Source organism: Loxodonta africana, chromosome 11 (genome assembly GCF_030014295.1).
Source record: "Loxodonta africana isolate mLoxAfr1 chromosome 11, mLoxAfr1.hap2, whole genome shotgun sequence".
Taxonomy (NCBI): Eukaryota; Metazoa; Chordata; class Mammalia; order Proboscidea; family Elephantidae; genus Loxodonta; species Loxodonta africana.
In genome coordinates this window covers 63,117,803-63,189,891 of record NC_087352.1, presented here as the reverse complement: position 1 = coordinate 63,189,891, position 72,089 = coordinate 63,117,803, and positions in this window count along the sequence as shown.

Genomic DNA, 72,089 nt, shown 5'->3' with positions numbered 1-72,089 from the left:
TCAACTGGTGCCTTGACAGCTCCATACACCCACATCGTGCAGAAGCCACTGACACATGGTCTGTCATCCGTCTGAAGGGAAGTTCCATCCTGAAGGACCTCCTTCCCCTCCGATAGGGACGAATTCCTGACCCTCTCCTCCGCTCTCGCGGTGCAGCGTGTGCCTCGGAGTGGTGTGTTGTGGTCCCAACAAAGACTTTGCCTGCCTGTGAGGAGATGAGGCAGCCCGTTTCTGAGGCGCCACGTGATGAAGCAGAAGCCATGCCCTATCCCGGTCATCAGCTAACAACGCCCTTTACCTTTTGACCATCCACTTCAGGGCTAAAGATGAACCTCAGTTTCTCGTCAGCATGCTGTATGGGCAGCAAGAGAAGAATAACCGCCGGTATTGGCGGCTGAAAACCAGAAAAACTAATGGGAAGAAAATGGTTTGCTTCATTGTTTGGCCAAAGACAGTTTCAAGAGCCACAAGGAAGATTTGCCCCCAGTGCTCGATTTGTGGGATTAAGGCATGTTTAGTGGTTTATCCTTCACAATGCACACATTATTTCAGAGTCTATCCACTCTTGGCCTCTGTTCTCTAGAGTGTAAAAGGAGTGTGTCGGTGTGTAATGTGGCATCTGCAGAGAGGAGCCACTAGTTTTGATAAACAGATTTGAGGGTGGGAGCCAAAAAAAGCCTCACCCTGGGGTAGCATTCTCCTGCTGCTCCTATGCTTGGCCCAGGCTGGAAGCCACGTGCCTTCTGCTTCACAGCAGAGTTCCAGACTCCTCACCCTGGCTGGAGTTTCCTTTGCAGACCACACACAGACTACACACACGCCGGGACTGGAGGGGTCTTGTGGGTAGTTCCAGTATTTACTCTCTTGGGAATGGAAGAATGAGAGCCTGGGGTCAGAAGTCTGAAGCTTCCCATCCATTCCTTACTGTAAGTCTGTCTAAGATGTAAAATTTAATAACATTTTCTGACCAAGAGACATGGCTTTTGTTAAAAAACAAAAAGGTGTGCATGAGTTCAGACTGAAATACAGCAAATGTTATAGCTATTGAATATAGCAATATATACATCCAGGAGTTTGGTATTTGGTTATTTATGACATAGTATTTTAGGAATGATAATGAAAATGTAGTTTATCATTTAAGAGCGACATGGGCTGCTAGCTGTTATATTTTCACTCAGAAGCAAAGTCATGTATGTTGATGCAATGTTAAGCTTGAACAGCATTAAATGTGAAATTTTTTCTGTGAAGAAAAAAATTCTGTGGAGCACATTTCTACTCTAACACATATGGGGTCACCATCAGTCAGAATAAACTTGACAGCAACTGATGGTCTGTAAGGTAGAATGCTAGGTACCTTGTTGTTAGGTGCAGTCAAGTCTATTTTGAGTCATAGTGACCCCATGTGACAAAGTGGAACTGACCCATTGGGTTTTCTAGGCTGTAATCTCTACGGGAGCAGATAGGTCTTTCTCCTGCAAAGGAGAGCCTCTGGGTATGTTCCAACTGCCAACCTTTCTGTTAGCAGCTGAGCACTTAACTATTATGCCACCAGGGCTCCTTATGCTAGGCGTGGATTATGGAGATATAAGTAACTCTTAGTCCCATGCTCATGATACTTTACTACAGAAAGAGGATCCAAAAAGGAAAAGAGATATGGCAAAAATATATATGTAAGTATATAAGTGCCATTAGAGATTTGCCAACTTCTGTGCTAATCTAAAAAAGAGATCATATCAGGTTGGAAGACTGAGGAAATTAAAGTTTCATTGACAAGTCACTTGGCAAATAGTAGAATGTTGACTGAATAAATGAACTTAATTTTGGCAAGTGGAGTGGGGCAAAGAGAATGCCATATAAAAGAAAGAATTTATGAAGACACAGAAAATCATGGTATATGTTAAAGGGAAAACTAAGTTGTGTGATTAAACTGCAACTCTGAGCATGTGCACAAGTGTGGTATGGGTTAATGCTAGTAAAATAGGTTGCTGTCTGTCTCAGTGACAGATATGCTACTGTCTCAATACCTTTTCCTTCACTATTCTATCTACCTGGAACTCTTTAATCCTTTACATTACAATGGTTCACTTGCTCACCTTATTCAGGTCAGTACTTATCCATCATCACCTACTCAGAGACTTATTGACCCCCTTCCTAAAATAAGGCCTTTTGTTTCCACTTATACCATGTTCCACGTTATTTTGTGTTATGACCTGTACTTTTATCTTATGTAATAGTATAGTTTATTTGTTTTCTGTCTCTCTCTTCACTGAAATACAAACTTCCTGAAGGCAGAGAGTTTGTCTGCCTTCTTTATCACTGTATACATCTCCAAGATAATGCCAGACACATGATACTGGCTTTATATTGAATATGTGAGAATACCATCATGACTTTGGGATAGGGAAGGATTTCTTAGTAGGGTACAAAAACCATAAAGTATGAAGTAAAACATCAATAAATTTGACTATATTGAACTGTAAAAATTTTTGCGCTAGAAAAACATCTTAAAGTGAAAGGACAAGTCAGTCTTGCAAAAGATATTTTTTACTCATATAACTAAAAAACTGTATAAAAAGCTCCCACAAAATAAAAATGGAAAAACAAATAAGGCTAACTAAGGAAAATTGAAACAATTTATGAACAGGTGATTCATATGAGGAAATAGGAAACAAGAATATCAATAAACATACGAGGTGTTCAACTTTGCTAGTAATCAGGGAATGCAAATTAAAACTATCTCACTCCCATTAGATTGGGGAAAACAAAATAAACAAATATATACGTGTGTGTATACACACACACACACACACACAGAAACCCTGGTGGCATAGTGGTTAAATGCTATGGCTGCTAACCAAAGGGTCAGCAGTTCAAATCCACCAGGCACTCCTTGGAAACTCTACGGGGCAGTTCTACCCTGTACTATAAGGTTGCTATGAGTTGGAATTGACAGCAACGGGTTATATACACACACATATATATACGGCACTGGGTTATATATACAGCACTGGGTTATATATACATATATATATATTCACACACATATATATGTATATATATATGAAAACAGGAAGTGCTGACAAGGATAGAGCAAGAAACTTATCCTTGCAGAAAGGAATATAATTGGTACAACTATCTATGTATCCTTGAAAAGCTCCTCTATAATGGCACAGGATGATATTCATAAGAATATATACTGCAGCATCTTTCATTATTATCAAACATTGGAAACAATTTAAATGTGAAATAAACAGGAAAATGAGTGCAGAATTTGTGGCATATTCATGTTCATATGATGGATTAAAAACAAATGTCCAGCAACAACAAAAAAGATAAGCTAGTAGCTGGATAGTATGTTTGATAGGATGACATGTCTATTATATTTTAAAAATCTGAGAAATACTACATATGCTTATACATATATAATAAAATTATGAAATCGTTTAAGCAAAGGATAAATAAAAAGTTTTGTAGTGGTTAACTCTGGGAGGGGAGAAGTAAATGAGATAATGCAGACATACATATTAGTCCTGACTCTTCAGAAAAATTGAAGAAAATAGGAGCTTTGGCTACATTGCTGTTTCATTTTAGAATTTGCTATACCTTTCAGTAGGTTTGAAATATTTCATTAATATTTCATTAAAATCACACACACATTTATGTATGTATGTATATGTATGTTATAAATTTGTAAATGTTTATATATATATATGTATATACATATACACACCTCGTTGTTATTCCCAACTGCCATTAAGTTGGCCCCTAAACTCGTGGTGATCCCATGCACAATGGGATCAGACTGTTATTTGGAAGTAGATCACCAGACATTTCTGCCTAGTCTGTCATAGTCTGGAAGCTACCCTGAAACCTGTCCAGTGTCACAGCAACAGGCAAGTTTCCACTGACAGATGGGTGGTGGCTACACTTGAGGTGCATTGGCCAGGAATCTAACCCAGGTCTCCCAAGTGGAAGGTTAATATTCTACCGCTGAACCAACACTGCACCCATACAAATCTTAGATATTATTAAAATAATAGATTATGTCCCACCTACTAAACCCACTTAATTGCCTGTAACTGCCTGATAACTTAGAAGTCATATATGTGACTGATTCGTTTAAACTCTTCTTATATCTACTTCTATAGCTAGGGCTGTATCTGCATCCTTTGCTTTCATTCCTGGGTAATAATCTAATGCCCTCCTTTTTGGTGAACTTTACAAAGAGTGATCAGTTACCTAATAGTGTAGTTTACAAAGTGATGGTAATACTTTCTTGCCACAAAATAACCTTCCTCCTGATGCTTGAAATACCACAAAAAAACCCAAACCCACAGCTGTCTAGTCGTTTATGATTCATAGCGACCCTATAGGACAGAGCAAAACCGCCCCCATAGGGTTTTCAAGGCTTTAATCTTTACCGAAGCAGACTGCCACATCTTTCTCCTGCAAACCACCAACCTTTTGGGTAGCAGCTGAGTCCTTTGACAATTGTGCTACCAGGGTTCCTTTAAAATACCGCAAGTACTGCTTTATTCCTTTAAGGTAAGCATCACCCTCTTCATTCTTCTTTGTTGAAATGCAAATATTTCTGGGTAGGATTTACATTTTAATTAAGCTCCCAATGCTTCAGAGTTAATGAGTTTATCTAAGACTCTTCTGGACAGAATTGTACAAGGCTAACTGAAAGACCTTTTAAGTAAGTGTGAGACGTACATGTCTTAATAAAAATTGGGGAGAAGGGCACAGAGTAGGACAAAATTATGCAAATGATTTACTCTAGAGACTTCGTAATTCCACAGAGGGTTGATGGAATCCATCAATTTCTTTTCCTTTTCTGCTTTTTAGTCACATCTCATGCTTGCTCAGAAAACCTAACCTACTTATTGGCCCAGTAAACTTAATAACAAAATATTTGCCTGTTCTTGATTTGACCTTAGGTGCCTCCACGAGTCAATTTAGTAACTTTCTTTAGAAACACATTGTGATGGGATTCTAAAATCCTGGCCTAAAACCCTAACTGTGATTATCTTAGTAAAATTTCCTAATCTGTTTGAGCTTCCAAATCTTCTTTTATAAAATAAACCTAATAATATCTGCTCTTAGTTCACAGATTGCTATGAGTGGTCAAGATAAATAAAAATAAGTTACTTTGAAAGTAACTTATGAAGTGATCTACTTGTATATGTTAATTAGGATGTTTGTTCTTTCAGGTAATCTCAACCTTTATCAAGCTAGCTTAAACAAAAGACTAGTTATTTGTTCATATTGTTAGAAAGTCCAGGATTTATGTGTTCAGGCTCAGTTCTATCAGAGTTTTGGCTCCATTTCTCTGTTAGTCTCCCACTGCCTCTGCCATCCTCTGAATGTCAGCTTCATCCTTAGCCTACTGCCCTCATGGTCACAAAGTGGCTGCCAGAAGCAAATTGACCCACAGGCTTTCTCAATAATTTCCAGGGAATGTATGGATAGGAGATCGAGTACCATAGGCATCAAATTTATTTCTGGGTGTCATGCTGATTATCTACTCCTCAAGCTCACTGACCATCACTGTGGCCATAGAAGTGTCATGCACTCATGGTGTTGGCCTTCACAAACACTGTCACAAGAGTGATAGGATTGCTTAGACTGACATAGGTAAATCATAGGTAGGTGAAATGGTTATACCACTTATATAATCTTATACTAATTGGTGCTTATATATCTTTTAATTATTTATTTTATTAATACTGACTATATAACTATTGTTATCATCACTATTACTGCTACTGATACTATAGTACTGTTACTATTTCCACCATCATTACTACATCTTTCCAGAAATTGAAGAGTAGTTATAGAGGTATAATGATGTCACTACTTTGTCAGGCAGTGAACATATTTTTGAGCTAATTCCATTATAAAATAGAGTTTCCACTATCAATGTTTATTAGAATTTTTCTGTTTTTTTTTTTTTAAATCAAGGTAGGTTTTTCCTTCATTTTTCGTAATTAACCATGGGGGTACCTTGTAATGGTATCTTTCCAGGAGAGCCAGTGATTATTTCCAAATTAACTTTGCCTTTTCTCTTCACTGACTGATGGTCAGTCAGTTTGTCTTGGAAAATCATTGAATTTGTTTTAATAGAGCCAAAATGAACACAGTAATAAAATACACACTGTAATTTGCAGAACCTACAGAAATCAGATCTATTTTTATTAAGCACATTTCTTAATAAAATCAAAGAATCAATAATGTAAAATTTCTGGAGGGTGATTCAGACACACTTCTGGTTTTAGGATATTCGGTACCCTAGCATGTCTCTTCCTATGATGACGGCTCTAGGATTTTGTAAACTTATCAGTAGGGATTGTGGTATAACTTGTATGAAGTCTTTCAAATTGCTGTGATGTTCTTCTTTCTGTTAATTTTATTTCCAGAGAGGACATGTTAAACTATTTTGACACCGTCTATTTTTTTGTGCTTTTTAATCTAGCAACCATTTTAAAATCTGTTATTGTATACCAATTAGACACATTTATTAAACATACAAAATGTAGAAGCCACAGCCTCTTTTGTGCTACAGCCTGAAATATAGCTAGTAACAGCAGAATATGGGATTAAAAAATAATAATACAGGATTATATGAGCCTTATTCAAGAGTATAAGAAAGACCATAGATGTCAAAATTTCTTAAGGAGATATTGTTGAGGGCTAGGACACCAAAAAAAAAAAAAAAACCCTTTATGAAAGTCATAGACTTTCAGGTAGGAGTCACCAAATAGGAAATATCACAATAAGGGGAAGAGCACAGAAAATAGGGATATCATATGCAAAAGCACAGACCAAGCAGTGTCCACACACTGTTTCAGAGACTTTGCATACATTAGTTGTATTAAGAAGAAAGTTTGTATAAATAAGTAGCAGGTAAAAAACAAAAAACTGGTGAGTGATTTGGGGCATTGGGTTGAAACCTTGAATATGAATATATATCACAACTTATACATAAAAATATTATTAACAGATACAATTTGGAGAGCACAAATAAGGTGTTAAGAACCATAAGCAATCAATTTGGAAGCATTTAATCTTGTCAGGAACCCTGCGTAGTAGGGAAAAAGACCTCAGAGGTTCATCCCTGCATCAGTTAGCTAAATCTTCAAATCCAGGATTTACTCTCTTTACCATTCTAGAGTCTATAGATGTTGATGACCTATTCTTGAACTGGAGAAGCAAATGACAAACTAATCTAATTAAAAAACTAATCAGTGCATCGAGTACTTTGAAATGAGAAGAGCCTGGGTATGCAAGACTTATTATAAGACTTGTTAAACTACTTAAGTAATTCAGGAACAAGTGATGAAGGTACAAGTAGAATTATAAAATGTGTACAAGAAAAAAAAGAAGCAAATTAAAAAGGTATGATGGAAGTATTAATAGGGTTTGGAGACTAATTCAGTGTGGGAGAGCAAAAGTACAGAAAAAGTCAATAATGACTTGAAGGTAAGAGGGAGAGAATGATACCATCAGAGATAAAAAGAAATCAAGTGGGAATGCTGATTTTATTTGAAAGCTTGAAGATAAGGATTTTAACTGGGATGATTTTAAGATGACAAACGACATCAAGGTAAATCATTTTAGCAAGTGGAAATCCTAAAAGAGATTTTTTTTTTTTTGGCTTTAACAAAGGAAAGTTTATTTCCTCACGGTAAAGTAGGCCAAAAGTCCAAATTCAGGGTGTCAGCTCCAGGGGAAGGCTTTCTCTCTGTGTCAGCCTTCTCATTAACCTTCCTCCAGACTAGGAGCTTCTCAGCGCAGGGACCCGGATCCAAAGGACGCAGTCTGCTCCTGGCACTGCTTTCTTGGTGGTATGAGGTCCCCCCTCTCTGCTCTGTTCCTTTTTTTTTTTTTTTAATAATTTGTATTGAGCTTTAAGTGAACATTTACAAATCAAGTCAGTCTGTCCCATATAAGCTTATATATACCTTACTCCATACTCCCACTTACTCTCCCCCTAATGAGTCAGCCCTTTCAGTCTCTCCTTTCATGACAATTTTGCCAGTTTCTGACTCTCTCTACCCTCCCATCTCCCCTCCAGACAGGAGATGCCAACACAGTCTCAAGTGTCCACCTGATACAAGTAAGCTCACTCTTCATCAGCATCTCTCTCCTACCCATTGTCCAGTCCCTTACATGTCTGATGAGTTGTCTTCGGGACTGGTTCTTGTCCTGGGCCAACAGAAGGTTTGGGGACCATGACCGCCGAGATTCCTCTAGTCTCAGTCAGACCGTTAAGTATGGTCTTTTTATGAGAATTCGGGGTCTGCATCCCACTGATCTCCTGCTCCCTCAGGGGTTCTCTGTTGTGCTCCCTGTCAGGGCAGTCATCGGTTGTAGCCGGGCATGACCTGGTTCTTCTGGTCTGAGGATGATGTGAGTCTCTGGTTCATGTGGCCCTTTCTGTCTCTTGGGCTCATAGTTATTGTGTGACCTCGGTGTTCTTCATTCTCCTTTGATCCAGGTGGGTTGAGACCAATTGATGCATCTTAGATGGCCGCTTGTTAGCATTTAAGACCCCAGACACCACATTTCAAAGTGTGATGCAGAATGTTTTCATAATAGAATTATTTTGCCAATTGACTTAGAAATCCCCTTAAGCCATAGTCCCCAAAACCCTGCCCTTGCTCTGCTGACCTTTGAAGCATTCAGTTTATCCCAAAAACTTCTTTGCTTTTGGTCCAGTCCACTTGAGCTGACCTTCCGTGTATTGAGTATTGTCCTTCCCTTCACCTAAAGTAGTTCTTATCTACTAACTAATCAGTAAATAACCCTCTCCCACCCTCCCTGCCTCCCCACCCCGTAACCACAAAAGTATGTGTTCTTCTCAGTTTATACTATTTCTCAAGATCTTATTAATAGTGGTCTTATACAATATTTGTCCTTTTGCCTCTGACTAATTTTGCTCAGCATAATGCCTTCCAGGTTCCCCCATGTTATGAAATGTTTCACAGATTCATCACTGTTCTTTATTGATGTGTAGTATTCCATTGTGTGAATATACCACAATTTATTTACCCATTCATCCGTTGATGGACACCTTGGTTGCTTCCAGCTTTTTGCTATTGTAAACAGAGCTGCAATAAACATGGGTGTGCATACATCTGTTCATGTGAAGGCTCTTATTTCTCTAGGGTATATTCCGAGGAGTGGGATTTCTGGGTTGTATGGTTTTTTTTTTTTTTTTTTCTATGGTAGTTCTATTTCTAACTTTTTAAGAAAATGCCAGATAGATTTCCAAAGTGGTTGTACCATTTTACATTCCCACCAGCAGTGTATAAGAGTTCCAATCTCTCCGCAGCCTCTCCAACATTTATTATTTTGTGTTTTTTGGATTAATGCCAGCCTTGTTGGAGTGAGATGGAATCTCATCGTAGTTTTAATTTGCATTTCTCTAATGGCTAATGATCGAGAGCATTTTCTCATGTATCTGTTAGCTGCATGAATATCTTCTTTAGTGAAGTGTATGTTCGTATCCTTTGCCCACTTCTTGATTGGGTTGTTTGTCTTTTTGTGCTTGAGTTTTGACAGAATCATATAGATTTTAGAGATCAGGTGCTGGTCGGAGATGTCATAGCTGAAAATTCTTTCCCTGTCCTTAGGTGGTCTTTTTACTCTTTTGGTGAAGTCTTTAGATGAGCATAGGTGTTTGATTTTTAGAAGCTCCCAGTTATCTGGTTTCTCTTTGTCATTTTTGGTAATGTTTTGTATTCTGTTTATGCCTTGTATTAGGGCTCCTAAGGTTGTCCTTATTTTTTCTTCCATGATCTTTATCATTTTAGTCTTTATGTTTAGGTCTTTGATCCGCTTGGAGTTAGTTTTTGTGCATGGTGTGAGGTATGGGTCCTGTTTCATTTTTTTGCAAATGGATATCCAGTTATGCCAGCACCATTTGTTAAAAAAGACTATCTTTTCCCCAATTAACTGACACTGGGCGTTTGTCAAATATCAACTGCTCATATGTGGATGGATTTATATCTGGATTCTCAATTCTGTTCCATTGGTCTATGTGCCTGTTGTTGTACCAGTACCAGGCTGTTTTGACTACTGTGGCTGTATAATAGGTTCTAAAATGAGGTAGAGTGAGGCCTCCCACTTTCTTCTTCTTTTTCAGTAATGCTTTACTTATCTGTGGCCTCTTTCCCACCCATATGAAGTTGGTGACTTGTTTCTCCATCACATTAAAAAACATCATTGGAATTTGGATCGGAAGTGCATTGTATGTATAGATGGCTTTTGGTAGAATAGACATTTTTACTATGTTAAGTCTTCCTATCCATGAGCAAGGTATGTTTTTCCACTTAAGTAGGTCCTTTTTAGTTTCTTGTAGTAGTACTTTATAGTTTTCTTTATATAGGTCTTTTACATCTTTGGTAAGATTTATTCCTAAGTATTTTATCTTCTTGGGGGCTACTGTGAATGGTATTGATTTGGTTATTTCCTCTTCAATGTTCTTTTTGTTGATGTAGAGGAATCCAAGTGATTTTTGTGTTTATCTTATAACCTGAGACTCCTAAAAGATATTTTAAAATGGTGTATATTTGGAATTAATTAAAAATACAAAAATTTGTAGTGGACACCAATTTTGTCTGACTCTTCCCTTCCTAATTATAAACGTTTATTTGTATGTAAATAGTGTTGCCAGAATTAGGAAAGAAAAATACAGAACTCCAAATTAAATAGGAGGTTCAGATAAACAATGAATTTTTTAGCATAAGTATGTCCCATATAATATGAGACATACTTATAGCAACATCAACAACAAAAAAAAAATTGTACTGAATTTCACATTTAATGGCATGTCTTGCATTTTATCTGGCAACTCTAGAGGGTAGGTTGCTGGTTTTTTGCAACCAGAATCTTCCTAAAATGGGATTGTTTCAGTTATGAGTAATGATGACATTTCTCAGATAGGAAATAAGACAAGTCTGAGAACTGAGCCTTAGGAAGACCCATAATCAATGCCTCTGATCTACTAACTTCCTGACCTTCCAAAGCACTGGAATGTCTATCACTGGTCAAGTAATCATATCTTAACTCAGTTAAACAAACAAACAACAACCTTGTTTATTTGCATATAACATATTTGTGTCATTCATCAAATTTCAAAAACCTTGGTAATAGAGACCATGTCATTTTGAGTGCATTTGTTTCCTACAGCCCCTAACTCAGGCTGGCCACACAATGAACACTAAATAAATACTAGCAAGATTGAAATTTTCATCATATAGATTACAGGCATAATTAGCTCTCTTTTTTCCTACTCTAGTTTTTACTCCCTATGCCCTAAGCTACATTTGAGATTTTTTTGAAAGTTTAGAACCCTTAGCAGACCTCACAGTGTTATAATAGCATTAAAATGAAGAAGAAGAAAGAGGTCTGGGGAGGGGTAGGAAACAAAAGCCCAAAGCAAAACCCCAAAAGCAAGCCCAGCGTTTCCGCTAAACACTTCAAGCTCACCCGCTTCAGCCTCTGCAGGCAGCAATTACATTCCGAAGGAAAATGTTTTACAATTGTAATTACACATAATAGGAGGAATGTATTTTTCCTTCATCCTACTCCCATGGCGAGTCAATTTAATTTTTAAATACAAGAGGCATAATTGATTTTAGCCCTAGATTAGTGCTGAAAATGATCTATATGTGTTCTCACTAATGGAACAAGAGAATTGGTCCTCCTTGGAGACTTTTACCCAAACCTGTTCATGCAACAATTAGAGTCTGACAAGTTAGTGTGCAAGGAGAGGAAGGCGGGAGGGAAACACCCCACTGATTAACAATTGAGCAAAATAATTAATATTATGCTTTTCCCAGTTAATTATGGATTAGTCACAAATATATTATTATCATAGAGGCCACAAAGTGATAAGACTGCCTGGAGGAGCCTTGTCCTGTTCACCAGGAAATGGGCTGATGGTGAGAGTTTCAGGGCAAACCCATTTCTAGACGGGGCTCTTACGTAGGAAATGGATTAGGGGTGGACTCGTTTTCTCTAGCAATGACAGAACTATCTCTTATCTTGCACCGGGTTTTCCATTTGCACTTCTACCAGGCTGCTGTCCAGCAGATGGATAAACAAAGTAGGGATGATTCAAGGCAAAGCTATGAAATAGGTAATTTCATACTCTGCCGTTTCACCATTAAAACCTGCCCTCAAGCACAACTTCCAAGTCCAATTCTTACTCTCACCAAGTTGTCAACTAATCCCCCCTAAAGCAGGATTAGTAACTGAGGTATTAGCTTCTAAGACTATAATTCCCAGGTGTATTTGCATTATAATCAGAGACTCAAGCGAGACAGCTTTGGCATGGACCTATCACTGGAAAGGTAATGTGGAGACCTAGGATCCAATCTGCACTCCTTTATTTACCAGCTATGTTATATATTTCTAAACTGGATGATATTCGCCTCATGAGATTGTTGTGAAAATTAAGTAATTCCATAATATATTGTGAAAATGATCAACATGATACTCAAAAATCTTTGAAAGTGTCTCAAGGTGGGGAAAATAAACCCCAAAAACTTCCAGTCCCAAAGGTTGAAGCTACAGTGAGGACGCTTTGTGACTCTGGAAAAGTCACTGCACCTGTTAAGGCTTCAGTTACATCACCTTTAAAAGAAAAATGTTTATCTTTACAATATCCGAGATCCTTTCCTCTTATAAAGTTACAAGATTTTATTTCTGCAAATTAGTAGTTTTTCCCTTAGTAACAAGAGTCCCTGGGTGGTACAAAGGGTTAATGCACTTGGCTACAAACTGAAAGGTTGGAGGTTCAAGTCTACCCAGAGACACCTTGGAAGAAAGGCCTAGAGATCTGCTTCTGAAAAATCACCCACTGAAAATCCAGTGGAGCATAGTACTACTCAGACATACATGGCGTCACTGTGAGTTGGAATTGACTCAGTGGCAGCCAACAACAAACAACATCCTTTGTAGCACACAAATGAGAGTATGCATGGACAGGAGACCAGCCCTTATATTCATGAGTGGAGACATGATTATTCCAAGTACTTCTGCAAATATGGCTAATTCTTGAACATAGGCTGTTTAGGGTTTGTGGCATTTACAGTTAGCAGTTATAAATAATAGGAGAAACGTGCTGATGTGGTTTTCCTGTGGGGAAATAGAATAAGGGAAGGGCTAAAGTAACAGTAAATTCTCTCAATGTCAGTTGGCCAGAAAACAAATCGACAAGTCCTATTCTTTTGCACTATTCATTCGACAGTCCAAGTCCCTGATACATTGAAATATATGGTAAAATCTTACAACCAACTGACATTCTTTCATCTCTGATAATCTTACATCGCCCTGCCATATGATTTTACATCAACCAAAACATGTCATTTTATGGGCATTCTGAAAATGCCTGTGTGTGTGCTTGTATGTGAATCTGAGTGTATGTGTGTGAGCCTTTGTGTGTCTACATCTCTGTGTGTCTCTATCTGTTTGTGTCTGTGGGTGCGTATGTATTCCCAGATGGATTACCTTTGGTAGATTTAGGAATCATTTAGCTTATCTTTAATAATGGTGGATTGGAATAAATGGAAAACTATTCCTAGGAAAGCGCTGGTGCCTACAGCTTACTGACCAGCTAAGTTACTTACGAGTAGTTCACTGTTTAAATACACGCATCCAAGCATACTCAGACCAGTTTCAAATGTCAGTAAGCTGGGCACATGAAACTCACTCCAACCTCTAAGGGAAAGTGGGAGGCTGTGTAAAAAAGATTATCTCCATCGAAAGTCACAAGACGGATTTCCTTCACTACAAACAGTAGCTGAAAGGATCTTTACTTTTATTTCCTTATACAAATAGATTCCTAGGAAATTCAGAAAATTATGAGGAATGGGAAATTCTAAGACTAGCGATTATAAATATTCTGGTCAAACTGCTCAGGCAGAAAAATTGGTCACTTATTTGGCAGGATATTAGAAGCAATTATCCCCCTGAAGAGACTGAATTTCCCATCGTTTTCACCCAGATAAATATGCTTTGTCTTAGTTATCTGCTGCTGCTATTAAAGAAATAACATAAATGAGTAGATTTAACAAACAGAAATTTATTCCCTGACAGTTGAAGAGGATAGAAGTCTGGATTAAGGATGTCATCTCTAGGGGAAGTATTTCTGCCTCTGTTGGCTCTGGGGGAAGATCCTTGTCTCCTTTCAGCATCTTTGGGCCTGTCAATCCTTGGAGATCTCCATGTATCTTAACATCAGTCTTTCCGTAGGCCCAGGGAGTTCTCAGCACAGGGACCCTGTGTCCAAAATTCATGCTCTGCTCCTGGCTCTTCTTTCTTAGTGGTAGTGAGGTCCCTCTCCTCTCTGCTTGTTTCTATCGCCTTTTATCTCTTGTGAGATAAAAGGTGTGACTCAAGCAAGGGTGTGAAGGATGATGACTTAAGTAAGGGTGATGACTTAAACATAACCTAATATTCATTAACATAACCAGATCCTGACTCAATTAACATAGCAAACATAACCCATTCACAAATAGGATTATAATCACAGGCATAGAGGCTAGGATTTACAACACATCAAAAATGGAAGATAATTACATCAGATCACAAGATGGAGGACAACCACACAACACTGGGAATCATGACCTAGCCATTTTGACACATATATTGGGGGGACACAGTTCAACCCATGACATTCCACCCTCCCCCCCAATTCATGTCCTTGTCACATGTAAAACACATTCAGCCCATCATCCTAAATGTCTTAAATTGACTTCAAGTCCAAAATCTCATCTTCTGAATCATCTAAATCAAATATGGGTGAGACTTTAGGTACATTCCATCCTGGAGCAAAATTGCTCTTCATCAGTGAACCTATGAAATCCAGACTACAAGTTATCTGTTTCCAAAGTACAATGGTGTAACAGGCACCAAGTAGACATTTCCATTACAAGTGGGAGAAATTGGAGAGAAAGAAGGGATAACAGGTACCAAGCAAGTCCAAAACCCAACAGAACAATTTCTCTGAGACCATCTGGGCAACAGGCCTGCCCTCTAGACTCTGGTTGTTGGCCAAACTCTCTGGATTCTGGGTGGAAGACCCTTGGCCCTTGGCTTCACCTCTGCCTTCCAACCCCACTGGAACAGCAATTCTGCTCCCTCGGCTTTGAGCGGCCCCATTCTCTTAGTCCATCTGAGTGGCGTCTCTACTCCTTTGGCCCCAGATAGCCCTGTTCTGTCCCTTGGATGTGGCAGCCCTGCCCTCTCAGCTTTGGGCAGGAGCCCCAGCCCCATCCTCCTGGCACTCTTGAGTGATAGCCCCATTCTGCAAGCCATGGTTCCACCCTTTGAAACCCTAGAGGCCATGGCACCACCCTTTGAGACTGAGGCAACTCTGCTTCCTCTGCTCCTTCGGGCAGTTCCACTGATTTCCAAGAACCTGGTTCTGCTGACTCTGTTGCCACCATTTCTCTGATAGTGGTAGCTTTTCAGTCAGGTCAGCTTCTCAGCCATGCCCACAGGCCGGCCTCTCTCTAGCCCTCAGCCTCTTGGCCCTCTGTCCCTTGGACCTCTTGAGCCTCTTGGGCTGGCCCAACTGCTGCCCAGCTCGGGCAAGTGTTACAAAGCTCTTTAGATCCATCGGTAAGTGCCCGAAGGCACCCCACTCCACCAGAAAGACTTGACCAGAAGGCACTCAGTTCTTTAGCATCAAGTGTTGGCAAGCCCAGCTCGATCAACAAGTGCCCAGAGGCATCTCACTCTACCAGCAAGCTTTCTGCCCAAAGGTGCTCAGCTTTCTCAACTATAAACAGCAAGAAGAAACCACGCGGCCTCTTCAAAAGAAGCCCTGCCTTCCACCAAGCATTTGAACATAATTCAGAAAAGTTCTTTGAAAACTACGGGACACTACTGCAAGAAACCAAAAGAGACCTACATAAGTGGAAAAACATACCTTGCTCATGGATAGGAAGACTCAACATTGTAAAAATGTCTGATCTACCACAAGTGATCTATAGATACAGTGCAATTCCTATCCAAATTCCAATGACATTTTTTAATGATATGGAGAAACAAGTCACCAACTTCATATGGATGGGAAAGAGGCCACAGATAAGTAAAGCATTACTGAAAAAGAAGAACAAAGTGGGAGGCCTCACACTACCTGATTTTAGAACATATTATACTGCCACAGTAGTCAAAACAGACTGGTACTGGTACAACGCAGATACATAGACCAATGGAACAGAATTGAGAATCAAGACATATATTCATCCACATGTGAGCAGCCGATATTTGACAAAGGCCCAAAGTCAGTTAAATGGGGAAAAGACACTCTTTAACAAATGGTGCTGGCATAACTGGCTATCTGAAAAAAATGAAACAAGACCCATACCTCACACTATGCACAAAAACTAACTGAAATTGGATCAAAGGCCTAAATATAAAATCTAAAACAATAAAGATCATGGAATTAAAAATAGGGACAACACTAAGAGTCCTAATACATGGCATAAATAGTATACAAAACATTACTAACAATGCACAAACACCAGAAGAGAAACTAGATAACTGGGAGCTCCTAAAAATCAAACACCTATGCTCATCCAAAGACTTTACCAAAAGCATAAAAAGATTACCTACAGACTGGGAAAAAGTTTTTAGCTATACATTTCCCATCAGAGTCTGATCTCTAAAATCTACATGATACTGCAAAAAGTCAACAAACAAAAGACAAATAACCCAATTTATAAATGGGCAAAGGATATGAAAAGGCACCTTCACCAAAGAAGACATTCAGGCAGCTAAGAGATACATGAGGAAGTGCTCACGATAATTAGTCATTAGAGAAATACAAATCAAAACTACAATGAAATACCATCTCACTCCAACAAGTCTGGTGTTAATCCAAAAAACACAAACTAATAAATGTCGGAGAGGCTGTGGAGAGACTGAAACACTTATACACTGCCGGTGGGAAAGTAAAATGGTACAACCACTTTGGAAATCCATGTGGCGTTTCCTTGAGAAGCTGGAAATAGAACCACCATACGATCCAGCAATGCTACTCCTTGGAGTATAACCTAGAGAAGTAAGAGCCTTTACATGAACAGATACATGCACGTCCATGTTCATTGCAGCACGGTTTACAATAGCAAAAAGATGGAAGCAACCAAGGTGCCCATCAACGGATGAATGGATAAATAAATTATGGTATATTCACACAATGGAATACTACGCATCGATAAAGAACAGTGAGGAATCTGTGAAACATTTAATAACATGGAGGAACCTGGAAGGCATTATGCTGAGTGAAATTAGTCAGTTGCAAAAGGACAAATATTATTGAGACTGCTATTATAAGAACTCAAGAAATAGTTCAAACAGAAGAAAATATTCTTTGATGGTTATGAGGGCTGGGAGAAAGGAAGGAAGGGAGAGGGGTATTCACTAATTTGATAGTAGACAAGAAGTATTTTAGGTGAGGGGAAAGGCAACACACAATACAGGGGAGGTCAGCACAACTGAGCTAAACCAAAAGCAAAGTAGTTTTCTGAAAAAAACGAGCACTTCAAAGGCCAGAATGGCAGGGGTGGGGGTCTGGGAATTATGATTTCAGGGGACATCTAGGTCAATTGGCATAGTAAAATTTATTAAGAAAACCTTCTGCATCCCACGTTGGTGAGTGGCATCTGGGGTCTTAAATACTAGCAAGCAGCCAACTAAGATGCATCAATTGGCCTTAACCTACCTGGAAAAAAAATAAATAAATAACCTACATGGAGCAAAGGAAAATGCAGAACACCAAAGACACCAGGTAATTATGAGCCCAGGAGACACAAAGGGCCACATAAATCAGACACTACAGTAGCCTGAGACCAGGAGAACTAGATGGTGCCCAGCTACAACTGACGACTGCCCTGACAGGGAATACAAGAGAGAATCCCTGATGGAGCAGGAGAGCAGTGAGATGCAGATATCAAATTCTCATAAAAAGACCAGAGTTAATGGTTTGACTGAGACCAGAAGGACCCTGCAGGTTATATTTCCCAGACCTTCTATTAGCCCAAGACAGGAACCATTCCGAAAGCCAACTTTTCAGACAGGAATTGGACTAAATTATAAGATAGAAAATGATACTGGTGAGGAGTGAACTTCTTGGCTCAAGTAGATACATGAGACTATGTGGGCAGCTCCTGTCTGGAGGGGAGATAAGAAGTAGAGGGGGACAGAAGCTGGCTGAATGGACATGGGGAATACAGGGTAGAGAGAAGGAGTATGTTGTCTCATTGGGGAAGAGCAACTAGGAGTACATAGCAAGGTATATATAAATTTTTGTATTAGAGATTTGATTTGTAAACTTCCACTTAATGAACAATAAAAATAAATAAAATTAAAAAAAAAGAAAATTCCTTTGCACTGCATAAAAAGCATCACCTTTCTTCCATTGTCCGATCACATGTTCATCATGTTCTTTTAAAGCTCAACAAAAGCACATTTAACATCCACATTGCTAGCAACATTCTGTTGCTTGTGCCATATGTATTGTCTATGATGGTAGAGATTTTCTCTAAAGTTCTCCTCACTTCCTTCTGAGCCCTCACCAGACTTGCCCTTGGTGTCCATAATTCTACCAACAGTGTCTTCAAGGCAATCTAGGCTTTTACTATGAGATACTTTAAAACTCTTCCAGCCTCTACCCATTATCTAATTCCAAAACCACTTTCACATTTTAGGTATCTTTAGAGCAGCACCCCACTCTTCTGATACCAAATTCTGTCTTAGTTATCTACTGCTGACACTATGGGAATACCATAAAAAGATGGGTTTAATAGAAATTTGTTCAGTCACAGTTTAGAAGGCTGGAAGCCTGAATTCAGGGTGCTATCTCTAGGGGAGGTCTTTCTCTGTTGGCTCTGGGGGAAGGTCCTTGACTCCTTTCAACATCTGTGGACCCAGTGTTCCTTGGTGATCTCCATGTGTATTGACATCAGACTTTCCCTGAATTTAGGAGGTTTTCAGTGCAGGGACCGTGTGTCCAAAGGACATGCCCCACTTCCAGCTCTTCTTTCTTTGTGGTAGTGAGGTCCCTCTCCTTTCTGCTTGTTTCTCTCTGTGTTTACCTCTTACAAGATAAAAGGTATGACTTAAGCGAGAGTGTGAAGGGTGGTGACTTAAGTAAGGGTGGTGACTTAAACATAACCCAATCCTCATTAACATAACCAGATCCTGTCTCGTTAACATAACAAACACAACCCATTCACAAAAGGGATTATAACCACAAGCATAGAGGCTAGGATTTACAATACATCACAAAATGGGGGATAATTACATCAGATCACAAAATGAAGGGCAACCACACAATACTGGGAATCGTGGCCTAGTCAAGTAGATATGTATTTTTGGGGAACACAATTCAATACATACAGGCTTTAAGAACAATAATGCATATTTTTTTGGCTTAGTATTGAAATTGTATGGAAATGGGAATGATTTCAGGGGACATATGTGAAGATTTATCCACCCATTTTGTCAAAGGGAGTATTGAGATCCCAGGTTAATAAATCAAGTGATCCCTTTCTGGGAGTGCCTCATGGACCCCTGTAATTGTGTACTCTTCATTTACAAAACCATTTATGAGTGATAGACCGAAACACTGATGATAGAGTCAGTGTCTTAAACCTGGATTTGAAGGGAATAATGAACCTGTAATATCTGGAGTAGAGATAAACCCTAGGTTTGTTCCCTTATACCACTTAAGTAACAAATTAGTAAAAATGGGTTTGCTTTTGGAAATCATGACGTCAGTGGCCAAGCCAAAATTGGTATAAAAAGAATACTGAACACTGGAATGGAAAAAAGCAGGTCTATGAATGGATGGACAGTTTGTTATATGCAAAATGACACCCCTGCTTTTGTTGAAGTATGCCTTCCTAAAGTAAATTATATGATTACCTGTGGTTTTTGTTTACTAGATAATCACTTCCAGACTCAAAGGGATCACATATTCCTCTAAATATTTTGAATTGTAGTTTGTTAGCACATCTGCCCCTTTGACATATCCTGTATTGCTATCTTTCTCTGGCATTTTACTTTCTAGGTAAGAATATTTCAAGCTAAAACCTCATGGAACTTCAACTGATAATAATTTCTATTGTCTCTCTCTTCCTAATAGAGTACAGGCTTCTTGAGAAATAAGAATTATATTTGAATTCTCCACAGCTGTTAACATGGTGTCATTTAGATAATAGGCAATCAATAAATATTAGTTGAATCAATGCATTCATATCTATCTGGGGTTAAGAGTACAAGAAGGCATTCAGTGGCCAAGCAATTGAGCAAAGCTGGCTTCTAAAATGACAGAAACTGGATTATTGGGTTCATTAACACCCAGATGACTGGATTGATTACTAGCTTTAGAGAAACTTTCTCTATCCAGGCACAGTGCTTAGCATTTTATATACATTATATATTCACAGGAAACCTGAAATTTAACTTACTCATTGTATGGATAAGGAAATACAGGCACAGAGTCTTTAAGTAACTAGACCAAGATCACACAGTGAATAAGGATCCGAGCTAGGATTTCGGTTCTGATCTACTTCAGTGACAATGCACTTGCTTCTACCACATTGCCTCTAGACAAATAATCCCTAACTCAGTTTTATTATATCAGCATCTCAAAAAGACTACACTGTCAGTTTGTCATACTGTGGTGGCTTGTGTATTGCTGTGATGCTGGAAGCTATACCACCAGCAGGGTCACCCATGGGGGACAGGTTTCAGCTGAGCTTCCAGACTAACAGACTAGGGAAAAGGACCTCATAGTCTACTTCTGAAAAAAAAAAAAAAAAAACAGTAAAAACCTTATGAATAGCAGCACAACATTGTCTGATATAGTGCCAGAAGAAGAGCCACTCAGGTTGGAAGCACTCAAACCATGACTGGGGAAGAGCTGCCTCCTCAGAGTGGAGTCAACCTTAATGACACGAATGGAGTCAAACTTTCAGAACCTTCATTTGCTGATGTGTCATGACTCAAACTGAGAGAAACAGCTGCAAACATCTATTAATAATCAGAACGTGGAATGTACAAACTATGAATCTAGGAAAATTAGAAACCATCAAAAATGAAATGGAATGCATAAACATTGAAATTCTAGGCATTAATGAGCTGAAATGCCTGGTACTGGCCATTTTGAATCAGACAATCATGTGGTCTACTATGCCAGGAAAGAAAAATTGAAGAGGGGAATGGCATTGTATTCATCGTCAAAAAGGACATATCAAGATCTATCCTGAAGTACAACGCTGTCAGTGATAGGATAATATCTATACGCCTACAAGGAAGAGCAATTAACACAACTATTATTCAAATTTACACACTTTCTTGAGCTGGAGAAAAAGGTAAAACAAAACTCTAACTCACCAAAAAAACAGACTACTGGCCTGACAGAGACTGGAGAAACCCTGAGAATATGGCCCCTGAACAACCTTTTAGCTCAATAACGAAGTCACTCCCAAGGGTCACCATTTAGCCAAAGATTAGACCCATAAAACAAAGCAAGATGAAAGGGGCACACCAACCCAGGGGCAAGGACTAGGAGGCAGGAGGGAACAGGAAGGCTGGAAATAGGGAAACCAAGGTTGAGAAGGGAGAGCGTTTACATGTTATGAGGTTGGTAACCAATGCCACAAAACAATATGTGTACTAATTATTTAATAAGAAGCTAGTTTGTTCTGTAAACCTCCACCTAAAGTATCATAATAATATATATATGCACATAGATAAATATATAAATAAACAAATTTTTGCAGTTTCCAGTAATGCCAAAGATGAAGAAATTGAAGATTTTTACCAGCTTCTGCAGTCTGAAATTGATCAAACATGCAATCAAGATGCATTGGTAATTACTAGTGGTTGGAATGTGAAAGCTGGAAACAAAAAGAAGAACTGGTGGTTGGAAAATATGGCCATGGTGATAGAAATAATGCGAAGATCGCATGATAGAATTTTGAAAAAGCAACAACTTCTTCATTGCAAATACCTTTTTTCATCAGCATAAACGGTGACTATACACATGGACCTTGCCAGATGGAATACATAGGAATCAAATCGAATACATCTGTGGGAAGAGACAATGGAAAAACTCAATATCATCAGTCAGAACAAGGCTGGGGCCTCATTGCAGAACAGACTGTCAATTGCTCATATGCAAGTTCAAGTTGAAGCTGAAGAAAATTAGAACAAGTCCACGAGAGCCATTGTATGACCTTGAGTATATCCCACTTGAATTTAGAGACTATCTCAAGAATAGATTTGATGCATTGAAAGCTAATGACCAAAGACTAGACGAGTTGTGGAATGACAACAAGAACATCATACATGAAGAAAGCAAGAGGTTATATAAAACACAGGAAAGAAAAAAAAGATTAAGTAAAATAGTTAAACAGAAGATTTCAAAGGGAAGCTTGACAAGACAAAATAAAGTATTATACTGATATACACAAAGACCTGGAATTAGAAAACCAAAAGGGAAGAACATGCTCAGCATTTCTCAAGCTGAAAGAACTAAAGAAAAAATTCAAGCCTTGATTTGCAATATAGAGCCCTGGTGGCGCAATGTTTAAGTAATATGGCTGCTAACCAGAAGGTCAGTGGTTGGAATCCACCCTCTGCTCCTTGGAAACCTTATAGGGCAATTCTACTTTGTCCTATAGTGTCCCTATGGGTCAGAATCAACTAGACAACAACGAGTTTTCTTTTGTGGGCAAGATACTGAATGACACAAGAAGCATCAAAAGAAGATGGAAGGAATACACTAAGTAACCATACTAAAAAGAATTGGCAGACATTCAGTCATTTCAAGAGGTAGCGTATGATCGAGAACTGATGGTACTGAAGGAAGAAGTCCAAGCTGCACTGAAGACATTGGCAAAAAAACAAGGCTCAAGGAATTGATGGAATACCGACTGAGATCTTTCAACAAATGGATGCAGCACCAAAAGTGCTTACTTGTCTATGCCAAGAAATATGGAAGACAACTACCTGACCAACTGACTGGAAGAGATCCATATTTATGCCTATTCCAAAGAAAGGTGATCCAACGGAGTGTGGAAATTATTGAACGATATCATTAATACCACATGCAAGTAAAACTTTGCTGAAGATCATTCCAAAGCAGTTGCAGCAGTACATCAACATGGACCTTGCAGAAATTCAAGCGAGATTCAGAAGAGGATGTGGAACGAGGGGTAACATTGCTGATGTCAGATGGATCCTGACTGAAAGCAGAGAATACCAGAAAGATGTTTACCTGTGTTTTATTGACTATGTGGAGTCATTCAACTGTGTGGATCATAAGAAATTATGGATAATACTGCAAAGACTTGAAATTTCAGAACATTAATTGTGTTCATGAGGAACCTGTACATACACAAATAGGCAGTTGTTTGAACAAAACAAGGGGATACTGTGTGGTTTAAAGTCAGGAAATGTGTGCATCAGGGTTGTTTCCTTTCACCATACTTATTCAATCTGTATGCTGAGCAAATAATCTGAGAAGATGGACTGTATGAAGAAGAGCCGGGCATCAGGATTGGAGGAAGACTCGGTAAGAAGCTGTGATGTGCAAGTGACACAACCTTGTTTGCTGAAAGTGAAGAGGACTTGAAGCACTTACTAATGAAGATCAAAGGCCACAGCCTTCAGTATGGATTACACTTTGACATAAGGAAAACAAAACCCTTCACAACTGGACCAATAAGCCACATCATGATAAATGAAGAAAAGATTGAAGTTTTCAAGGATTTCATTTTACTTGGATCCATAATCAATGCCCATGGAAGCAACAGTCAAGAAATCAAAGGATGCATTGCACTGGGCAAATCTGCTGCAATCAATCTCTTTAAAGTGTTAAAAAGCAAAGATGTCACTTTGAGGACTGTGGTGCACCTATTCCAGGCTGTGGTATTTCCAATTGCCTAATATGTGTGGCAAAGCTGAACTATGAATAAGGAAGACCAAAGAAGAATTGATGCCTTCGAATTATGGTGTTGGTGAAGAATATTGAATATACCGTGGACTGCCAAAAGAATGAACAAATCTGTCTTGGAAGAGGTAGAGCCAGAATGTTCTTTAGAAACAAGGATGGCAAGACTTTGTGTCACATACTTTGGACATGATATCAGGAAGGACCAGTCCCTGGAAAAGGACATCATGTTTGGTAAAGTAGAGGGTCAGTGAAAAAGAGGAAGACTCTCAATGAGATGGATTGACACAGTGGCTATAACAGTGGGCTCAAGCATAACAAAGATTAAAAGTATGGTGCATGACCGGCAGTGTCTTGTTCTGATGTACATAAGATCACTATGAGTCAGAACTCACTTGATGGAACCTGACAACAGTATACTCATATTGGATTAATTTAAGAAGAATTTAATAAATGTACAATTTACAATGGTAAATATAAGGTACAAGGAAACCACAAGGGGTAGTACCCTCAGATTGGTTATTTCTTCTTACAAAGATTATCGTACAAAGGAAAGAAATAGTCAATGAGACATGGAGACAGAAAGGGCTGTAGGGAGAAGGCCCCATATGGAGTTGTGATTGTCAGATTAGAATAAACAACAAGGAGGAAGCTAGCTAGTGGAATAAACTCTGATCTCCTGCCAGTGCTTCCCATTGATCAAATCCAAGAGGAAGCCAGAGGGCAATGGATCCTATTGTACAGTTCTTATAGTTCAGCCTCCCAGAGTGCAGAGCAGGCGGAAAAGTGTGGAGCATGGATCCAGAGGCGTAAATATCAGCTCTCCAGCATGCTTACCACATGAAATAAGTAAAAAAATACAAAAGTGCTCTGTGATTTGAAGTCTTTGGAGGCAGGGGAATGTCTAGAACAAGATTCAGTCTTATCTAATTAAAAAAAAAAAAAAAGAGGAATCTATAATGTTACCAAAAAAATAATTGTTCACTGCTGAGTTCAGTTTAAACCTTATTTTTATTAAATAAAAAGCATCAAGGGCAAACTTACAATGCGTTTAAAATATTTATTGGAAAGCAGTTGTAACCAAGAATGAGGGCAAACAAATAATAGCAGCATATTTAGCACAGCATATTTAGTAACTCTGCTTTGTCAGATCAAAATGGCCTCCAGACTGGGAGTGATAAGTTTCAATTCCAATTTAACAGCCATGTCACCCTGAAGGGGGAGTGGAAAAATTCCAGCTCACATTTTTCATCTGGTCCTCTAGAGTCAGTATAGATACGTTTTCTTTTAACTCCTTCGCCCTTTGCTCTACTCAACATCAAACCAAACCAGCACCATGGAGTCAACTCTGACTGATAGCGACCCTAGAGGACAGATTAGAACTGCCCCATGTGGTTTCCAAGGCTGTAAATCTTTATGGAAGCAGACTGCCACATCTCTTTCCAGTAGAGTGGTTCATGGGTTTGAACCAGGGACCTAATGGTTAGCAGCCAAGCTTTTAACCACTACGCCAACAGGGCTTCTATCTACTCAAAATTTTCTTCTCAAATCAAATCTTAATGTTACTTTCTTGTATGGTACCAGATCAGTTTCCATTGAACTAATCTTAGACTGTTACTTTACTTTACATCCTGGGAGTCCCATTAATCTTCCCTATGTGTCAAGCCCTGGTGATGTAGTGGTTAAGAGCTCAGCTGCTAACCAAATGGTCAGCAGTTCGAATCCACTAGCTGCTCCCTGGAAACCCTATGGGGCAGTTCTACACTGTCCTATAGGGTCGCTATCAGTCAGAATTGACCCGACAGCACACAACATTTGTCAAGGGCAGCCCTGGTGGTGCAGTGGTTAAGAGCTTGCCTGCTAACCAAAAGACTGACAATTCAAATCGACCAGCCACTTCTTGAAAACCCTGTGGGGCAGCTCTACTCTGTGCTGTGGGGTAGCTATGAGTTGGAAGTGACTTGATGGCAACAAGTTTTGTTGGTACATGTCAAGGGGAGCCGTGGTGGAACAGTGGCTAAGAGCTTGGCTGCTAAACAAAAGGTCGGCAGTTTGAATCCACCAGCCGCTCCTTGGAAACCCTGTGGAGCAGTTCTACACTGTCCTATAGGGTCTCCATGGGTTGGAATAGACTGGATGGCAATGGGTTTATGTGTCAAGGGCATTCTGTATACCCAGCATGGATCAGAGGGACTGGCATGGATTAGACACTCTATTGATAGAGATGCTCAATACGTGAATGAATAGCTAAATAAATAAATAAGTTAGAATAAGAGATCTCCTTCCAAGAAAAGCAGGTAGGATGCTGGAAAGAAGGGAAGGTAGCAGTCAGCTCTTTGGTTTGAGAATATATCTATTATACCATTTAAAACCTATATTCTCCCACGTGACTTTAAAAAAAATGTATTACATTTTCTTAGTGTTACTAAAAGATCTGGGGCAGCTGAAATAGAAAAAGTGGGAAGACAAGGCAAGGGTACTAGACATGTGTAGGCTTTGGGAGGAGAGAGATTGACTGTTTCTTATTTTACAGTGAGAGAATTCCCCTTTTCTTGTGCTCTCTTCTTTGTGGCACAGCTAGACAGCAAGCTTCATGGGAGTAGGAACCCCCTGTCATGTTTCTTGTTTATCCAGGTGGGGACGAAGAACAATAACCACTGCTCTTTGTTGTTCTATCCAATGGTGGTATATGTAACCAAACAGGGATATCTGTGAGGCTATTAGAAATCACTTGGAAAAGCAAGCTATTGGGAATAGTTAATGATAAATATTCAAATACCCTCTGAATGTGATTTCTTTAAGGGTGGCCAGGGGTACTTTGTGAGCGGAGCTAAAGGTAAACCACTGAACAAAGGAGTGGTAGAGGGCAATTTACAATGAGAAGCATTTTTAGCCGATTTGCATACTATGCACCAAGAACTGCTGAGACTTTTTTCTTATTATAGGAACTCCCAACCTACATAGAAACCAAAGGTTTAGATCTGAAGGGAAAAATTAATTCCACCACAAGGTTTAGCCTGCCAGCTAAGCAATCTAAGGCAACCACAGATTTATATTTTGACTACTGCTTCTGCAAAGATAATTATATTAACAAGTGTTTTCAAATTGCCCCATTGTTTCTCAGAATCCCCTATTGCTTCTTACATTTAAAAAAAAAATGCTATTTTTAAAATACCTGCCATTTCACATGGGCTACTGCTTTTCTAACTTGTATGTACTTTGGAGGAAAAAAGAGTTTGTTTCATTTGCATTTACTTTATTTTGGTTTGTTTTCCTTTCTTGTATATTCTATTTAGGATAAGGTTGCTTCGTATAAAGAATACACAAAACAGATAGCTAGTCTGAACTTATCATATATGCCTCTATCCCATAGATACCAGTAGGATAAAGAATCTGGAATGAACTTGAAACATATCAAGTTAGAATTAGCTTGAACCTGAGTTAAGTCAGAGAGTTCAGTGGGAAACATGGCTGGGAGAGTTAGTTTGTTTACTCTTGAACATTCAGACCATTTCCCCCCAGAGTTATGGTCTCTTGCATCTTATGGTGTAGGTAGGATTGATCCACACTTCAAAGCACCAGTGCATCCCCATTATGCATGGGGTCTCCATGAGTTGGGGGCTGTCTTGATAGCAGCCAACAACAAAAACAAGACAACAGTAGAAATAGAGGTCCATATACCTTATGTCTAAATATTTAACATTTGTAAGTCAAACTAATAAAATATTAAATAACACACATTTTACCATCTTACCATGACAAATATGCTTTCATCATGACAAGGGAGAGGAAATTTAATTAAGAGTTCTTAAATTCCTTTTAGTTTGACAGGAGAATGACAAGAGGAGGCAGAGCCTCCTGGCCCCTAACACATAGCTGTTTCTTCATTCTCCTTCCCCTTTCTCCCTTCCTCAACCCCTAGCCTGGTCCTGAATTGTCAAGAAGCTTGTGTTCACATGTGAGGATACTCAAGCCTGATGTCTAAGCACCATCACTCCCTTTGTGAATGGCAGCTTTTTGGTGACCCCTTGTGCCTGTGAGTGTGCATGCTAGTACCAAGACACAACCTCAGAAGAAGAAATCCAAAAAGGAGTAGGGCACAGGCCCTGATGTTGTCTTGGGGCACATTGGAGAGGAAATTCCAGGACCCCAGGATCTGGAGAATTCCCTAAACGTGAGGTGCATGGAATCCAGATGCACACACCTCTTGGCCTTGTGAACACCTCATTCCTGATGCAGCTGGAGGAGAGCCAGGGTAGGCTCTCTAAAGCATGACATCCAGGGCAAGAGCCCATCATTCTCAAGTATAAGGGTGAGTTGCATGTATGGGCTGCTGCTTCACCTGAAAATTCCAGGTGTCTAAGGTATTTTATTTTTTCTCAAGGGAGGAGACCTTGGATCCATGTATTATAGAGCTCAACTGGATTTTCCTGCAGCTCTAGATATGTCATAGGCTGCCCCTACCTTGAACATGCAATAAAATTATAATGCCCACTTGTATTGAACTCTATTGAGCAACTCACCACATAGACAAGATGTTAGGGGGATATGCCTTCTGATAATCTTTAACTACTCACGTAACACAAATACATGGCTGAACAGTTAGCCTCCCTTGGACTAGACTGGAATTAAGAGACTCTGGCCTGTGCTTTAGAAGCCCTGGGGGTGCAGTGGTTAAAGTGCTAGGTTGCTAACCGAAAGGTTGGTTGTCCAAACCCACGAGCCACACTGTGGAAGAAAGATGTCTGCTGCCCTAAAGATTACAGCCTTGAAAATCCTGTGGGGCAGTTCTACTCTATTGTATATGGGCACTGTGAATCAGAATTGACTCAGTGGCAACAGGTTTGGTTTTGTGTTTTTTTGGCCTGTGTTTGAGCATAGCTCATGTTTCCAAAGGTTTTCCCAATTCTGGTCCTATCACATCTGCTTAAATATAAAGCTTCTTAAATACAAAACTTAGTGAGTATAAACATCTGTTCTAAGCATTCACAAATTCTTTTCTACATTTAATCCCCACTCTAACTCTCACCCCTATTCCTGTCAAGACTTTCAAAATGGAAGTTTAAGATGGAAAACACATTTATTCCCAAACTTATTTATTCAAGAAGCATTTGTTTAAAACATTCCATTAAAAGGATTCTAATTTCTGGGCCTGCTATCTGGATTGCAGTAGATCATATTTCTGACTTCCTCTAGGCTTCTATTGATATTTTTCAGATTGACAGCTCAATTCATTGATTATTTGGACAAATTCTTACTAAGTCAGATATATAGTCCTTCAGAAGTTTCCATGCTTTCTCAGAAAAACCAAGACAACAGAGGGAAAACCAAACTCCTGGACTTGAGAGTCTCCCGACAGATCCACAGAGAAAGTTAAGGAGCATGGCTTCTCCTCATCCTCCCTTCTCACTGTATAATCTTTAACGGAAGGAAGAAGCAGCACGTCTTCCTAGGACAAATCCAAAGATCTATTGCTTTTACTTATTACTAGTTGCCACCAGGATGCAATGGTGGCCTTAGACCAAGACTTCTTGGAAAATTGGTCGAGTTAAGAAATGTAAATATTATGTTTCTTTCTCTCCTCATTTCTGTGCTATTCTTCTTTTCTTTGTGGTTCTTCCACCTAATTCTTCATAATCCATGAATCTTTCTATTCATTCTCCCAACCTATTTTTCAAAAAAGGGTTTTTTAAAATTAGTTTTCTATACCCTAGTATGAATTTAATTAATCAATTGCATTTATTCAGCAGTTATTGAATGTATAATACGCTAGGAATTTTAAAAGATTCAGGGAATATGAAAATTAATGGTCTAGTATAGGACAAAATCCCCAAACCCTGGTGGCATAGTGGCTAAGTGCTATGGCTACAAACCAAAAGGTCGGCAGTTCGAATCCAACAGCATTTTTTTTTTAAGTGTAAGAGGCTTTTATGGATTTCTAAGAATGAATAAAACCATGTGCCATACAGTCTACTGCCTATGTAAACATAACTTGACTATCCCCTTGTCTTCATTAGCATAATGTTACTATTCCAGGAGACTCTTGTCAGGAAGATGAAAGCTGCAAATAACTTTGTTTATTCCTGACTCTTCCTAAAGGTCTCTACTCTTTAATAACCAAAACAAAACCCATTGCCCTTGACTTAGAGCTACCCTATGTAATAGAAAACATGAAGTGATACTTTGTCTACTCTGTCTACCAATCCTAAACTATTATGATCCTTATCCAATCTTAACAAAGCCCCTGCATTGCAAGACCCTTCTTAAATCGGACTTCAAAATCAAAACCCGTTACCAATGAGTTGATGCCGACTCGTAGTCACCCTGTAGGACAGATTAGAATTGCGCCAGAGAGTTTCCAAGGAGCGGCTGGTGCATTCAAACTGCGGACCTTTTGGTTAGCAGCCGTAGCTCTTAACAACAGTGCCACCAGACTTTAAAGTCTCAATATTTATCCTTTCCCTTCTCAATACTCTGTTGAGGTGGAGATATTCTTTATTCTGGTAAGCAATACTTCAGTTTTGTCTTAGCAAGTTTGTTCTGGTGATATTAGGTCTGGGGCGGGGGCTGGTATTTGACAGATTACTTAAGCTCCTATTTCAGGGCCCTGTGCTATTGAAGATTTCGGGAGCTTGTGGCTCTCAGTATTTTAGAGTACCCCAGATTCTTGGAAACTTACTCTTTTATTTGCAGTAAATGTTGTAGGATTTTTTGCTCAATCCATTTGGTAAATGAGTATCTGATTCTCTTGCTTATATGTCATATCTAATGATTCTGTAACCATGTGTTGGATTTCCATCCCCTCGAGCTATTGAGATTGATCACAGATGGACAAAAAATACCAGCTTCACACAGCTATAATGATTTTGTTTGTGAAAGGAGAAACAAATGAATCCTGAGCCAGGCTTTCATTCAAATGTGTGTGACATGATCATGGACTTCAAGAAGCTCTCTACCCCACTATTTAAATACCGCCCAGGCTCACTTCTGTTCCTGTCACAAGTAGATTTGAATTCCCTAAGACTAAGATTTTTGTTCTAATAAAAGTACCTGTCATTGTCAGTGTCTGCTATCTACAACTTGATGTGAATTGGTTTGTTAGAGACTTGCCAGTTGGCAAGAAAAAGAGGCTAAATATTGCAGGGGAAAGTTGGAATAAACAGCCTGGGGAGTAGGAGGAGAAATAATCTGAAGGCTCAGAGGAGTCAGAGAGCAATGAATGAATATGATTCAGGATGGAAAATGTTGACAGGGCTTCTGAGTACACTAAACATCTTCACAATTTTCTCCTGAAAGGGTTACTGTGCAAATCTTTTTGATATCTTCAGTGATGAATTGTTCTATCCACTGAAGGTAAATTTGATTTTGGGAAATAGTAAGACACTTGGAGTCCAGATTCTTGAGTAAGTTGCAGAATCATGTCAAGTGATCAATTCTGAATCCAAAAGGAAAGGTGGAAAGAAATAATCAGATTATTTTATTCCTATTGTTAGGGTTATTGTATGAACCACCAAAAACAACCATTGTAGACAGTGCACTTATCTGGGATATGAAATTCTGCGTGTTTAAAACCAGCTTGAGGTTTATAGTTCAATTCCATGCAAAAATGAAATTAAACCATCTAAGACTTACTTCACTCTATGAGTCGGAATCGACTCGACGGCGTTGGATTTTTTTTGGGGGGGGACTTAATTTAAGTCAAATTTATCCCTGTTTATTGACAGAGTCTCATGATGGATACTGAATTAATATTTTTTATTTGGAAAATCACATTCTCTTAATGAGGCCATTTACTAATGTTTAAGTCAGATTTCTAGATGTTCTGATTTTTAATTCTTCATGTAGCTTGAGTCATTCCCTGGGATTTTATTATCTTCTTGTTGGAATATTTCTTTCACAAATGTTGTTGAAAAGAATCTCAATTTAGAGGAAGACAAGGTGATATAAAGAAATAAAAGTTAGGTTTAACTTAGAAAGATAGGGGTAAGTATTAAGGTAACCACAAAGGAGACTAACTTTTCTACTCATCAAAATAAAACACAAGAAAAAAATAGACTAAGTAGAAACAAAATTAACAACAATGAATAAGAGGAAAAGACAATATATAAAGATAAACTACTCAGCACAAAAAATTAAGTGTGTAAAAGAAACTGTCAATAACACACAAAAAAAGGACATCAAAATGACAGCACTAAACTCATACCTATCTATAATTACACTGAACGTAAATGGACTAAATGCACTAATAAAGACACAGAGAGTGGCAGAATGGATTAAAAATCAAGATCTGTCTATGGGGTGCCTGCAAGAGACACACCTTAGACTTAGAGACATAAACAAACTAAAACACAAAGGATGGAAAAAAATATATCAAGCAAACAATCAAAAAAGAGCAGGAGTGGCAGTATTAATTTCTGACAAAATAGACTTTAAAGTTAAATCCACCACAAAGGACAAGTAAGGACACTATATAATCATTAAAGGGACAATATAACAGGAGGATATAACCACATTAAATATTTATGCATCCAGTGACGGGGCTGCAAGATACATAAAACAAACTCTAACAGCATTGAAAACTGAGACAGACAACTCCACAATTATAGTAGGAGACTTCAACATACCACTTTCGGTGAAGGACAGGATATCCAGAAAGAAGTTCGGTAAAGACACGGAAGATTTACATGCCACAATCAACCAACTTGACCTCATAGATATACAGAACACTCCACCCAACGGCAGCCAACTATACTTTCTTTTCTAGTGCACATGGAACATTCTCTAGAAGAGGCCACATATTAGGTCATAAAGCAAGCCTTAGTAGAATCCAAAACATCAAAATATTACAAAGCATCTTCTCTGACCATAAGGCCATAAAAGTAGAAATCAATAACGGGAAAAGAGGTCAAATACTTGGAAACTGAACAATACCCTGCTCAAAAATGACTAGGTCATAGAAGACATTAAAGATGGAATAAAGAAATTCATAGAATCTAATGAGAATGAAAACACTCTCTATCTGGACCTTTGGGATACAGTGAAAGCAGTATACAGAGGTCAATTTATATCAATAAATGCACATATCCAAAAAAAAGAAAGGGCCAAAATCAAAGAATTATCCCTACGACTTGAACAAATAGAAAGTGAGCAACAAAAGAAACCCTCAGGCACCAGAAGAAAGCAAATAATAAAAATTAGAGCAGAATGAAATGAAATAGAAAACAGAAAAACAATTGAAAGAGTTAACAAGACCAAAAGCTGATTCTTTGAAAAAATTAACAAAATCGATAAACCATTGGCCAAACTGATAAAAGAAAAACAGGTGAGGAAGCAAATAGCCTGAATAAGAAATGAGATGGGTGATATTACAACAGACCCAACTGAAATTAAAAGAATCATACCGGATTATTATGAAAAATTGTACCTTAACGAATTGAAAACCTAGAAGAAATGGATGAATTCCTAGAAACGCACCACCTACCTAAACTAACACAAACAGAGATAGAACAACTAAATAGACCCATAGCAAAAGAAGAGATTGAAAAGGTAATCAAAAAACTCCCAACAACAACAAAAAAAGCCCTGGCCCTGATGGCTTCACTGCAGAGTTCTACCAAACTTTCAGAGAAGAGTTAACACCGCTGCTATTAAAGGTATTTCAGGGCATAGAAAAGGATGGAATACTCCCAAACTTATTCGATGAAGCCAGCAAGCACACCCCTGAAACCAAAACCAGGTAAAGACTTCACAAAAAAAGAAAATTACAGACCTATATCCCTCATGAACTTAGATGCAAAAATCCTCAACAAAATTCTAGCCAATAGAATTCAACAATATATCAAAAAAAAAAAAAAAAAAAATTCACTATGACCAAGTGGGATTCATACCAGGTATGCAGGGATGGTTCAACATTAGAAAAACAATTAATTTAATCCATCATATAAATAAAACAAAAGACAAGAACCACATGATTTTATCAATTGATGCAGAAAAGGCATTTGACAAAGTTCAACACCCATTCATGATAAAAAATCTCAGCAAAATAGGAACAGAAGGAATATTCCTCAACATGATAAAGGGGATTTATAAAAAGCCAACAAACAACATCATCCTAAATGGAGAGAGTCTGAAAGCATTTCCCTTGAGATCCAGAACCAGACAAGGATGCCCTTTATCCCACTCTTATTCAACATTGTGCTTTAGGTCCTAGCCAGAGCAATTACGCTAGATAAAGAAAAAAAGGGCAACCAGACTGGTAAGGAAGAAGTAAAAGTATCTCTACTTGCAAATGACATGATCTTATACACAGAAAACCCTAAAGAATCCTCAAGAAAACTACTGAAACTAATAGAAGAGTTCACCAGAGTATCAGGGTACAAGATAATCATACAAAAATCAGTTGGATTCCTCTACACCAACAAAAAGAACATCGAGGAGGAAATCACCAAATCAATAGCCCCCACGAAGATGAAATACTTAGGAATAAATCTTACCAGAGATGTAAAGACCTATACAAAGAAAACTACAAGACACTACTCTAAGAAACCAAAAGAGACCTCCATAAGTAGAAAAAATACCTTGCTCATGGATAGGAAGAGTTAAAATTGTAAAAATGTCTATTCTACCAAAAGTGATCTGTAGATACAATGCAATTCCAATCCAAATTCCAACGACATTTTTTAATGAGCTGGAGAAACCCCCGACTTCATATGGAAGGGAAAGAGGCCCCGGATAAGTAAAGCATTACTGAAAAAGAAGAACAAAGTGAGAGCCCTCACTCTACCTGATTTTCTAACCTATTATACCACCACAGTAGTCAAAACAGCCTGGTACTGTTACAACAACAGATACATAGACAAATGGAACAGAATTGAGAATCAGACATAAATCCATCCACATATGAGCAGTTGATATTTGACAAAGGCTCAAAGTCAGTTAAATGGGGAAAAGACAGTGTTTTTAACAAACGGTACTGGCGTAACTGGATACCTATCTGAAAAAAAAGAAACAAGAGCCATACCTCACACCATGCACAAAAATGAACTCAAAATTTATCAAAGACCTAAATATAAAATCTAAAACAATAAAGATCATGGAAGAAAAAATAGGGACAATGCTAGGAGCCCTAATACATGGCATAAACAGTATACAAAACAGTACTAACAATGCAGAAGAGAAACTAGATAACTGAGAGCTCTTAAAAATCAAACACCTATGCTCATCCAAATACTTCACCAAAAGAGTAAAAAGATTATCTACAGATTGGGAAAAAGTTTTTAGCTATGACATTTCCGATCAGCGCCTGATCTCTAAAATCTACATGATACTGCAAAAAGTCAACAAACAAAAGACAAATAACCCAATTTATAAATGGGCAAAGGATACAAACAGGCACTTCACTAAAGAAGATGTTCAGGTAGCTAACAGATACATGAGGAAATGCTCACAATCATTAGCCATTAAACCCATACCCATTAGCCATTAGAGAAATGCAAATCAAAACGACAATGAGATTCCATCTCACTCCAACAAGGCAGGCATTAATCCAAAAAACACAAAATAATAAACGTTGGAGAGGTTGTGGAGGAACTGGAACACTTACACACTGCTGGCGGGAATGTAAAATGGTACAAGCACTTTGGAAATCCATTTGGTGCTTCCGTAAAAAACTAGAAAAACAATTACCATACGATCCAGCAATCCCACTCCTTGGAATATATCCTAGAGAAATCAGAGCCTTTACACAAACAGTTATATGCACATCTATGTCCATTGCAGCACAGTTTACAATAGCCAAAAGATGGGAGCAACCAAGGTGCCTATCAATAGATGAATGGATAAATTATGGTATATTCACACAATTCAATACTATGCATCGATAAGGAACAGTGATGAATTTGTGAAACATTTCATAACATGGAGGAATCTGGAAGGCATTATGCTGAGTGAAATTAGTTGCAAAAGGACAAGTACGGTATAAGACTGCTATTATAATAACTAGAGAAATAGGTTAAACAGAAAAGAAAATATTCTTTGATGGTTATGAGTGAAGGAGGGAGGGAGAGAAGGAGAGGGATTTTCAGAATTATTTTAGGTGAAGGGAAAGATAACACAATACAGGTGAGGTCAGCACAACTGGACTAAACTAAAAGCAAAGAAGTTTTCTAAATAAACTGAATGCTTTGAAGGCCAGCATAACAGGGGCTGAGGTCTGGGGACCATGGTTTCCGGGGACATCTAAGTCAATTGACATAATAAAATCTATTACAAAAACATTCTGCATCCCACTTTGGAGAATGGCTTCTAGGGTCTTAAACGCTAGCAAGCGGCCATCTAAGATGCATCAATTGGTCTCAACCTACCTGGAGCAAAGGAGAATGAAGAACACCAAAGACACAAGGTAATTCTGAGTCCAAGAGGCAGAAATGACCACATAAACCAGAGTCTACACCAGCCTGGGAAACCCTGGTGGCGTAGTGGTTAAGTGCTATGGCTGCTAACCAAAGGGTCAGCAGTTCAAATCCTCCAGGCACTCCTTAGAAACTCTATGGGGCAGTTCTACTCTGTACTATAGGGTCGCTATGAGTCAGAATCGACTCAACGGCACTGGCTTTGGTTTGGTTTCGGACATCATCCTGAGACCAGAACTAGATGGTGCCTGGCTACAACCAATGAGTGCCCTGTTAGGGAACACAACAGAGAACCTCTGAGGGAGCAGGAGAGCAGTGAGATGCAGACCCCAAATTCTTCTAAAAAGGCCAGACTAAATGGTCTGACTGAGACTATAAGGACCCTGGAGTTCATGGTCCCTAGACCTTCTGGTAGCCCAAGACAGGAACCATTCCGAAAGCCAACTCTTCAGACGGGGATTGGACTGGACTGTGGTATAGAAAATGATACTGGTGAAGAGTTAGCTTCTTGGATCAAGTAGACACATGAGACCATGTGGCCAGCTCCTTTCTGGAGGGGAGATGAGAGGGCAGAGGGGTTCAGAAGCTGGCTGAATGGGCACAAAACTAGAGAGTGGAGGAAAGAAGTGTGCTGTCTCATTAGGGAAGAGCAATTACGAGTATATAGCAAGATGTATATAAATTTTTGTATGAGAGACTGACTCTATTTGTAAACTTTCACTTAAAGCACAATAAAAATTAAAAAAAATATGTATTAAAGAATTTTACCGAAAAACAAAAAAAATCTCAATTTGTTTGAGGGCCGGAAAACCCAAGGCATGAAAAACCTGAGGTCTTTATAAGACTTGGTGGCGCAGTGGTTAAGAGCTATGGCAGCTAACCAAAATGTTGGTAGTTCTAATCCACCAGCTCCTCCTTGGGAACCCTATGGGGCAGTTGTACCCTGTCCTATAGGGTTGCTATGAGTCAGACTGGACTCAATGGCTATGAGTTTTATAAGGCTTTATAGAGCTTAAAATATCTTTATTTCACCTTCATAGTTAAATGTTAGTTTAGCCAGATAAAAATGTCTAGGCTGAAACTACTGTTTCTGTCACAAGTAGATTTGAATTCCCTAAGATTATTTTTTATCTTATATTTGATTCTTGTCTTGAAATTACTGCACATTACTCCATCTTGATTCTTGTGTTGCTAATTAGAAGTTCACCATCAATCTGATACTTACTCCTTTGTAGTTTACCTACTCTTTAATTCCAGAAGGTTTTCAAATTATTTCTTTATCTTTGGTATTCTAAAATTTCAATCTGATATTTCTAGTTTTTTTTTTTTTTTCCTTTATCTCTCCTGTTTGATAATGTTGAACACTTTTAATCCAAAATGTTGGCATTTCTCGGGAAACAGGCCCGTTGATCTCCTTCTGAATGGTCTCACCTTTGAAAACCCAATAGAGCAGTTCTACTCTGCGCACACACATACTGTTCTGCAGTTTGAATCAACAACAACTAACAACAACAACAGTGGTGGATTGTATCTTTGTATGATGCTGAGCATGTTTCAGCGAAGCTTCCAGATTAAGGCAGACTAAGAAGGAGCTCCCAGACAAAGATGGACTACTTCCAAAAATCAGACAATGAAAATCCTATATAGTTCAACTGTCTGATCCACAGCCCATCATGGGGATGGTGCGGGATGGGACAGTGTTTCATTGCTTTGTGTATGGGGTCACCAAGAGTGGGAGTGACTCACTGGCAGCTAACAACAATAAGCTATTCAATTCAATTATTGAATTCTTTATTTTCGTGCCAAATATTTTCTTAGTCTCACTAAGAATGTTTACTATGCTAATATATAATAGCTGTTAATTCTTCTTTATTGGCATAAGGTGCTCTGTTTGTAACTTAAAAAAAATGTAGGGGTGCTATTAGTATATCTGTTTTGTTTCCTGGTAGCTCATATACTTTTGGGATATCTGGGACTTTGCTAATATGTATGGGGAAGGTACCACCCCAGGCTCTATCTTGAATTAGTTGGTTTAGGGAAGGTGGCGGTGGGGAGATGCATTTTAGAGTCAAGATCCTTTGGTGTTACTATCTGAGATCAACAAACTCTCATTTGTATAAGTCCCCTCACAGGGGACTTAGCCCTTCAGAGGACTCCTTTTCCCCTTTACTCCACCACTAAGATTTTCTCAGAGTTACTACCTTTTTTATAATTACTCATTGTTTGGGGATATATGGTTAGGGGAGAGTATGCTCAGGGATTTGTGGGTCTTCTCACTCATGTTGTCTGCTTCTAGTCCCAGACCCAGATGTCCCCTTTACTAGTATTATACCAGCTGCCTCTGGCTGGCACTAAGGCATGCTACCATTCTCAGCTTCATAGTGATTCAAGAGCAGGCACTGGAACCCTCATGCAGTGGGAAAGAAGGAAAAACACATGGCTAACTTCTTACCCCTAGCCTGTCCCCACTGTGATTCCTGACCCTTATTCATTTGGGTGTGTCTCCTGAAACCAGGCTGTAGCAACTTGCTCTTTTTAGGGAATTCTCACAGTTTTTTGTTTGTTTGTTTTCATAAAGTAAGCTATGTCTACAAAAGCCCAATGAACTATTGACACGATAACTTACTACATCCTGAAGGTTATTGTGGAAGAAGAAAATACAGTATTTGTAATACTGGTATTTCTATTTTTGACATAACACTGTACCTCACATTTAGGTTTCTGTCAGACCACAGATCAGTCATGAGTGTTTAGCAGGTTAAGAGCTGTGTGTCATCTATCTCCAAGAACTTTCAGTATGCTTGAATATCCAAGAAAAAGCATCACCAATGACTAAATGGCATGTAAATAACCACAGTGGAATGTCAACAGGTCTACAGGAGGTTGGAAGAAGGAATAGTCACCGTGAGCTGGGGTAGTAAAGAAAGGCATAATCATGTAAGAATGATATATACATACATGATATGCATACTGTCATATATATGGAAGAAGCCCTGGTGGTACGGTGGTTAAGCACTCAGCTGGCAACTGAAAGTTCAGCAGTTCAAACCCACCAATGGCTCCACGGGAGAAAGATGCGGTAGTTTGCTTCCTTAAAGATTATGGCCTTGGAAACCTTATGGGGGCGTTCTACTCTGTCCTATGGAATTGCAATGAGTTGGAACTGACTCAATGGCAATGGGTTTTATAGTCTATGTACATAATAATATATGTATAATTCTTATGACAGCACTTAGACATAGATATTTATCCCCTATTTGTAGATGATGAAACTGAATTTCAGAAAGCATAACATAATTTGTCAAAAGATCTTAACAATAGTAAGTAGCAGAGTGGAGGTTCAAACAAACAACTCTAACTCCAAAGCCACTGCCCTTTGAGTTTACCATAGTCCCTACTACGAAGGAAATTAATCTTAAAGGCTGTTAAAATGGATAAGTAAAGTTGGCATTTACAAACATAAACACAGTCACTTTGTAGATGACTCAAATAGACACATACATTGAAAAGGTGGGACCCACCCCCCACGGCTGCAACAATGACCATTATTTCTTGTATGTGCAGACCCGTGGCCCCACTACGTTGCAGTACAGATGGTCAGGACTGGGCAATCGTGGTAGGATACAGCAGGGCGGTAGTAGTTCTCAAAGAATGAAAGTTACTCTGACTCCACAGAAAAGGAGCACTTCGAAAGTTACTTTAAGAAGAATTAAAGTGTTTTAGAGAAAATAATAGACTCAGGTAGGGACACAGAGCACTGAAATTTATTTTCAGTATTGCCAGGGAGCTCCAGTATTACAAAGTTCCACGAGCAATGTTAACAGAAATGTGAGAAGTCTCTCTGGCTCATCTGATTGCAACGAGCATCCTGCTGTGTATGTGGAATGAGAACGCCTGAATTTCCAGCAGAAGAGCTCATAATGGCGCATACAGTAATGGCTTCACATGAAAAGTAATGTATGGTGCAAAAGATAACGAAGGAGAGTACAATCCGATCTGCACGCACTCCTGGGTTTATAGCCAATCAAGTGGAGTATTAAAATCCGAGCACACTTAATTAAATGTCTCATTTTGAATAGCGTGATGGATAAGGGTCATGAAATGGTTAGTGCTGAGAACTGAAAGTCAAATGGCCTAAATTCCATTCCGAACACCATCTCGACTCACCATTGAGATTGAGAAGGCATGAATTCAGGCCTCGGCTCGCTCACTCACACGTTGCTTTGAGCCTTGCAACATAAATCCTATGTTACTATTGCCTTTTCTAGTCAAACTCTGCATGCTACTGTAAAAAACATAACTTAGCCTCTTGGTTGTGATGAGAAAAATAGATGAGGGGTCACTTATTTCAACAGAAAAATAGATGAGGGGTCACTTATTTCATCAGGGGGTGTGGAATGTCCTGTTTATATCTTTTAAATTTTTATCTACTTATGAATATGAGTTTTCTAAATATGTGCCTTGCTTCCCAAGGAAAATTGTACTTTTTTAAAGTTTGTTCATTAAGGGAATGTGAAGTCACTTTTTGGTGGATTTTGTCTGTAAAGTAAAGAATAATTAAGGGAGAAGAATACAGGAATTTGACCTTCAGATGGTCGTTGGTACTGTTCTTTTTAATAACTCTGCAATTATACTTGTCTACTTAAGATATTTGTTTAAATTCAAATATAAGGGCTTTCAGAAAGCTGAGCAAAGAAACGATCCTCCAATAATTTCATCTAAGGGTTAGAAAACTCATTTATTAAACCTGCAAGCTATTTATTAAAGGTAATTGATAGAAATTGTGCCAGATCTGGGTGTTATTAACTTATATATAGCTTGGCTCCTGTTGCCAAGAATTCCATTCCAAATTCAGTAGTTAGCATATCTACATGAAGAGATTTTTAACACCATAAGATAGTTTAGGAAAGGTAGGGCAATTAGTAATCAAATGTGAAATCAGGACTACATAATCAAAAATTTCTTAGTAGTCACTTTGTGCAGGACAATGAGGTTGTTGCTGTGGCTGAGATAAAGGAATTTATAAGTGAAAATCCAGGCTTTTCCTATTTTTCCCTGCCACTTTCCCTGTTTCTCTCTGCCACAAGTACACTTTCTTAGTAGCTAGTACGTAAATATTCAAATTCTTCTAAGTGCTTTTAGAAATAAAACCTGTACTCCCATAAAGGCAAAGAATAATCCCTTTCTCTTGTAAAGCACTTGACAATTTTCAAAGCACTTTTGTATTCACGGTCTCGCTTCATATTCACAGCAGACCTATAAAATAAGTAGGGCAGGTGTTACTACAGACATATATTTTCCACCTTAGAGACTGAGGTGTAAAGAGATGGCAACTTTTCCAAAGACACAACTAATAAGTGATGAAAAGGGACTAGAAAAAAAGTAATCTAATATTGTTCTCTTTTTATAACAATATGAAAAAGAGCCAGGGTATTGCATAGAAGGCAGGAAAGGAAAGGAGAGAAAAGGGGGGGTTTAGGAGCAATTATGAGACCAAAGCTACTGACCAGACTTCCTTGTCTGTAAATATCCTTCATATTTATAGTATCCTGCCCACCTTTGATTGCTGTATCATTCTTGTCCCTGATCTAGTTACATCACTTCACATTTGTGGAAGTTTTTCAAATTATTTTAGCTCACATTTAGGGGCTTCCTAAAAGGAGCCCTGGTGGCACAGTGGTTAAATACTCAGCTGCTAACCATAAAGGTTGATGATTCAAATCCACCAGCTGCTCTGAGGAAGAAAGATGTGGCAGTCTGCCTCTGTAAAGATTACAGCCATGGAAAGCCTAAGGGGCTGTGCTACTCTGTCCTATAGGATTGATATAAGTCAAAATTAACTGGACGGTAATGGGTTTGGTTTTAGGTTTGGTAGGGACCCTCTGAACTCTAAGGTTAGCACTTATCTATGAAATTGAACCATTATTCATCTGTCAGTTTGTCGTACTGTGCTGACTTACACGTTGCCATGATGCTGGAAGCTATGCTTCTGGTGTTTCAAATACCAGCAGGTCCACCTATAGTGGACAGGATAGCAGTGGAACTTCCAGACTAAGATTGACTAGGAAGAAAGGCCTAGTGATCTACTTCCGAAAATTAGCCAGTGAAAACGCTGTGCATCACAACAGAATATTGTCCAATATAGTGCTGGAAGTTGAGTCCCCTAGGTTGGAAGGCACTCAGAAATGCACAGTGGTTGCAACAATGGACTTGAACATATTGACTGTGAAGGTGGTGCAAGACCAGGCAACCTTTCATTCTATTACACCGGATGTCGCCATGAGTCAGAGCTGACTGGAAGGCAAATAGCAACAACGAAATGGAAATAGTAATCCTTCCCCTGTTGATCATTTGACTGTCTACTCTTTCAAGCTGTTATTTTATAGTTTCATATATCCATGATTAGATTATAAGCTTCTTGTAGGCAATTTGCAGAACAAGAATCCATTCTACTCCTTCTTTAAAACCTTTGGAGGCACACAAATAGAAATGTATTGAAGGGAAAGTGGGCCTTTAAAAGAGATCTCACTAAAGAAAACTATAGTTTACTTGGTTTTATGCTGACCCAATGCCCATATTTTGCTGATACTTCACTCTAGCATTAACACTGTCAAATATGGTAGCCCCTAGCCATTTGTGGCTATTAAAGCTTATATTTTTTAAACAGGTTTATTGAGATACAATTAACAGATAATAGCCTGCACATATTTAAAGTGATAACATATATATACACATATACATCTACACATCTGTGAAAACATCAACATAAGAAAGAAGGTGAAATATCCACCACCCACAAAAGCTTACACATGCCCCTTTATGATCTGCCCTGTCTACCTCCCCTCATTCTAAGCAATCACTGATCTGCTTTCTGTTACTGTAGTTTATTTTGCATTTTATAAAGTATGTAATAAACGGGATCATATAGCATGCATTCTTTTTAAAGTGGCTTCTTTCAATATAGGGTCACTATTCGGAATGGCAGTGGTGGATAGGGTTACTAGGAGCCCTGGTGCCACAGTGGTTAAGAGCTCAGCTGCAAACCAAAAGGCTGGCAGTTCAAATCCACCTGTTGCTCCTTGGAAACACTATGGGGCAGTTTTACTCTGTCCTGTAGGGTTGCTATGAGCCAATGGCAATGGGTTTTTTGTTGCTGTTTTTTAATAAAGTCACAAGGAGCCCTGGCTGCCCAGTGGTTAAGTGCTCGGCTACTAACTGAAAGGTTGGTGGTTGAAACCCACCAGCTCCAGCTGCTCCATGGAAGAAAGATGTGGCAGTCTGCTCTCTTAAAGATTACAACCTTGGGACCCTGTCCTATAGGGTCACTATGAGCTGGAATCTACTCGACTGCAACTTTTTTTTTTTTTAATTTTAAGTAAGCATAGTTATTTTGAGATTCATATACATTTTTGCATTTATCAATTGTTCATTCCTTTTTGTTACTGAATAGTATTCAATTGTGTAGATACACCGCAATTTATCTATCTAGTCGCCTGTTGGTGGGCCATTGGGTTGTTTCCAGTTTTGGGCTATTACAAACGAAACTGCTATAAATATTCTAGTGCAAGCCTTTGTATAGTCATAGGCTTTCACTTCTCTTAGGTAAATACCTACGAGTAGAATGACTGGATTATATGGTAGGCATATGTTTAACATTTTAAAGAACTGCCAATGTTTCCCCACTAACATGATGAGATGGATATATTAAGATAGTATTAATTTCTTGCTATTTTATCGGAGTTTTTTAATAAAAATATTTGTTTTCAAACTCTTATAGTGTCTGAGGAGATGTGCATCTAATTTTTCTACTTAGAATTATTAGTAAGTTGAATTACATTAATAGTTTTACCAATACTGACACATCCTTACGTTCTTAGAATTAAAACGAGTTGCTGTAGAGTAGACTCTGACTCCTGGCAACCCCATGTGTGTCAGAGTAGAGCTGTGCTCCATAGAGTTTTCAATGACTGGTTTTTCAGAAGTAGATCACCAGGCCTTTCTTCCAAGGTGCCTCTGGGTAGACTCAAACTGAGCCTTTCAGTTAGAACCCCAGCATGTTAAATGTTCATATCACCCAGGCATTCCATTCTGGGTAAACCCTTTTTAATCCTGAATTTTAAAAAAATAGCTTCCTGGATTTTGTTTTTCAATATGGTATTTAAGTTTTTGCATACCTATATGAGTAAGGTTGGCATATGGAATTTTTGCAGTTGTACAGATTCAGTATTAATATTATGCCTGTTTCATGAAAACAAATTGATAGCTTTATTTTGTTTCTCTATGCCTGGATAATTTGGTTTTTTTTTTATGCTTGGATAAATTTACATAACACTTGTTTATTCTTTAAAAAAAGATTAATAAAATTTTACCTGTGAAACCAACAGAAGATACTTTTCTTCACAAATTCTTTTAATCATATTTGGAATGTGATCTGGTAAGAATTTCTGTTTCATCTGTGGTCAGTTTTGGTTGAGAACTGAAACTACCTGCTTCCACATTGTTTACCCAGGATGAGAACCAAGACCACCTATGTCAATATGACTTTACTCTTTTGGCTCAAGGAAATTCTTGCCCAGGAACATAAGGCTATCAATCCATAAATAACTTCATTATTTATTTCAGAAATGTCCAGGACTAATTTAACAAGTTTACTCACTTGGCATTTAGCTCTTCTGATTAAAAAAAAAAAAAAAAAAAGTGAGTTGATTACCAGGAAGAGTACCTTGGTTAATAATCAGCACTTATCAAGACTTGTTTCAATATCCTCATCCCACTGTGGTCATCAGTTCTAATATATTTTGTCATGAATTTGCCAGATTCCAACCAATTATTCACCCGAATAGACTCATCTTAAACCACTTGATCCCAGACTTTAAAACCCTGTGCATGTCTGCCTCTGACCTCTGCCTTCTTTCAAGGTTGTGTTTTTTCCAGGTTATGTTCTCTCTTACTGAAGTAGTTTTGCTGGTCAACAGATTATTCTAGTAGCCTCTTGTGAGAGTCAGCAGTTGATGTGGTAAATTACGTGTTCATAGAAAATTACCTCTTTCATCCAGGTTTTCAAAATTATTTGCATCTTGTTGCATACAGTCTTTTGTGATATATATATATAATTTTTTTTGTCATCTTCACTTCTATTTGTATTTTCATCTTATTTCTGTATTTGGAATTTTCCCCCTTTGTATCTGGAATAGGTTAGCTACTGGTCTTATCCATTTTATTGGATTAGACCAGTATTATTATTTCTACTATTTTTCTGTTTTATAACTAAAACACTATGATTTTTATTTATTTTTCTTCTGAGCACCTTTAAAGCTATATTCCATAAAAAAAAAAAGGCAGTAGTATTTAACTCTTTCAGTACCATAATTTTCTAGAACTTTCACAAAGCTAGTTTCTACTTCGACTTTGACTTAGGAGTTGTACATTTAAATTATTTTTTTGTATACTGTAATGGTTAGTTTTATGTATTAATTTGACTAGGCTACAGCACCCAGTTATTCAGTTAAACAGTAATCCTGGTGTTAATGTGAAGGTATTTTGTAGATGTGGTTAATAATATATACAATCAGTTGACTTTAAGAAGATTATCTTTGATAATCTGAGTGGGGCTTATCCAATTGGTTGAAAGATTTCAAGAACAAACCTGAGATTTCCCTGTTGTTGTGTGCCATCGAGTCAATTCTGAGTTGTAATGACCCTGTATGATAGAGTAGAACTGTCTCATAGAGTTTCCTGGGCTGCAGTCTTCATGGGAGCAGATTACTACGTCTTTTCTCCTGCAGAGCAGCTGGTGGGTTCCAATCATAGACCTTTTTGGTTAGCGGCTGAGCACTAACCAAAGGAAGAAGAAATTCTGTCTCAAGACCTCAGGACCAGATCCTGTCTTAGAGGTTCCCCAGAAAGACAGCTCTATAGATTTCAGACTAGACACCTCCACAAATTGCATAAGCCAATTCCTTGAAATAAGTCTCTTAATATGTATATATCTCTACATTTATCTGTCATCTACTTATCAATCTACCTATTTATTGGTGAATAAAAGTGTTACTCTCTAATATCAGGATACATGATTTGTTACACATAAAGATAACATATACAAATACTTATTACATGTAAAAATATATTTTATTTACACACAATAAATTTATATATCTAATATATATTATTTATTAACTAAAATGTATGTAAGATAATTTATATAATAACAAAATTTCTCTTATTACTTATATTATGCATGCTGTCTTTATTTCTTTATCATATGTGTGCTCTGTCATGGAGTAAGAGCTGTGAAATAAAATTTCAGACTATTAATGCAATTCTGTTTCTCCCTTAATTTCTTACAATTTCTGCTTTGAATATGTTTCTGCTATTATTTGGTGTAGCAATAATTATAACTTTAGTTTTATAAAGTGCCACTTTTTCCTAATTTTTTAATGTAAATTCTAATTGTTATGTATTAAATAACCGAGTGCAGTCGTATATTAAATAGAAATCCTATTTACTGTGTCAGTATTTGCCTTGTATAATTTCATCCACCACTATATTTTCATAATTACTTTATTTTGTATATGTCTTATGAATATGTCAAGGAGACCTGGTGGTCCAGTGGTTAAACACATGGCTGCTAACTGGTCGGCAGTTCAAACCCACTAGTCTCTCAGCAGAAGAAAGACGTGGCAGCCTATCTCCCTAAAGGGTACAGTCTTGGAAACCCCATGCAGCAGTTCTACTCTGTCCCACAGGGTCGCTATGAGTCAGAATTGGCTCGACAGTAATTGTTATTTTTTAATGGGCTTATGAATATATCATGGAGTTGGGTTTTGCTTTGCGGTCCTATTTAAAATATGTTTTCATACAATTAGTTAACTTCATTTATATTTATTGATGGAACATATTTAGTCTTGGTTTTGTCAGATAATTTTATGTGCTTTGTTTTCATAGTTTATCATTTATGTGTGTGTTTGTTTTTTTAAGTCATTTGTGGTCTCTTCACGATTTCCAGCACCCGGCCTGTGACCATAAGTCATGTTCTAATTCCCATACCCTGCTCTTTTTCCCTCGGCAATGATTGCATGATGAATATTTGTTTTTTACTTCCAATTATGTATTACAAACTTAGAGAAAAACTATTTTTTAATTGTTTCTAAGATTCTTACCAAATCCCTTAATTATTTGTAATAAAACTCAAAAAGAAAATTGAAATGATCTTTTTTCTCATTTTGAGGCTAATTGTTTAGTTTTCCTGTCTGTCTTCATTTTCTACATCCTCTAAAACAAATGTCAATAATAATATAAGCAGACATTTTTTTACTTTAATAGAAACAATTTTAGCATTTTATCATTTACAGTGTTATACATTGTTCTTTAATGAAGCCCTGGTTGCACAGTGGTTAATCACTTGGCCTCTAACTGAAATGTCCACAATTTAAACCTACCAGCTACTCCTCCAGAGAAAGCTGTGGCAGTCTGCTTCCATAAAGATTTACAGCCTTGAAAATCCTATGGTATAGTGCCACCCTGTCCTGTAGGGTTGCTATGAGTCTGAATCGACTTGGCAGCAACAGATTTTTTTTTGGGGGGGGGTACTTCTTTCATAATTAGTCCACCACTACTTCTAGACCCATAATAACTTTATGAACTAATGTGTTAAATATTACTGGATGACTTTCCTAAGTAACAATTAGCACAATCATAGACTTTTTATTCATTAATTGTGTTGATAGGTTTTTAAACACAGACTCACTGTTGCATTCTTGAAGTTAACTCTATCTTTTGAAAGTATCATTGTTCATACCTGTCTGGATTTTTTTTTTTTTTTTTGCCCTTTTTTTAGGTAGAATTTTATATGCATGTTTCTAAGTAAGATTGATCTATATGATTTATTTTTATATATTACTATCATGAAAGTTTGGTATGAAGAACATGGCAACTTCAGAAAATCATTTGGAAAGCTTTCTTTTTCATGGTGTGGTACCAAAATTTACATAACATTGGAGTAATCTGTTTTTCAGTGGTTAAATAGAATTCATTTGTGGAACTATTTGGTTTAGAATAACTTTTGGGTTATGACAGTCTTTTCATTTTGTTTTTTAGTTTTCATCTTTTCTTATTTTTTTGTTTTTCTACTGTAACCAAACCCAGTGCCATCGAGTTGATTCTAACTCTTAGTGACCCTATAGGGCAGAGTAGAACTGGCCCACAGAGTTTCCAAGGGGGTCCTGGCAGATTTGAACTGCTAGCCCTTTGGTTAGCAGCCATAGCAGTTAACCACTACTCCACCAGGGTTTCCTTTCTACCCATGTATGTATATATATACATTTCTTTCAGTCCAGTTGCTGTCAAGTCGATTCTAACTCATGATGGGCAACTCCATGTGTTTCACAGTGGAAGTATCCTCCTTAGGGTTTTCAAGGCTGTGACCTTTTGGAGGTAGATAGCCAGGCCGGCCTTCCAAGGCACCTCTGGGTGGGTCCAAACCACTAACCTTTCTGTTAATAGTAGAACACTTAACCATTTATGTTGCCCAGGTGCTCCTTTTTGTTTTCTTTCAAAATTTTTAGGATGAATTTATTAAAGACCTATAAAATTATAAATTTTAAAAACAGTTTTATGTGTTTCCCATTGGTTGTAATAAGAAGTTTTAACAGACATTACTGGATGTCTATAAAACACTCATTCTTTCCTTATGCCCTGTTAACCCAGTTAATCTCAGTTAACGTAAATAAATTATGGACGAAATTCATTTTTCCTGTGATTGGCTTATAGTTGGGCATGTGACCAAATTCAAGGCACTGAGATGTTAGTGGACGTCTACTGGGGAAACTTTGGGGAAAGACATGCTGAAAGAAATGTTCTTGTAATCCAGTGCTGACATGTGTGAATATGCACCTGGAAATGAAGCATCTCCCCTTGTAAATCTTTAGGAATGAAAGACCAAGAACAAACCCAACAAACCGAAGATGGCATGACAGATAGATGGAAGAAACGTAATGTCCTAAGGAAGTACTTGAGCAGCTGTTTTAATCCTCAATGTTTCCTACCTCAGGTATCCTTGTTACAGGAGATAATTAGTAAGATTATTAGTAACTATTAGTAACTATTAGTTTCTGGGCTCTGTGATACTTTTATCCAAGTAGTCCTAACCTCCATAGACATGCATATTTATCTTTTCTTTATTTTCTAGATGGTTTGTAATTTCAGTCTTGACATCTTTTACTACAACGATTATTCATATGAATAATCCTTAATTTGTAAGAAGTCAATATTTAGAAGATTTTTTATATTAAAAATTATATTGGTTTATGATCAGATATTGTAGACTACAAAATTTCTCCTTTGAAAATATGTTAAGTTTATTTACAGACAGGATGTGAATAATTACCGTAAATGTTTCCTGAATATAAGAAAAAATGTCTTTTCTTGTAGGATGTAATGATATACACATTGTATGTCTGTATCTACACACACACATAAAATCTAGTTTATTGACTGTATTATTCTATGCTTCTGTTCCCTCACTTATTCCTTGTCTATTATATCTGTGCAGTTCTTCAATGTGGTGCAATAAAATCTTCTCCCATAGTTGCATTTTTATCAAGGTCAATGTGCATTTCTAATATTTTGCTTTATATATTTAGCTGCTATCTTCCTGGTGCATGCAACTTTATGACTTTTATATCTTCTTCATAAATTCTCTTTTATCATTGTGTTATGTCCTTCAGTATCCTTTTCAGTACTTTTAACCTTAAATCCCACTTTTTCTGCTATTAAGTCTACCACTTCTGCCTTGTTTTCTTTGCTTTTGACTGGTAACTTTTTGTTCTTTGTTTTCACATTTTTTTTTATTACTTTGTTTCAAGTGCTCTTGCAAATAATTTATAGCTGGGTTTTTCTTTTTATTCTGTCTGAGATTTCTGCCCATTTGTAGTTAGTATGGAAACTAAGGAAACCCTGGTGGCACAGTGGTTAAATTCTACAGCTGCTAACCAAAGGGTCGGCAGTTTGAATCCACCAGGTGCTCCTTGGAAACTCTATGGGGCAGTTCTACTCTGTCCTATAGGGTCGCTATGAGTCGGAATCGACTCGACGGCCCTGGGTTTTTCTATGGAAACTAATACTATACTATTTAATATTTACTACTCAGTTTTCATTGCTATGTCCTTATTTTAAATTTCCTCAGTTTAGCTTATTTGATTAAGTTACTATTTATTATATTCTTCCACTTGTTAAAAATTTCAGTGATTTTCTTTTTTTTTTTTATAGTTGTTTTACTCACTTTCTGTACACTCCAAGCCATACACATATATTTACTATTATATGTAAAAAATGCCCCTTTTCCCTCTGTCAAGGCCCTCTTTCCCCATTTGTCCCTTCTCAATAAATGAAAGTTTAAAATGTCTTTATTTTTCCCTCTCCCTGATACTTTACAATTCCTGGATTTTGTTGAAGCATTTTAATACTTTTATGTAACTATATTATTACCATGTTTTATTTCTTGCAGGATGTCTTTTCTGTTTCATAAATCCATGTTTATTAAGTATAATGTATATTTTGGAGCCCTGGTGACAAAGTCGTTAAGAACTGAGCTGTTAACCAAAAGGTCAGCTGTTAGAATTCGCCAGCTGCTCCTTGGAAACTCTATGGGGCAATTCTACCCAAAGGGTTGCTGTGATTCGGAATTGACTCGATGGAAATGGGTAACGTAAATTTATGATAATTTTTCTTGTAACAAGTTTAAATTTAGGCATATGTATTGCAAAGTTCCTTATCCACAATTTCTCATCTAATTTTTCCCCTGCATTGAGATTTCAGTTTCGATTCATTTGGTGTTTAATGTTCTTCCTCAGGTCATTTCTTCTGATAGATACTTACAAAATATATTCTCTGACTCTTCACATTCACAACTAACCATTTGTGATCCAGTAGGTGAATGATATCTTGAATGGAATTAGGTTTCCAAGTTCAGAGTACTTTTAACTCAATTGACCAAAAAAAAAAAAATTTTTTTTTATTTTTCCACTATCTTGTAATTAGTACACATACTGTTTTATGATGTTGGTTACCAACCTGCAACATGTCAACACTCTCCCTTCTTTACCTTGGGTTCCCTATTACCATTTTTCCTGCCTGCTCCTGCCTTCTAGTCCTTACCCCTGGGCTGGTGTGCCCCTTTAGTCTCGTTTTGTTTTATGGGTCTGTCTAATCTTTGGCTGAAGGGTAAACCTCAGAAGTGACTTCATTACTGAGCTAAAAGGGTGTCTGGGTACTATAATCTCAGGGTTTCTCCAGTCTTTGTCAGGCCAATAAGTCTGATCTTTTTTTTGTGAGTTAGAATTTTATTTTAAATTGTTCTCCGGCTGTGTCCAGGGCCCTCTGTTGTGATCCCTGTCAGGGCAGTCTGTGATAGTAGCCAGGCACCATCTAGTTGTACTGGACTCAGTCTGGTAGAGGCCATGTTAGTTGTGGTCCATCAGTCTTTTGGGCTGATCTTTCACATGAGTCTTTAGTTTTTTCATTCTCCCCTCTTCTCGAAAAGGTAAGACCAGTGGAGTATCTTAGATGGCCACTCACAGGCTTTTAAGACCCCAGATTCTACTCACCAAAGTAAAATATAAAACATTTTCTTTATATACTATATTATGCCAATTGAGCTAGATGTCCCCTAAGACCATGGTCCCCATAGCCCTTAGCCCAGTAATTCGGCCCCTCAGGGACACTGGATGTGTCTGTGGAGCTTCCGTGACCTTGCCTTGTACAAGTTGTGCTGGCTTCCCCGGTATTGTGTACTGTCTTACCCTTCACCAAAGTTACCACTTATCCATTGTCTATTTAGTATTTTTCCATCCCTACCCCTCCTCTCCGTCATAACCATCAAAGACTGTTTCTTTTTGTGCGTAAACCTTTTCATGAGTTTTTGTAGTAGTGGTCTTATACAATATTTGTCCTTTTGTGATTGACTTATTTCATTCAGCATATTGCCCTCAAGATTCATCCTTGTCGTGAGATGCTTTGCAGATTCGTCATTGTTCTTTATCTTTGCGTGGTACCCCCTTGTGTATATGAAATCAAATTTTCATCAGAATAATGAGTCAAATTGGCTAAACACAAATTTACATTTTTTATAACCTTGAAGTAATGTTAACTTATTAGATCAGTAAACCTGTATAGGTTTATGAAGAACGTACCCAAATTAAATAAAAATATACGCTTATGTTGTGTTTAACACTGATAAATCAGAAAACAAAAACAGCTGTTTTTATTACAGCAAAATTATTCAACTTGTTTCATTTGCCAAAGGTAGATCTTGGAGAATAATAGTGGATTATTGTAAACTTAACTACATGATGACTTCAATTACAGCTACTATTCTAGATATGTTTTTTGTTTGCTTGTTTGAGCAAACAAACACATCCTTTGGTACCTGATACGCAACTATTAATCTGGCAAATGCTTTTTTCTCAATACCTAATGATAAAGACCATCAGAAGCAGTTTGCTTTCATCTAGTAAAGCCAGCAATACACCTTCACTGTCATGCCTCTGAGGTATATCAGTCCTATGCCATAATTTATTCTGCAGAACCTGAATTGCCTTTTCCTTCCATAAGACATCATACTTGTCCATTACATTGATGATATTATGTTATTTAAACCTGGTGAGCAATAAGTAGAAGTAGGACCTGTTGCCATTGAGTCCATTCCAACTTATAGCAACCTTGTATATGTGTGTGTGTGTGTTCATCACAAGAACTGTACAGGTGAGTCTGAAATTCATAGGGCACACAGGGCAGGAAGGGAAGGCTAGAACTCTTCTTGGGCACAAACTGAAGCTACTATCAGAAGCTGAATTTTTTGTTCTTCAGGGAAGCCTCAGCTCTGCTCTTAAGGCCTTTCAACTGATTGAATCAGACCCACCCAGATTATCTAGGTTAATCTTCCTTAGTTAAAAGTCCATTGACTTTGGACTTAAATCGTATCTGTAAAATATCTTTACAGACACAACTAGATTAGTGTTTGATTGAATAACTAGGGACTGAAGCCTAGCCAAGTTGACACGTAAAACTGGCCCTTATGATCATCAAAGCAAGACTTTGGAGGAATTGCATCCAACACAGAGCTGTTTCAAAATAAGAGAAAAATAATTCAGAGAATCAAATAGGATTAAAAAGGGCTCCCCTCCCACTCTTGAGGCTACTGGAGCAAAAGGGAATTATGGGCAGTCTAGGAATCTCCTAAATGGGGAGTATGAAAGGACCATGAGAGATGGGAATAAGAAGAGATGGGTAAAAAGCATCTGAGGAACCCAAATGAAAGAATACAGGTATGACAATTATAGATGGATGCGGTGGCGTATTTCCCAGGTCCACCCTGCAGCACTTAGGCACTCAATCCCCAAGCTGCTTTAAGTACTGCTTGCTGAGAACTCACAGCTGAATTTCTATTTGAGAATTGCCCTCTGCCAAAGGAAACCATATCCATTAAGGATATACTCCTTCCTGGCACAGCCCAAAAGGAGCCCTGGTGGAGCAGTGGTTAAAGCCATCGACTGCTGATCTAAAAGTAGGTGGTTCCAATCCACCAGCAGCTCTGCAGGAGAAAAATATAGCAGTCTGCTTCTGTAGAGATTTACAGCCTTGGAAACCCTGTGGGGTCACTATGAGTCAGAATGGACTCAATAACAGTGGTTTTGTTTGGGTACAGCTCACCTTCAATGACTGGTCATGGGCCGGGGGAGGGGGAGCATTATAAAGGCCAAAGCTCGTTATCAAAATTTGGGATGGACAGCTCTGTAGGGCCATTCCAATTTAAGAAGTAGCAACTACTGTAGAAATATTGGTGATACATTTGCATATCAAAAAACCAAAACCAAACCCAGTGCCGTCAAGTCGATTCTGACTCATAGCGACCCTATAGGACAGAGTAGAACTGCCCCATAGAGTTTCTAAGGAGTGCCTGGTGGATTTGAACTGCTGACCCTTTGGAGAGCAGCCATAGCACTTAACCACTACACCACCAGGGTTTCCTATTTGCATGTCAGAGGGTGGGAAATAAATTTGAAGAAATTCAGTGACCTTTCAACGTAGTGAAACTTTTAGGGGTCCAATGATGTGGAACATGCCAAGGTATCTCTTTTAAGGTAAAAGATAAGTTGTTGCATCTGGCCCTCCGTCAGCCAAAAAAGAGGTACAAAACCTAGTCAGCGTCTTTGGATTTTGGAGGCAACATGTTCCTCATTTGATTGTGCTGCTCTAGCCCGTTTACTGAGTGACCGTAAAAGCTACTTGTGAGTTGGGCTCAGCAACAGGTCCAGGATGCAATGTAAGTTGCTTCTCTGTCATTCAAGCCATATGATCCAGGAAATCTGTTGGTGCTTCAAGTGGCAATAGTAGATACTGATGCTGTTTGGAGCCTTTGGCAGACCTCTGTAAGTGGATCACAGCATAAACCTTTAGGATTTTGCAGCAAATAGAACACGGTAATTGAAATCCATGTGTCTACTGATTACCTGCTCTGTAGCAAGCATAGTGCTGGAACTTGAGTTATACAAATAAAACACGATGTCTATTTTCAAAGTGTTTTCAACTCAGTGTCAATATTTTCATCTTCAAGACCTAGGCCATCCAAGTTGCTTTATGAATAGTCTTCATTATATGGTAGTTGGCTCCGTCTTCTTCTTTATCTCCCCGTTTTTCCTCTCCTTTGGAGCTCCATTTTGCAATAAATCTGAATTTTCTATTGGGAACATGCTTAGTGAATCACAATATAACAGACTGAAAAATGAAATAATAATCTAATAATACTGCTATTTAACATCTGAAAACATTTAGTGTCTGCTTTTTGTGTGAAGTAACTGATTTAAACTTCATCCAAATGATTCAATGTTTAAGTTCCTCAAAAGTTTGTAACTGATTTCGCTCCTTAATTAATTCATCCATTTATTTCACATTCTTTGAATACTGATACTGTGTCAGGCACTGTCTTCAGTTCAGGGAACATAGCACCTAACACAGTGCTCAGTACATGATGCCTGCCCCAATCCTGCATTGCCAAACTATCCACTGTGAGGCTCTGATCCCGGTTCTCTCTTTTTCTTTGAGTACACAGAGTTCAAAGCTGCTTAGATTATTTTTTACCTAATAGTAGTCTCCTTCACGGCTAGATTCTGAAGACTGTTCCTTAATCAGATAATAAGCATGTCCCAGCACGGCTAGAAGAAAGAGCTTTCCATGTGTCCAGTGATGGTTTTTGATTATAATCTGAATTGTCTGCCAACCACTGATCAATACAGCCCTTGGATATTCAAAAGGCTAAAAGGAAAAGCAGAGAGTGTTCAAGAAAATGAGTGAGAGAAATAATCATTAGATGTTATTAAATCGATGACCATGGGAAGCTCATTCTTTGTGTAATAGCCAATGTTTCACACACATATTGATTCACCTTTATAACAATTACGTTAGATGCAGGGACAGGGGCAAGTCCAGTAATAGAGCAACAACAAATCTCAGACATCTCTTCATGCTTCAAAAGACACATAAGTGCCAAATGTTCACATTTGGGTGGGCAATCTGTTCTCCAAGTGCCTGGAGAGGAAGCTGTGCTGTGATATACCCTGCCTTATGCATTTTGTTTAATCATTCATGGTGAAGTATGTGATGTTAATGTTTCTATTGCTTACCTTCAGCTCTGCAAATTAATATCAGCTGTACTACAGACCCTTTCCCTTTGGATGCTTGGCCTCTTTAGACAAGCTTACTGCAGAAACTGTCCTTTCTACATTATTTATTAAAGCGTGATAAGGTGAAGTAATTACATTATCAGATATTTCTGTCTTGTTTGAGCAATAAGGCACCATAATAATAGTATAAGACATCTTGGAGGAAAAGTATAATTACCACAAGGCAATCACTCTCCTGGGGATTAGAGGAGCTTGGATACATGTCTTCCCTTACAATGCCCTAAGGATATGATTATCTCAAAGAGAGAGAGAGAGCCAGAATGAGAGAAACCCAATGAATGATGTTGTATTCTGTTACACAAAATTTATAGGAAAGGGCAAAAGTGTAGTTCATATGATGATGTGATATAGCAGTTTAAAATATTTGTACAGCAGTTTCAAATGAACTGAGCTATTCATGGAAGTTAACCTGCCCCTTCAGAAAGCTAGTAGGCTACTCAAAGTCACTTTGTAAAACCAGTTTGGACTCAGGAATGCATTAGAGTTGTAGCATGGTTTCAGTGTTGAAAAAGTGGTATGGCGAAGCTGTTCATCTCTAGTTGGCTTGGTGTATCAAGTGTTCCATTTGTTGGCTGGTAAGGTTGGAGTCACCAGGCAGCCTGCTGTTGACATTTGTTACCTGGTTACACTAAAATGGAAAACAAAGAGGTGCTTTTAAGCTTTCCCATCAAATCTGAAGAAGTCATGCTTCAGTTGTAGTTAAACTGAATTTCCAAGCTGACAGAAAATAAAAGAGTGAGAAAAGCAACTGTTAACGAACTCAGGGTCATATCTACATTTTGAAAGCTTAGGAGACCTCAGCTCTGTCTTTCATACCAATTCAGAATAAACCAATAAACAATAATGACAGTAAACAAATAAACCATAAACCAATTCAAGAATTTTCTGGTCTCTAGAGATTTAAAAATAAAAATTTCTACAAACTCATACTAACATGATTTCCTGAAGAATATTCTTCAGAATGGTATCCTTGGGTGGTACAAATGGTTAATGTGACCGGCCTCTAACCAAAAGGGAGGCTGTTCAAGTCCACCCAGAGGTGTCTTGGAAGAAAGGTCTGTCAATCTACTTCCGGAAAAATCAGCCATTGAAAGCCCTGTGGAGCACAGTTCTACTCTGACACACTTGGGGTCGCCATGACTTAGAGTAGATTCAATGGCACCTGGTATGTGGTATGGTATGGTATTCTTCCGAGTTTCAAGGTACAATGACAAAGCCAAAGATGAATTATTTGAATCAACTTTTAAATCATACCACAAAAATCATTTCAATCAACAAAAGACAAAATCCTTTGTGACAAAAATATTTAGATAAAAATGGGAAATTTTGTTAATTACGCAGGTTTATAATCAAAGAATCCAAGGCATCTGGCTAGACAGAAACATAGAACTGTTTGAACCTTCTGCTCTGGACATGTTCTGGTAATACCAAAATATTGGACAAGAAAATAAATGTTTTAGTACACTATTTTTGTTTGGAATTATTTACAAAATTTCAGTATCTGAAATCATAAAAATTCAGCAGTTTAATTAAATTGACTTATAGTGTCATCCAGATGCAAATATGTGGATTTGGCATCATTTTTACACTGGCAGTTCGAACCCACCCTGCAGTGGTCCAGAAGGAAGACCTAGTGACCTGCTTCCATAAAGATTCCTGCCAAGAAAACCCTATGGAACTCAATTCTACTTCCCAACACATGAGGTTGCCATGAGTTGAAACTGACTTGACAGCAATGGGTTTCGTTAGGTTTTGGCTTAATATCACCTAAGATTATACATATGTTTTCTGTGTAAAGTACAGGCATGGGGAGCAGTGAGAAAAGTAAGAAAAGAATTGGAGTACAAGGAAGCCCAAGCAAGGGAAAAACATTAAATCTCTGTGAATGGGGAGTTTCGTGTATGATCAGGTCTTATTTCTGGTGTATCGGGGTTCTGAATTAGGTGCTGAGTAAACAGTAGGGAATCAGACATAGTCCTTGCTGTCAAGAAATTAACATCCCTTTTTCTTCTTATATTTTTGAGTGCTTATTCCATGTTAGATTCTTTACATGAATAAATTCATTTAATTTTCACAACAGCCTTTTTAGATAGCTATTATTATCTTAATTTAACAGTTAAAATAATTGAGGTAGAAAAAGTTGAAGTAATGTACCCAAGGTCACACAACTCGTAAGTCAGAAATTGAGGCTTTCAACCAACATGTATGTATCTGTAGCCAATGGTTTAACTATTTATGTACTATACTGCTTCTAGTTGGAGAAAAGATGTGAAAATTAAGAAAGGATCTGCAGTGGTAGTGGTGATGTGATAAACATATACAAAAGACACCATAAGGATACACATGAATATATGCTCAATTTTACAGGGAGAGAAAAGAAGCCCAGACTTTATGAAGGAGATATGGTTCCTTCTATGACAGAGTAAAAAAAAAAAAGGTAGCTAAATAAGAGGAAAGTATTTAGTTTGACTTCAACATGATATTAAACTTAGTACAGGTTAGTAGTATCATCACACAAATAAATATAGTTTTGTACCATTATCGTAAGCCATCGTTTTCTGACAAGTGTATGATGTAAAAGCAGGAAGTTCCCTGTGCACTATCTGAATCCTCTCTGTTAGGGATTATTTGGGAAAGAAAATCACAAACCAGGCACAAATTCTGAGAATTTACAACCAAAACAACTCTCACAACTGTGTCATAGGCTGTATTTCTCGTGCTGACAGATTTCTGCACAACAGGAAATTTCTGCACAGGAGCGTCAAATTCAAAGGCCACTAAGTACTTGTGTAAAGCTAACTATGCAGTCCTCGTCATGGGAGGAATACTCATTTATGCATTGAATGAACACTATATGTTACTATGTATGAGATATCTTGCTGAATACTGTGAATGAAACTGGGATGCATATCCATAATGGCTTTAAAGATTGTTGATTCCTACATTTTACAGGAGAAATAAAGAGCTGGGGTGGAAAATATTTTGAAAGATGGGATTAGGACCAGAATTTCCCTAAGGCAATGAGAATAGAGTTTCCAAAGGAGTAGAATATCAACATTATCACTTACTGCACCAAGTCAAATGAGAAACCTAAAATAGGCCGTGGTAATAGAGCAGTCACCAACACTCAAGACAAAAATTTCCAGGATTTTTGGGGTACAGAGTCCGGATTATAATGTTTAATGGGTGCAGTGGGGCTGACTCTTAGGAAAGGTCAGGCAGCCCTAGGACAATGATTTCAAGGAAAATGTTGAGAGAATTCTCTGCTTTGACTTCCTTGGATTATTGAATGAACAAATGGGGTAACACAATTCTACACCATAATAGTTTTGTAAGCTTAATTTCTAAAGGGATTCTGAAGGATAAATTTGACGATCTTTCCTTCCCCTCAGGTTCTAGTTTGAGATATTTTATTGTCATTACATGCTATACCCACTACCAGGTACAGTGTGATATTCAATAGGCTGTATTCAGAGGAAAAACCTACCTTCTATAAGCCTTACTAAGAAAAATGATCATCCAAAAATATTTATTAAGCATTCATGATGTACAAGGCAAAGTGCTAAATTTTATGAGAACTATGAAGATGCTAATTTCTAAGGTTTGTTTTCTTCTTACTCTTGTAATGAGGGTTTGGTCATTGGTAGACTCAGCTTAATACCAAGAAAACAAACCAGATGCTGTTGAATGAATGTCAACTCGTGGCAACCCCGTGCGTGTCAGAGCAGAACTGTGCTCCGCAGGGTTTTCCATGGATGATTTTTCTGAAGTAGATCTTCAGGCCTTTTATCCAAGGAGTCTCTGGGTGGACTTGAACCTCCAGCATTTCAGTTGAGTGTGTTGACTGTTTGCATCACCCAGGGACTCCCAGGTTAATGCAGGAATGATGGAGTTCCTATTAGATTCTGTTATGGATTGAATTGTTATCTCCCAAGAAAATATGCCCTAGTTCTCCCTTAAAAACAACAACAACACACTCTTTGCCTTCAAGTCAAATCTGACTCATGATGACCTTATGTGTTACAGAGTACTGCTGCATCGTGTTTTTTTTTGTCTGTAGTCTTTATCAAAGGAGGTCACCAGGCCTTTCTTCTGTAGTACCACTGGATGGGTTTAAACCACCAACCTCTAGGTTAATAGTCAAGTGCAAACCATTTATGTCACCCAGGAACTTGGCAGGGTACATTGCAGATGTAATTAATTAAGTTTATATGCGGTCATTAGGGTGGTACCTAATCTCTTCACAACTGGTATCATTATAAGATAAAGAGAAAAGACTCAGAGACAGGCACGCAGGGAGAATGCCATGTAAAGACAGAGACAGAGATAGGAATGATGCATCTATAAGCTAAAGAATTTAAGAATTTCTAGGACCTACCAGAAGCAATTTCTTACCAGAAGCAAGGAAGACGCAAGACAGGGTTCTACCCAGAGTCTCAGAGGGAGTATGGCCCTACTGACACCTTGATTTCAGACTTGTAGCTTCCAGAAATATGAGCAAATAAATTTCTGTTGTTTTCAGCCCACCTAGTTTGTGGTACTTTTTAAGGGCAGCCCCAGGAAACTAATAGAAACCTCTACCTTGGGTTGGGCCTAGACTCTGTCTACAGTGCTCCACAGAGCTGAGACCAAATGTCGATTTCCCTAGGGTTCAGTTATGTAAGTGTCTCACAGTTTCCATATTTGCACTCATTTATTTGGAGGTTCTTAAAATTCTTTACTTTCCTGCCAGTTCATTGATAAACAATTTATCCAACATTTTTAGTTGTTTTGAAAGTAAGGATTGTCCAAGTTATCTAGTTAACTATGCTATGTTGTACCATGTGAATAGTCTTAATTTCATTAAAATACTGGTTATTTGAGTTTATCAGGGATAAACACATATCTGTACTTATCTCTGCGTCTATCTATTTATCTAATTAGTCTGTTTATCTAGCCATCCATCCAACTCTTTGTTAACCAGCATAATTGAAAGGAAGGGCAGAAGAAAGGCCTAGATAATCCCAAATTATGGTTTAAACAAAACCAACCAAATTCTAGAACAATTACCCTCTATGTAAATGGAATTAATGAAAATAACATGCAATGTTTTGGAATTAAGTCTCTAAAGACTTAATATAATTAAATTCTCAAGTACACAAATAATATGAAGATAATAATCAAGGAATACAACATATCACATAAACTGCTGGATTAAAAAATGGGCAATTGCATAATATATTAGCTGAATTTTTTTCTCCAAATAATTTAACCTGATAAAAAGCGAGAGTTAAATAAGAAATAAACCAAAGATCAATGACTATCTCGGGCTTTTTCTTTCTCTCTTTCTGCGACCTTGGGCAGCTCAGTCTTTTTCTCCACAAGGAGGAGCCACTAGAAATTAGGAAATTCTGCACACCCTGAACCCAGAGTCTCTGAAAATACAGTCCTCTGAAAAACTAGTCACCTTTAAGCTACTACTTCTTAAGATAAAGAACCAGGAAAAAATGTTCTGGAATTCTGGGGAAAGGGTAGAAAATGAACCATCCTTCCTCATTTCCCCTGTGAAATGATGGGAGGGAGGAGAAAAACACAGGAATCCTACAGCTACCTTCTCTCTCACTGTGATAATATACCTCAAGGAAGATCCATGGTCATTCACGTGCTTTTTGAATATTTGAAAATTTTTATTACGTGTATTAGTATTTGGCTTGTTTATTAATTATATCCCTTTTAGTTTGAAGGTCTATGCTTTTCGCTTTGTTAAATAGATGTGCAAACTCCTGGCTGTTGGTGATGGAGTTTTTATTGTAACTGTACTAACTGAAGATTAGGAAATACCTTGTGGGCTGGGTACTTCAGTTTTAAACAGGGGCGGAGATACAAATCCTGTTACAACTTTATAACAAATACCCCAAATAATTGTTTGTATTAAAAATGTTGACATTGACACTGGAGGGTTAGAGATTTTGGACATTCACGATTTTGAGGAAACTCAAGAGGTACTAGTTAAATCCACCCACTGTACGATTGGTTACCCTCCCATTATAAAAAAGCCTTATGGAAATGTTTTACTGAGGAGTTGCGTAACATCCACCACAAGGGGTGACAGTGAAGTGCAGCTGAGAAAAAATTGCGCAGCCAGAGAAGTCATTTGCTCTGTGAAAGATTTTCAGGGTCTGGGGCTTTTATTCTGCCCATTTACTCCTACCTAAAATTCTCATCAGACTTGGATTTATGTTCTGGTTCCTTGGGGAGTCATCTTACTCTCAGTTGTTTGGGCTCCTTACACCTTAAAATGAGTCAAGTGTCTGCAAGCAATTTTTAAAACAGAGAAGAATGAAATGCCAAAGGCAGAGCTCCAGTATGTAGCCTAGTGGTTCTCCTGGCTGGCTATGCTTTGTAATGACCAAGAGATAAATTACTGATTCCTGGACCCCTTCCCTGACCAGACCATTTTAATATGCCACATACGTGCTTCAGATACACAGCTAGTATGGGAATGACTGATTTACATACTGAACTCTGGGCTTTCCTGATGTAAACAGGATGTTTTGGCATTTATTCCCACACCACATGGTGAACTTCACCCAGAGTCCTATAACCATTTAATAAATATTTCATGTAAAATAAATTTGGTTCAGTTCTTTTAAAAGAAAATCACTTTTTCAGAAAACAACGCTGCTTTGTTACTCTATAAGCAGCAAGGATTGGAACTCCAGTATCACTAAATGCATGCGTGAACGGTCATAGAGGTAGAAGGACCAGGCAGATATAATTCCAGCAGAAAATCCAGCATGGGCTATATGTCCCCCCAAATACCCAAGTCTAAAAAAGGTGTGGGGGCAGTGTCTAACCTCCTCTAACTTCACAAGGAGGAAGAAGAATGAAGATCAACAGCCCAAGGCTGATTTCTGTGAGGACAGGGGTAAGACATGTCTCCTCTCTCTGCTGTCTTTACCAATTCTGACACCAACCAACCCTCCCACGACACTCTACTTCTCCGATGGGTTCGATAATTCATTGCAACGGCCACACAGAATTCACAGACTGTACTCACTATTATGGGGTTTATTAGGGAAGTAAAAGGTTACGATTCAAGTTCAGGAACACTCAAGATACAGTTCTTCCATCAGGACAGCCTCTTTTCAGCTGTGCTTGAAGGCATACCTCTCCCTGGCCCTGGGCCTCTGCCCAAGACACCCAGCTTTCTAGTTCCTTGGGGCAGGAAGCCCACCATGATGTCTCCTGCTGTTGCATCTCTGCTTTTGCATCTCTGCTGTGGGGTCACTGCTTCTGCCATCTTTATAGCTGTCTCGTTGGATTCCTCTGCTTTGTTTCTTCTTTCTTTTTTCCAGTTGCAAGTTACAAAGCACCCAAAAATCCCCACGATTTTACATAGATACATGTTGGAGGATACAAATGCTTTCACTTTCAGCTTCCTTTTCCTCAGCCTTGGTGCGGTGTGACAGATCACTTTTGTGTGGCCTTTCTAGCCATGGGCTTGTAACTCCGATTCAGGTGATTGGGCAGGGACTGTACAGATAGGTAATCATAGCCTACCGAAGGATGAGCTGGCTTCTAGCTGCTCGTCCTCGGCGGTGGTGGTATCGCCTCTGGAGTTGCAGATTTCAAGTGCAGCGAGGTGGTAAAACCAGACAATCCCTTTGGTGGGCTACAATTACCCACTTTTTCTGTGTTGTTCCTCCCCTGCTAACATAATCACACTGACCCCCAAGATTCCTATCTAATCTTTCAAGTTGCTGTTGTCAATTTGAGTTCATATAGTTCTTAAAAGAGCATAATGCTCAAGGCAGACATTTTTTAGTAGTTAAGCTAAACTATTGCTTGGTTCCAAGAAGACTTCAGGGGATACTTTTGGTTTAAAGTTTAAAAATTATCTCAGGGCAGTAGTTTCAGGGGCTCATGCAGCCTCCATGGTTCCAGACAGCCTGGAGTCCATGAGAATTTTAAATTCTGTTCTGCATTTTCCCCTTTTCAGTCAGGATTCTTGTATAGAATCATTGATGAAAATTTCAGTGATGGTAGCCAAGCACCATCCACTTCTTCCGGTCTCATGGACAAGGAGGCAGGTGTTCATGGAGGCCATTAGACACACATTCTGTGTCTTCCTCCTGTTCCTGACTCTCCTTCTTCCTCTGTTGCTTCAGGTGGCTAGAGATCAGTTGTGCCACAGAGGGCCGCTTGCAAGCTTTTAAGACCCTAGGCACTATACAACAAACTAGGACCCAGAACAGAAGCACTAAACTTGTTATTAGGCCAAATTAACTGGGATGTTCCATGTAACCATGACCCTAGACCTCCAAACCAAGGAACCAAATCCCATGAGGTTTTCGGTTGTGCATAAGCAGCCTCAGCAGCTACTCTCCTTGTTGTTGTTGTTGGAAATCTACATCTAGCACACAACCTTTGCCAGTTCAACATTTTATAGGTGTACAACTTATTGGTAGTAATTATAATAACTGGCTGTGCAACCTTAAAGCTAATGCTTTAACAGTTAAAATGTTCTCACTAAACTCTTATAAATGTCTCCTCCCTGAAAGAAGTGAAACCATTTTTATCTTTCTAAATCTTCAGGGAAAAGCTCTGTTATCAGAATCAAATTCTTCTAATTCAGCTACTCCACCAAGAAATCTAGAATTCCAAAGCAGTATTTTATTCCTCTGAATGCCTTTTTTTCTTTTTATAATTTATTTTTACATGTTAAAGACAATAGTATTGTACAAATCCAGTGAGAACATTTTAAGAATGGTCTGTTATTATTAAACATTGTCTGTAATTAATATCAATTAGAATATATTAAATTTAATAGACTTTGAGTTATTGAGTTTAATTCAATTTCAATAAATTTCAATTAAGTACAATTTGTTTCCATTACTTTTATTAATTCCAGTCACTATCAATTACCTTCAATTAATTTAATTTACTGGCAATATATGTTCAGGTAATTCCCTATTACTTTCAATTAGTTTCTATTCATTTCAGTGGGCTTCCTTGGCTGCTAACTGATTTCATAAAAACAAATGTGCAGATATAATATGGTTTTCACATTTACAGGACAGCCACACAAACTAATTGGCTCTGCATTCAAACTTACTATAACACAATTAGGCCACTTCCTAATGTACATACAATCTCTACTCACCTCTTCTCCCCATTTGGATACATCTAAGAAGACTGACCTTTTGTAGAAAATCTGGTATTTGCAAAGAGGTGGTAGAACTTTCAACCGGTTTATTGAACAATTGTACCTTCTTTGGATCTAGATCCTTGCAAAATGCTATAGGTAATACAGGTAAATGACAGTACATTTAGGAACTTACAAGAGCATCTCCCCCAAACAATCACGTTAATGCATGATAGAAGGGGCTGAATGTGTCTTATTCACCATGGTATTCACAGTACGAGCACAGTGCATCACATAGACGAGGTACCCAATGAATGCTGTGATTCTTTGCTGGGGTTGTCAATAAAGCCAGCGTTGAGATGGAGGAACAAGGTCATCAGGACAAATTATGACTCATACAAAACAGTATGAACATACACTTTTCTTATGGAAGAAAAAGACTCATAAAATATCAAATATTAATGGTAGAGGAAATATTAGTGGTCCTGTCACCTAATATTAATTCTGCAGTTGAAGAATAAATGAAGAGGTGAGGCAATGTGTATATTACATAACTAATGCTACAGATAACACTTATCTATTCTACCTAGTGAATATTTTCATTAAAAAATAACTGATATATAGCTTTTTATAGTTTGCAGGGCACTTTAGCCTCCATTAGCACATTTCATGCTCCTAAAAACCCTATGAGGGAGAGAGTGAAAATTTTATTATTTGCATTATGAAAATAAGTCATACTGAGGTGAAATGATTTGCTCAATATTGAATAACTAGGAAGTTGTTGGTTTCTGAGGGTGAAGCTATGCTAAAGGAAATAAATTATAACGACACAAAAATCCAGATCCATGACACTTTTGAGGGTCCCTATTTAGGAACACTGGTTAGGAGCATGACTGCTAACCAAAACATTGGCAGTTCAAATCCACTAGCTGCTCCTTGGAAACCCTATAGGGCAGTTTTACTCTGTTCTATAGGATCTCTATGAGTCAGAATGGACTCAACAGCAGTGGGTATTTAGGAACAGCATTCCAAGCTATAGATGAACAAATCCTGCCCACCCACCTCCAAGACAGTTAATACCGTCTTGTGGTCCAAGCTGCTCTAAGTGGACAGCTATGTCCGTGGGAGAGACGTGTAGAGCAAATGACTTACTAGCATCCTGCTCACCTCCACTCAACAGTTTCTTAGAAAAATGTACCTGTCTGAACAGGAGTGACAGGTGTGTGACAGCTGGATAAAGGAGACAGCATGAGTGGAACATAACACCGCACTGAGGGAAGGCCAGGTACCCACAGGAGGACATGGCTTTGAGCAGCGTTCTTTGGCAGCATGGCAACGCTAGAGCACAGGAAACTTTGGCTCACTCTCAACACATCCCTGGCAGAAAACTTGCTGTGAGAAAAGAGGGGAGGGATTCAAGGCTGGATCCAAAATGAGCTGCCAGAGCCCATTGGCTAAGATGTGGGAGGTCCTGGGAAGGAAACAAGGGACCTCAACATCAAAAGGAAAATTGGCCAGAAAGAATGTCAGAGCCATTGAAATTGAGGCTGAAGGAATCTCAGCTTGGGACCAGTCCTCTGGCATGGACCACTCTTCCCCACAGAGTCTTGTTGAAAGCAAGAATGGGGACAAGAGAAGGTGTGGGGCAGCCAAAAGCCAAATATTTAGAAAATCGGATCAGGGCAGTAAGCAAGTAGCCTGTAATCACTTCCTGGTTTTATATTTTATTGTATTTTATGAATCTCTATAAATGATTAATGAGCATTCCTATTGCTCCTCAGGACAAAATCTCTTCCCCAGGTAAATGGTCCATGCAATTCACAGACAATGATCTGTTATTTCCCACCCCCCCCAACACACACTCTCCAGTTATCTGAATCCTACTCAATCCTTTACCCATTATTGTTGAGTTGACTCCAACTCATAGCAACCCCATGCGTATCAGAGTAGAACTGTGCTTCACAGGGTTTTCAACGGCTGATTTTTGGGGAGTAGATTGCCAGGCCTTTCTTCTTAGGTACATTTGAGTGGACTTGGACCTCCAACCATCTGGTTAGCAGCCAAACACATTAACCATTTGCAGCTCTCAGGAACTCTAAAATCAAGTGCTATGTCTTCCATGAAGTCTTTCTCATGAAGTCAGTGTACTTCAATGCAAAAAAACTTTACCAAATATGTATAGAACTCCTAGCATATATGCCAGGCACTTGAGGATAAAACTGTGTCCTATTTCCTAGTAATGAGATGGTGAGGTCCTAGGGAATTCCTCCACCCATTCACCTACAATAGTGAATTATTCTTCAGACACGCCATGACACTCATAGTCTGCACCACTTCATTTGACATTTATAATTCTCACATATGTACTATATATTATATTTATAAAGTACCTTTATATACCCTGTCTTGTTTAATTATATACAGGCAATTCACGGATTATGATCATTTCCATTCCTAAACCTGTCTTTGAATTCGTATATAAGTCGGAAGAGTTAGGTATGGTTCATATCTAACACCAGTGAGTCCGATGTTTGTCTTAGTATATAGTATATAGCATACCGTCCTATGTATAAAAAACATTAAAGAAACACTCCCAGATACATAAAACATCTTTAACATAATAATAAAGTCATAGTAATAATATTTTGATGTGTGTCCTAAAGTAGTTCCCATTATTACAAACTAATGTATGCGCAGTAGGTCCCCTAGTTATGAACGTCCAAATTATGGACAACTCCTACTTGCCCCTTAACGTTATGTAAATTTGCTGTCACTTTGAAATGATTGAACCAACACCTACTAGCAAAAAATTCTTCATCACAATCACCTTCACTTGCTGCATGTGCAGCTTTTAAACAATTGAAAAGCCTTTCTTGTACTAACCAAAAAGCCAAACCGGTTGCCGTTGAGTCAATTCCAACTCATAGCGACCCTATAGGACAAAGTAGAACTGCCCCATAGGGTTTCCAGGGAGTGACTGGTGGATTCAAACTGCCAACCTTCTGATTAGCAGCCAAACACTTAACCACTGTGCCACCAGGGCTCCTTCTTACACTAAAGTAAGGCTTAAGAACCCTATGCACCTCTTCCAACTTACCTACAAATTCTCAGAGACACAACAGATCTCATTCATAACCCGGGGACTGCCTGTACCTCGAATTTTTAATCTAACAGGCTTTACAGGAGTTGGTTCAAAACTACGGTTTGTACACACATCAGATGTTTGTAAACGGGACTGCCTGTACTAATGTGTGTGTTTTCTCTAAATATACTCCGTGAATAGACTCCCCAGCTACACGTACCGTAGCCTTTCTTTCTCTTTATACCTAACATGTACAGCACTTAGTATACACCTGACATGGACTTACTGCATTCTTATTACCAGTATGTGAATTGGGTAGTCTGGAACAATGTATCAACAGATAGTTTTCAAATGTATTTATCATTTAATAAGTGTTTATTATGTATCTGCACCACAAGATAAGGGGCTCTTGTGGTGCAAAGTGCTTGGCTGCTAATCGAAATGTTGGCAGTTCGAACACACCAGAGTCTCCACGGGAGAAAAATAAGTCGATCTGCTCCTTTAAAGATTACATCGTAGAACACCCTATGAGACAGTACTACTGTGTCACATGGGTACACTATGAGTCAAAATCGACTTGACAGCACCTAACAACAACAACAGGTACAAAACACTGTGCTGAATACTTTGATCCTATTCAAATTGACATCAAATTGCAACTCCCTGATTTAGATGAAATGTTAGAAATTCTTAACTCTCTTTCAAAAGAACATTTGATGTTTTCTTTATGTGCATGTATTTGTGTATATACATATGTATACATACGTAGCCCCTGACTTACGACGTATTTGAGTTATGGCAAACTGCATTTATGACCGACTGTTTTTTTTTTTTTTTTTGTACATGTGTACTACGTACAATGTTGTAGCTTGTATTGTTTCATAGGGACTGCAGTGATCATGGTTCTTTCCTCGTAAGGGGATGATGGGAATTTCCCATGAATTTCAGAGCCAAAAACATGGAATGATTTCTTGTGTAAATAAACACAGTTCTTTTATTTATGTTTTTAATACTTTTTATTGTGCTTTAAGTGAAAGTTTACAAATCAAGTCAGCCTCTCACACAAAAACCCATACACACCTTGCTACACACTCTCAATTACTCTCCCCCTAATGAGACAGCCCACTCTCTCCCTCCACTCTCTCTTTTCATGTCCATTTCACCAGCTTCTAATCCCCTCCACCCTCTCATCTCCCGTCCAGGCAGGAGATGCCAACAGAGTCTCAAGTGTCCACTTGATTCAAGAAGCTCACTCCTCACCACCATCCCTTTCCAACCCATTGTCCAGTCCAATCCATGTTTGAAGAGTTGGCTTCGGGAATGGTTCCTGTCCTGGGCCAACAGAAGATCTGGGGGCCATGACCACCAGGGTCCCTCTAGTCTCAGTCAGACATTAAGTCTGGCCTTATGAGAATTTGGGGTCAGCATCCCACTGCTCTCCTGCTCCCTCAGGGGTTCTTTATTGTGTTCCCTGTCAGGGCAGTCATCGGTTGTAGCCAGGCACCATCTAGTTCTCCTGGTGTCAGAATGATGTAGTCATGTGGTTCATGTGGCCCTTTCTGTCTCTTGGGCTCATAATCACCTCGTGTCCTTGGTGTTCTTCATTCTCCTTTGATCCAGGTGGGTTGAGACCAACTGGTGCATCTTAGATGGCTTCTTGCTAGCGTTTAAGACCCCAGACTCCACTCTTCAAAGTGGGATGCAGAATGTTTTCTTAACAGATTTTATTATGCCAATTGACTTAGATGTCCCCTGAAACCATGGTCCCCAGACCCCTGCCCCTGCTACGCTGGCCTTCAAAGCATTCAGTTTATCCAGGAAACTTCTTTGCTTTTGGTTTAGTCCAATTATGCTGACCTCCCCTGTATTGTGTGCTGTCTTCCCCTTCATCTAAAGTAGTTCTTATCTACTATCTAATTAGTGAGTACCCCCTCCCACCTTCCCTCCCTCCCCCCTCTCGTAACCACAAAAGAATGTTTTCTTCTCAGTTTAAACTATTTCTCAAGTTCTTATAATAGTGGTCTTATACAGTATTTGTCCTTTTGCAACTGACTAGTTTCACTCAGCATAATGTCTTCCAGGTTCCTCCACGTTATGAAATGTTTCACAGATTCCTCACTGTTCTTTATCGATGCGTAGTATTCCATTGGGTGAATATACCATAATTTATTTATCCATTCATCCGTTGATGGGCACCTTGGTTGCTTCCATCTTTTGCTATTGTAAACAGAGCTGCAATAAGCATGGGTGTGCATATATCTGTTCGTGTAAAGGCTCTTATTTCTCTAGGATATATTCCGAGGAGTGGGATTGCTGGATCGTATGGTTATTCTATTTCTAGCTTTATAAGGAAGTGCCAAATCGATTTCCAAAGTGGTTGTACCATTTTACATTCCCACCAGCAGTGTAGAAGTGTTCCAATCTCTCCACAGCCTCTCCAACATTTATTCTTTCGTGTTTTTTGGATTAATGCCAGCCTTGTTGGAATGAGATGAAATCTCATTGTAGTTTTGATCTGCATTTCTCTAAGGGCTAATGATCGTAAACGTTTCCTCATATATCTGTTAGCTACCTGAATGTCTTCTTTAGTGAAGTGTCTATTCATATCTTTTGCCCATTTTTTAATTGGGTTATTTGTCTTTTTCGGTTGAGTTTTTGCAGTATTATGTAGATTTTAGAGATCAGGCACTGATCAGAAATGTCATAGGTAAAAACTTTTTCCCAGTCTGTAGGTGGTCTTTTTACTCTTTTGATGAAGTCTTTGGATGAACATAGGTATTTGATTTTTAGGAGCTCCCAGTTATCTAGTTTTTCTTCTACATTCTTTATAATGTTTTATATACTGTTTATGCCATGTATTAGGGCTCTTAGTGTTGTCCCTATTTTTTCTTCCATGATCTTTATCGTTTTAGGTTTTATATTTAGGTCTTTGATCCATTTTGAGTTAGTTTTTGTGCATGGAGTGAGGTATGGGTCTTGTTTCATTTTTTGCAGATGGATATCCAGTGATGCCAGCACCATTTGTTAAAAAGACTGTCTTTTCCCCATTTAACTGTTTTGGGGCCTTTGTCAAATATCAACTGCTCATATGTGAGTGGATTTATGTCTGGATTCTCAATTCTGTTCCATTAGTCCATGTATCTGTTGTTGTACTAGTACCAAGCTGTTTTGATTACTGTGATGGTACAATAGGTTATAAAATCAGGTAAAGTAAGGCCTCCCACTTTGTTCTTCTTTTTCAGTAATGCCTTATTTATCTGGGGCCTCTTTCCCTTCCGTATGAAGTTAGTGATTTGTTTCTCCATCTCATTAAAGAATGTCATTGGGATTTGGATCAGAATTGCATTAAATGTATAGATCGCTTTTGGTAGAATAGACATTTTTATAATGTTAAGTCTTCCTATCCACGAGCAAGGTATGTTTTACCACTTATGTAAGTCTCTTTTGGTTTCTTGCAGAAGTGTTTTGTATTTTTCTTTGTACATAAGTCTTTTACACCTCTGGTAAGATTTATTCCTAAGTATTTTAACTTCTTGGGGGCTATTATAAATGGCATTGATTTGGTGATTTCCTCTTTGATGTTCTTTTTGTTGGTGTAGAGGAATCCAACTGATTTTTGTATGTTTATCTTAAATACCGATACTCTGCTGAACTCTTCTATTAGTTTCAGTAGTTTTCTGGAGGATTCCTTAGGGTTTTCTGTGTATAAGATCATGTCATCTGCAAATAGAGATACTTTGACTTCTTCCTT